The sequence below is a fragment of the Panthera leo genome, chromosome F2 (assembly GCF_018350215.1).
Source record: "Panthera leo isolate Ple1 chromosome F2, P.leo_Ple1_pat1.1, whole genome shotgun sequence".
Lineage (NCBI taxonomy): Eukaryota > Metazoa > Chordata > Mammalia > Carnivora > Felidae > Panthera > Panthera leo.
Genome location: NC_056695.1, coordinates 38,925,005 through 38,997,093, shown reverse-complemented (window position 1 = coordinate 38,997,093; position 72,089 = coordinate 38,925,005).

Genomic DNA, 72,089 nt, shown 5'->3' with positions numbered 1-72,089 from the left:
ACCTGGTTGGCTCAGTCGGTTGAGCGTCGCACTTCGGCTCAGGTCACGATCGCAATTGCGGTCCGTGAGTTCGAGCCCCACATCGGGCTCTCTGCTGACAGCTCAGAGCCTGGAGCCTGCTTCAGATTCTGTGTCTCTCTCTCTCTCTCTCTGCCCCTCCCCCACTTGTGCTCTGTCTCTCTCTCTCTCTCTCTCTCTCTGTCAAAAATAAATAAACATTAAAAAAATTAAAAAAATACTTCTTTGGTAACTATGGTCTGAAGAATGGATTAAAGGAGGTGGCATGGGTGCAGAGAAAATAGTCTGGAAACTATTTCAGCAGCATGAGCTAGAGATGAGGGTAGGTGAATGTGGGGTGATAGTGGTGAAGGTGGAAGGAAGAACATCTTGGAGATGCATTTTGGAGCAATAATGGAGTGGACCATTGATAAGTTGGATGTAGGAATGACAGTAGGGGACATATCAAGCCCATCTGAGGCACAGGCCATGGCATGACTGATGGTGACCATCACTGAAATGAAAATCACTTATCAGTTCTGGGAATGGAAAGAAACAGAAAAAAGAAACCGAATCTTTTCTCTTCTGTAGGAAAATCTTTTTAAAATTTTTTCTTTGTCTTTGATTTTCAGCTTCACTATAATGTCCTTAGATGTGTTTTTCTCAATGTTTGTCAGGCTTCTTGGATCTGTGCTCTGATGCCTGTTGCCAATTTTGGAAAAGTTATTGGTCATTATCCCTTCAGCTTTTGCTTCTGTCCTGTTCTGTATCTCTTTCTTCTTTCTGGAACTCCAATTACATGTATTTCAGACCTTTTAATTTATGCCCTTTTTTGTATAATCTCTCTTTTTTTTCTTTACATCTTCTGTCTAGATTTTTTTTTTCTGTCCCATCTTCCAAGTAACAAATGCTCTCCTCAGTTTAGTTTATCCTTCTGTTAAATCTACTGTGTCAGTAATTACATTATTGCCTCTCAGCTCCAACCCATCCTTCAGTAAGTACTCTGCTTTGTGATGCTGAACTGAGACTCTGCAAACCACATATCTGTTTTGTCAGCTGGTTCTACACTAAGATCTGACAAGAGGCAGCACTAGAGAGAGAGGGAAAGTTTGGAGGAGGAAGAGAGGATTTGCTTCTTCCTGTTAGTCCTGTAAGCTGCCTATGAGATTTTTTTTCTCCTAGCAGACTCTTTGAGCATTACTATCAGCCATACTTCTTGAAGAGACTTCCAACAGCATCCTTTGAATCCAGTTCATGGTTTGTCTCTCTCTTACAGAACTAGCTTCATTGTTCTTCCCTCAGAGACTCCAGACAGAATCTCAACAGTTTAAGTCCTAGGCTCAGAAACTCAGACCAGCTGGTCAGTGCCTCCTCTTTGGAGCTCTGGGTTTCAGCTCCACAGGACTCTTCCTCTAAATTTCTAAGTTTTAATAATTTCAGTGTCTTCCCTTTGTGTCTCTATCCCCACTGCAGGGTAATAGTAAATCCTTGAAGTTGCTATTTTCATACTTCAGAATTCTTACCCTACTCTCACTTATTTAAAAAATTACCTAGTTAATAAATTTATACATTGTTAACAATTTGTGTTCCTATTTTTGGTTGTATTTCTCAGTACTAAAATTAATGTTTGATTTTTTTAAAAATCATTTTCACTTCCTGCTGAAAGTTTTAATTTTGTCATCTAATATCCTGAGGACAAAACCATATATTTATTGTTTTTAGTTTTTAAAAAAATTTTTTAGCATGTGTTCATTTTTGAGAGACAGAGAGAGAGCACAAGTGGGGTTGGGGCAGAGAGAGAGGGAGACACAGAATCTGAAGCAGGCTCCAGACTGAGCTGTCAGCACAGAGCCGGACACAGGGCTCAAACTCATGAACTGTGAGATCATGATTTGAGCTGAAGTCTGATGCTCAACTGATTGAGCCACCCAGGAGCCCCCAAACCATATATTTTTAAGAGTCTGTGCCTGGTACTTCTAACATATCAATATCTAAATCACCTGTGGGTCTATTTCTACTACCTATTTTGTTTATATGCTTGTATAGCTTGTTTGTGTTTGATTATTAGCTCTTGTCTCCTAGTATGCCTTGTAATTTTTAATTTAATGACAAATATTATCTGTGAACATTTGTAATGGCAATTTGAGTCTCTGGACATATTTTCCAGATGATTTATGCTACCCTGTCAGGCAGTTAGAGTTCAGTGGATCATCTCAATCCAATCAAAACTGAGTTGACTTGAAGACGGGTTTCAGTCTTTTTAGGGACAAGCTTGTTTTGGTGTGCCTTTATTTCTAATGTGTAACTTTCAGGGATCTCAACTCAAAGCTAGGGTATTTACATTGATGACCTCCTTTTGTAACGGGTCCCAAACTCCAGTTTTCCTACCTCAGCCTTGTAAGACATCCAGGAATTTTGTTCATCTTCTCTGTTTCTCAGTTTCTATTTGAGACTCAGCAAATGCACTGAGAGATTCTGAATATTGGGCTCACTTCTGTGTGCTTTTCTTCCCTCGAATATGTCAAACTGTCACTGCCTTGTTAACTCTCTTGTGCCCTCAGTTAGATTTTTAAAAACTATAGGATCCAGCTTTGTTTTGTGCAAAAGTTCCCATTATACTAACTGGGACAAAGATATTCTTTCTTTGAACAAAAGAGTAAATAAAACACTGAAATATTGTTTTACTAAAAGAAAATGCCATTTCTCTTTCTTATGTTATTCTAATGGACTCATGACTTATGGAAAAGAGAGGGGTCTCTTGGTCTTCTTACAATGGTTCTCCTAATCTTATTGTTACCGTCCAGAGTGAATCCTCAAGGGACTTTTCCTTCCAAGTGAAGATAACTTTTTTAGAGACTGTGATGTCATTTGTTGAAAGGACTTTTTTTTCTTGCCAGTACAGTAATAGAGTAGAGTAGATCACATTTACTCTTGATTCTGGCTTTTAGTCAAAGGAAAGACTGTAAGAAGTGATTTGCACGTGTGCAAGATGATGATTCTCAGCCTCTATTTGCAATTCATCAATAACTTACTATTGTTTCCCAAATCTGCCTAAATGTAAAAGGATGCCTCTCGTTTTCTTGATAGAAACTCAGACCACCTCCCTGGAAATTTTGAGTCACTAGGTCTGGACTGTGGTTTAGTAATTCTTCTAAGCAGATAAATTTAGGAAATATTGATCTGGTTATTATTATATCATAAAAAGTCAATTAACAAGACAACTTTACAAATCACCACATATGGTACAAAAATGATACTGACCTTCCACATTATTTTAATATCAGGCACATTTTCAGCCTGAATGAAGCTGTGTTACACATTCATATCTAATTAAAGAATTAAGGTAATTATTTCTATAATTTAAGTTATCATCACTCCCTGCCTGCACACCCTCAACCCCCCAACACTACCAAAAATCCATTAACACATTAATAACATTCTTTTTTTTTTTTAACATTTTATTTATTTTTGAGACAGGGAGAGACAGAGCATGAACGGGGGAGGGTCAGAGAGAGAGGGAGACACAGAATCTGAAACAGGCTCCAGGCATCGAGCTGTCAGCACAGAGCCCGACGCGGGGCTCGAACTCACGGACCGCGAGATCATGACCTGAGCTGAAGTCGGCCGCTTAACCGACTGAGCCACCCAGGCGCCCCGGTTTAATAACATTCTTTAAGGATGTGTTGGTTTGGGAAGGTGAAAAGGTAGTGGAAAGGTGACCAGTGAATAAAATGGAAAGAAACCCTTTAAATAATCTTACTGAATATTTTTATGTCAGTCTATACACAGGGACTTTTGTGCCTCTCTGAGAGAAAATATATACATTTGAGATATTTGCATGCAATATTGTAGCATGTTAAATCATATAAGATGAACTTGACTGTATTTCCAAAGGTTGTATGAAAGAACTAACAACACTGTATTGTCAATTTTTAGCCACACAGTAATAATGAATAAATTACATTTGTCATTAAGATGCGAGTCGATTATAAAGTCTACTATAGTATTGACACACGTTTCCCAAAGAATGTAGAAATGTAACTTGCAGTATCCACAGCAGGTGGGATTTTATTGTCTTCCCCATAAGTCAGACGTTTTCACTGATATGCAAAGTAAGACACAAATTCAGCCGAAGTAGTTCTTTCCCTTACTTGTTGATCTGTTTGCAGTGCTACGTGACTGGCTTGTACAGGTTTATTTTAACTCTTGTCAGAAAGAAGTTGAAGAGTCCTTTTTACATATTAAAGTTCAGTTCCCTACAATCTTGCACATATGTCCGTATCCCTTGAACATGGCTAGAAATCTCCCTTAGAGAAACTGTATTGGTTTTGCAACTTAGGGCGCTTCAGGGGAGGCATTTTAAAAAGTGGAAAGGTTAATGTAGGTATTTTGAAATAATTATTAATGTGAGCGTTAGGCGAGTTTTCAAAAACAAGTTTGTGACAATAGAAAGACCTTGGCTGTTGCAATCAAATAGTCAAAGGAGTGGGAAACGTCAGGCTAGGAGATCATTTTACCCTCAATGGAGACATGCAGACTTAAGATACAGGAAGTTTTAAAAAGGATGCAGAAGTTGGTCAAGTTTAAGGTATTTAACTTAGATGGAAAGGACTTTTACAAATTTTAGTGGCCAAATAAGTGAAATATCAAGTCAAGTAACCTAGCCAATGTGGGTCAGGGTTCAAGCTTCTATGAATAGATAAAAGAAGTTTCTGGCATAAAAGGGTCATAGGCCACGTGGCCGCCTTCTTTAAGTCACAGAGTCACTGACATAGCAATTACAAATAGAGTTCAGTGTGTTCCTGCAAGGTCATGGCTGAGAATCCCATTAGCACGTGAGCTGCAATCTCTTGCTTGTTTCACTGCTTTAAGCATCTGAGGTGGTGTCCCCTTCAATTGCTTGAGATGACAAAATTGTTTCCCTAGTTCGTTAACATCTTCAAGCCTGAAAAATTTTAGAATTAAGTGTAGAAGTGTTTAGGAGACCTAAACACATTGTTCACTACTTTACTTCCTTCAGTTTTCTCGTTCAAATATTGTTTCATAACAGATCCTGGATTTTCTGGAACAGGAAATCCTGTGTATTCCTTTACTGTGCTTTATTTGTTTCCAGAGCGTGTATTACTACCTACGCTATTTACTTATGTTTTTTTGACTATCTCCTCTTATTGGAATGTGAATTCCTCTAGGGTGTGGACCTTTATTTTGTTCATTGCTATCTCCCCAGCACATAGAGCAGTGTGCCCAGCACCTAATAAATTGTTAAGTGACTAAAAATACCCATTGGAGTCACTGAAAATATGGGCCCTCCCTTGTCAGGTTTCTAAAGAAATCTGAGGAAGCTAAAAATGAAGAAATAATTCCTTAGCACTATGATGTCTTTGAACTTACAGAAGAACATTTTCATTTTGAACAGTATTTACTCTAACAATTACTCTTTCTTTTCTTACAGTACTTTGGTTCTAAAAGATATGGTAGGATGGTACTTTTGTATCCTGGTCATCCACCAAACAAGTTAAATAAACAAACTTATTGAAAGCCTTATAATGTTCCAGGCCCTTTGTTAGTATGCCTGCCTAGGTGGTCTAGATTTGAACGTAAAAGACATGTTCTTATCCTCAAGAGGTTTCCAGTTCCATAGGGAAGGCAACTAGAAAAATAACACACTTACAACATGGTGCAAGAAGACTGGTAAGACATTTGCACAGACTTCCAGAGGGGTTCAGAAGTAGTGCACATAATCTAGACCAGAAGGGACAATGATGATTTGCTAGAACAGGTGTCACTTATACTCAGCATTGACTGATAAATTTTATAAAAATAAAAGTGATATTGAAAGGCATCTTTCATTGAGTACTCATTATATACTGGGCTAATAAGCCTGATGTCATTGTATCTTTACAAGAAACCTCATGTGGTAAACATTATTATTCTTAGTTATAGATGGGGAGATGTATTTAGAAATATTTAATGAGTGACTTGCCCAAGATTACATCGGTAGCAAATGGCAGAATGGAAAGCTGGGAGGAGGTGATGAGACCAGCACAGAGGAAGCATTTGCAAAATCCAAAACATAACAGAGTATGATGAAGCAGCAACTAATGGAATGAGTCAGGAATGCTCTGGAAGGTGAAGGAAGTGGTTTGAAATAATGTTGGAGAAGAGCAGGGTCAGATGATGATTGATAAGGTCACTCCAAGGATTTTGAAGTTAATACTGAAGTCTGACCCCAATATTCCAAAGAATTGTTAATTATCTAGATTTCTTCACAGAAATCTCTGGAAAGGGTTGAGATATGAGGGTTTCATTGCTTTAGTAATTTCTCACTCCTTAGAGTAGAAGACCAATGTAAACAAGTGTTTTGTCTTTAGGTTTGCGGAAAAGACTGAGAAGGAAGAAAAGAGAGGTTTAAAGGGGTTTGAAAAGCAGTGTTTCTACAAAAAACTTGCTCCTTCTCAGGATTTTTAAGACATACTGGGTTGTCCAAGAACTAGTATTTACTTTCAGCCCACCGTGTGTCAAAGAATGGGCTTGGATTTTCACAACATCTTGTTGACCCTTACAGTCGTCTTGCAAAGTAGGAATATTATCTCCATTTCTCTGGATGAGAAACTGAGCACACAGAGTGAGGCAACTTACCAAAGGTCACATGGTAATCAATGGTGAAGCCAGATTTCAAACCTATGTCAAGAATTAAGCTTTTTCTAGATTAAGATGCTTTAATCTCTAGATAAACTATTTTAAAATCCTTTAAGGTTGTAACTTAATAAGGGATCATGGACTCAATTTCATGGCTGTTAACTAAGAATTGACAAAAGAAAATAAAATATAGGAAACAGATGAAATACAATAGAAAGTATCAGAGTGCATTAGCATTGGTTGAAATTGTTTTAGCTAGACATATATATGTATAAATATAAATATTTCTGTGTACCAGCTTGTGATGGGAAGTGTACTTCTCGCTATTGGTTGCAGTCTTCTCACTATTGGTTCAAACTTTTAAAAAAGCTTGAAAAACCCATCCAGTGAAGCCAAGATCAGATCACACCTACTACTCTACCTCCTTCCTAATGTCTTCCTATGAAGTTGAAGGTTCATGGGTAACCAATGGACCAGTTGCACCTCACAACAAGGGTAGAAAGGGGAAGATAAGCAGAAAGCTTCCTGAGGGCTGTGGAAGGACAGCTGACCAGTTCTTTCCCTCCTCTTTTCACTCAATGGCAAGCTGTCAGTACTCCTTTAATTTAACCCTGCACCTGCCATACTGCAGGAAAATATTCAGGAGCAATTACTGTTACAAGAGAAAATGTATATGTGGGTCATTTACTGAAGTGGATAAATTGAGGGACAACCTTTCCCTCTGGATTTTTGTCCTGTTATGGGAGGGAAAGAGGAATAGCATATGAAATAGGAGTGTATGTGTATGTTAATATTCATACTTATTGAACACGTGTTTATGCAGATTTATTATCTCTAGTGTATATAATTATATATAAAATCCAACTAAACTTCATGTGTATGGTGTTAAGTCACAATCTGTTTCTCTTTGGAACCCCATTCTGTGTACAAACATTTTTGCAACACATGTGGATTAGTGGTGGGAGTAGATAGTTTAAAAATGTTATGTTAAAGCAACAACTTAAGTCAGCATGTTAAAGGAATGTGAAAATCAAAATAGTACTGTAATTTCTCTCTGCTAGTGGAAATCCTAAAATGTGGGGACATATAGATTTCTTTATATGTATACAAATGTCCCATCTGTTGTTGATTTCCCCTGGGAGAATCTTAGATATACTAAACTTCTCAATAAATATTATTTTACTTTTTAGCAAAGAAAATTAACTACTTACCTAGTAAAAGAAATGTTTGAGTTTACCATTTTGCCCTTTTCATATTCAGATATTAGTGCTAGTGCTGCTCTGATGAGCCCAGATTTTATTCTGCAGCATATTCAGATAGATTTTATAAGTCTGAATAAATTCTTGTAACTAGCTGGTTGGATTAATTACAAATGGGTTTCTGACTAGTCAGATTTTAGAGTATTAAAAGACAGCAAATGTAATTGCATAGTATCGACCATTTCCAAATGCACAATGACACCAATCAGAGTGGACTTAGCTATGTTGAAATAAACAATTCCATATGTATGTCGCTCACATCACAAGATATTTAAATATATTCAAACCCAGTCTTCCCACAGTGGTGCTCGCTAGAAATTAATACAGAAAGCCCTCAGGATGCTTGGCCAGTGGCATGGAAAGTGACACGGTAAACATTTGTTTACTGTTCTTAGAATTGTGTATACTGCACTTTGGTGGTGTTTAATCATTACCGTTTGGCTAATTTTGCTTTTTCACAACAAAGATAAAGAATTATATATTGGAGCCGGCAGTCATGGTGCCTGTCAGACACATACCCGTTTTGGCTCATACTGCCTTACCTTAAAGCCCGTGCTCAAAAGGCCAAGGCCATAATTTGTGCAGAGAAAAGAAATTTATTTTCTCAAATAAATTTTACCGAGAAGTAAAAACTAGGGCTAAATTCAAGCATGGTTGGATTTAGAAGCTCACATATTGGATTTAATAGCTGGCGTCTATCTGTTGCCCAGCTTGGCCGGGCTTTCTTCCTCATTTTGGCTTCATTTTTAGGATCCATGTGGTCACAAGATGGCGGCAGCTGCTCCAGCCTGACACCTCCTTAAGTTAAAACCAAACAGAGAGGGGAAATGTCCTTTCTGTTTAAATCTCTCTTCTGGTTATTCAAATAGAAGTCCTGAGATTAGTTCTGATTTATTCTGACTTAGTTGGCTTGAGGTAAGTGCCTATTCCTAGACCAACCTCTGCAGCCGGGGGAATTCAAAATTCTCATTGGTTAGATCCAGGCCTTCTGTTCCCTCTCTGGAGCTTGGAGTTGAGACCCAATTCAAAGCACATAGTTTAAAAGGTGGGCAGGAGTATTGTTCTTAGAATAAAGAGGAGTGGCCTGCCAGAGAACCAAAACATCCGCAATGCTCACATCATTTTTTTTTTTTCCCCATCAGGTGAATTCAACTTTTTAAATGGGAATAGGAAATTTATGTACATTTACCAATTCCAATCTAGGGGGGGATATGGAGGAAGCTCTAATATTCCCCCGGTGTCACTTACTGGCTTTGTGATCTTCGGCAGCTTCTCCCCAGTGGCAAAACGGAGACAATGTTGTCTTCCTACCTACCTCACAGCTAGTTGCGGAAACCCATACAGGTAACGCTTATAGTAAAAATCACAGTGTCTAACATTCAATGAGCAGTTAATATAGAAACTATATTGTTTAATCCTTACACTAATTCTGTACAGCAACTACTATAATACTTATTTTAAATTAGAGACCTAAGGCTTAGAGTGGTTAAGTAATTTTCCCAACATCACACAGTCATTAAATGAGTGAGTTAATGCCCATGTCTATCTCACTACCAAGTTCATGCTATAGCCAGCATGACACATGTAGCCATATGACATAGGGGATCATCACTGGATTCCATCAATTCTAAGATTCATCTGTTTTCTCATTTTAACATCTTTAAAATCAGCATGCATCTTATAAGCGATGGTCGGGGGCCAATCATGGCATGGTAGCTGTTATTTGCTTATGTGTGAACTTGGTCATTGCTGTTCTTCTTGTTATTTCAATCGGTTTTGGTACATGTGTTGAGTATAAATGCTATGCAAGATGTTACCAAAAACATTACATTATGATTTGACATTGAAACAGAAATACACAGAAACGGAGCAATGAAGCATAAATGTGATATAGTGAAGCACACATTCATCCCTGAAGGAATATGCACAAGTTCACATTTTCTAATTATGCAATAACTACACGCTTTATGGGGTCTTAGAAAGGAAGATGCCCCAAAGAAGAAGCTGTGTCGCGTTTGCTCTGGATGATGTGTGTTAACGGACAAATGCCAAGATTTACTGAAGCCATAATGAATTCATTTTGCTTGTATTTTCCTTTCTCTGTAGGAATATGGTGATAAATATCTGTGTCCAAATAAGTCTCAATGATATGTTTATTAAATATAAAATACAAGTGTTAAGATTTAAACTGTGCCACAATTTAACTGGTATTTCTTTTCCTTTCTTTCTTTCCTTTCTTTCTTTCTTTTTTTTAAGACAGACAGAGAAAGAGAGAGAGAGAGCATGAACAGTAGAGAGAGAGAGAATCTTAAGCAGCCTCCATGAGCAGAGCCTGACATGAGACTGATCTCCACCCTGAGATCATGATCTGATCCGAAATCAAGAGTCAGGCACTCAACCGACTGAGCCAGGGGCCCATAATCGGCATGTCTTAATGCATATAAGACATTTGTGTTTCTTGCTGTTTGTGGAGTCTTAGATTCTATGGAATATGGATTTTATTGGAGAAATAAGGGAAAGTTTTATATTTTGAGGAGTTTTCTTACAGATTCATAGTGAACCAACCATTTTCAGGGTAAATTTAGTCTAAATATTAAGTCATTCATTTTAAAAGTTAAATTATTGAAGATTTAGGGGCACCTGGGTGGCTCAGTTGGTTAAGTGTCTGACTTTGGCTTAGGTCATGATCTCACCATTCCTGAGTTCAAGCCCCATGTCAGGTTCTGTGCTGACAGCTCAGAACCTGAGTCTGTTTCAGATTCTGTGTCTCCCTCCCTCTCTCTCTCTCTCTCTCTCTCTCTGCCCCCCCCCCATGTTCTGTCTCCATCTTTTGAAAATAAGTAAACATTAAAAATTTTTTTTAAATTATTGGAGATTTGGAAGGGAGAACCTCAGAAAAATTACAAGTACTTTATTATTCATCCAACAAAACTAAGAGAAAAAATATATAATTATATGATTGCCTAAAAAAATAGAAACAAGAACAAATTTCAGGCCAGGTAATTGCTCAACCTAGCCTTTTTTTTTTTTTTTTTTAAACCACAAAATGACAAATATGAACAGATATGGGTATATGGGCCTCAAAGTATGTTGAAATTAGTTTTTAGTTTGGGGCTTAACATAACTTTCAGCTGTATTTCTACCTTCATATAAAATAGAAAATTTTAAAATATATTCTTCATCATCCATAGCTATAAGTTCATAGGGAGGAAGGAGGAATCAGTTGAAATCCAGAAGCCCTTCTTACCATTAATGATTCTCCTTCTTCCAAATAATTCAACCTTAAGTTACTTAGGGGTGCTTGGGTGGCTCAGTTGGTGAAGTGTCCAACTTCAGCTCCAGTCATGACTTCACAGTTTGTGGGTTTGAGCCCCACATCGGGCTCTGTGCTGACAGCTCAGAGCCTGGAGTCTGCTTCAGATTTTTTGTCTCCTTCTCTCTCTCTGCCTCTCCCCCGGACACACTGTCTCTCTCTCTCTCTCTTTCTCCCTCTCTCTCAGAAATAAGTAAGCATTTAAAAAATTAAAAAAAGACTTTATGAACTTTTAAGTTACTAAACGATTTCTCATAAAACAAATATTAGAAAGAAAGGGCATTCATTCTCAACTTACTTAAAGCATTTACTTAAAAACCCCATTTTGATCAACCTTGTAGTTATTAAGCTGCAGAAGTTCGCAAGAATTTTTATTCAGAGACTGAACTCACTGAATGAAATAAAATCAGGTTTGGCTCAATATCGCATCAGGAATTCTCGTTAGCAGAGGCTGGGCATGTTTCCTTGGGGGCTGAACCTACTTACAACTGTTTGTAGGTGGTTTTCTAGGTCTTCATAGGTTCAGCAAGAACAGAGTCTTTTACCACTAAATCATGTTGGAGAACATTTTTTTTTTTTTAATTTTCTAGGAAAATGGCAATATGCTATAGTTCCAAATCTCAGGAAATTTGATTTCTAATTTCATATCCTTGGAACTCTACAGATTTACACGTTAATCTTAAGAATTCCTTAAACCGTGCAGTTTGTGAATGAGTAATAATGGATACGTTCTTGGAAATCACTGCTGTTATTGCTACCAGTACTAAGTTATCTTGGGATAATGCCTTTCCATTTACAGGATCCTTTGGCATGTATTGTCTTGCTAAATTCTTTCATATTTATTGTCGAATCCCTAATCACTGAGGAGAAAATATAATATTTTATCTCATATACTGGTATCTGTATATTGACTTCAATCTTTTATTTCTTTTTTTTTTAATTTTATTTTTTATTTTTTAAAACTTATATCCAAATTAGCATATAGTGCAACAATGATTTCAGGAGTAGATTCCTTAGTGCCCCTTACCCATTTAGCCCATCCCCCCTCCCACAACCCCTCCAGTAACCCTCAGTTTGTTCTCCATATTTATGAGTCTCTTCTGTTTTGTCCCCCTCCCTGTTTTTATATTATTTTTGCTTCACTTCCCTTATGTTCATCTGTTTCATATCTTAAAGTCCTCATATGAGTGAATTGATATGATTTTTGTCCTTCTCTGACTAATTTCACTTAGCATAATACCCTCCAGTTCCATCCACATAGTTGCAAATGGCAAGATTTCATTCTTTTTGATTGCCCAGTAATACTCCATTGTGTGTGTGTGTATACTATATATATAATATATATACTATATATGTATACTATATATATGTATATATGGATATATATGGATATATATGTGTGTATATATATATATATATATATATATATATATATATATATCTGTTGTTGCCTGAGTTGTTAATGTTAGCCATTCTGACAGGTGTAAGGTGGTATCTCATTGTGGTTTTGATTTGTATTTCCCTGATGATGAGTGTTGAACATTTTTTCATGTGTCGGTTGGCCATCTGGATGTCTTCTTTGGAGAAGTGTCTATTCATGTCTTTTGTCCATTTCTTCACTGGATTATTTGTTTTTTGGGTGTTGAGTCTGATAAGTTCTTTATAGATTTTGGATACTAACCCTTTATCTGATATGTCATTTGCAAATATCTTCTCCCATTCTGTAGGTTGCCTTTTTAGTTTTGCTGATTGTTTCCTTTGCTGTGCAGAAGTTTTTTATTTGGATGAGGTCCCACTAGTTAATTTTTGCTTTTGTTTCCCTTGCCTGTGTTGTGTAAGAAGTTGCTGTGGCTGAGGTCGAAGAGGTTTTTGCCTGCTTTCTCCTCGAGGATTTTGATGGCTTCCTGTCTTATCTTACATTTAGGTCTTTCATCCATTTTGAGTTTATTTTTGTGTATGGTGTAAGAAAGTGGTCCAGGTTCATTCTTCATGTCGCTGTCCAGTTTTCCCTGCACCACTTGCTAAAGAGACGGTCTTTATTCCATTGGATAGTCTTTCTTGCTTTGTCAAAGATTAGTTGCCCATATGTTTGTGGGTCCATTTCTGGGTTCTCTATTCTGTTCCATTGATCTGAGTGTCTGTTCTTGTGCCAGTGCCTTACTGTCTTGATGATTACAGCTTTGTAATACAGCTTGAAGTCTGGGATTGTGATGCCCCCTGCTTTGTTTTTTTGTTTTTTTGTTTTTTTTCAAGATTGCTTTGGCTATTCGGGGTATTTTCTGGTTCCATACAAATTTTAGGATTATTTGTTCTAGCTCTGTGAAGAATGCTGGTGTTATTTTGATAGGGATTGCATTGAATATGTAGATTGCTTTGGGTAGTATCAACATTTTAACAATATTTGTTCTTCCTATCCAGGAGCATGAAATCTTTTTCCATTTTTTTGTGTTTTCTTCAATTTCTTTCGTAAGCTTTCTATAGTTTTCAGTGTATAGATTTTTCACCTCTTTGGTTAGGTTTATTCCTAGGTATTTTATGGTTTTTGGTGCAACTGTAAATGGGATCGATTCCTTGATTTCTCTTTCTGTTGCTTCATTGTTGGTGTAAAGGAATGCAACTGATTTCTGTGTGTTGATTTTATATCCTGCAACTTTGCTGAATTCAAAATTAATTCTAGTAGTTTTTTGGTGGAATCTTTTGGGTTTTCCATATAGAGTGTCACGTCATCTGCGAAGAGTGAAAGTTTGACCTCCTCCTAGTCGATTTGGATGCCTTTTATTTCTTTGTGTTGTCTGATTGCAGACGCTAAGACTTCCAATACTATGTTGAATAACAGTGGTGAGAGTGGGCATCCCTGTCTTGTTCCTGACCTTAGGGGGAAAACTCTCAGTTTTTCCCCATTGAGGATGATATTAGCATTGGCTCATTCATATATGGCTTTAATAGTCTCGAGGTATGCTCCTTCTATCCCTACTTCCTTGAGGATTTTTATCAAAAAAGGATACTGTATTTTGTCAAATGCTTTCTCTGCATCTATTGAGAGGATCTTGTTCCTCAGGGAGATTGGTCTATAGTTCGCCTTTTTAGTGGGGTATTTGTCTGGTTTTGGAATCAAGGTAATGCTGGCTTCAGAGAAAGACTTTGGAAGTATTGCTTGCATTTCTATTTTTTGGAACAGCTTCAAGAGATTAGGTATTAACTCTTTCTTAAATGTTTGGTAGAATTCCCCTGGAAGGCCATCTGGCCCTGGACTCTTGTTTTTTGGCAGATTTTTGATTACTAATTCGATTTCCTTATTGATTATGGGTCTGTTCAAATATTCTATTTCTTCCTGTTTCAGTTTTGGTAGTGTATATGTCTCTAGGAATTTGTCCATTTCTTCCAGATTGCCCATTTTATTGGCATATAATTGCTCACAATATTCCCTTATAATTGTTTTTACTTCTGCTGTGTTGGTTGTGATTTCTCCTCTTTCATTCTTGATTTTATTTATTTGGGTCCTTTCCTTTTTCTTTTTGATCAAACTGGCTAGGAGTTTATCAATTTTGTTAATTCTTTCAAAGAACCAGCTCTGGTTTCACTGATCTGTTCCACTGTTTCTTTGGTTTCGATAGCATTAATTTCTGCTCTAATCTCTATTATTTCCTGTCTTCTGCTGATTATTTGTTTTATTTCCTGTTCTTTTTCCAGCTCCTTCAGGCATAAGGTTAAGTTGTGTATCTGAGATCTTTCTTCCTTCTTTAGGAAGGCCTGGATTGCTATATACTTTCTTCTTATGACCGCCTTTGCTGCATCCCAGAGGTTTTGGGTTGTGGTGTTATCATTTTCATTGACTTCCATATACTTTTTAATTTCCTCTTTAACTGCTTGGTTAGCCCATTCATTCTTTAATAGGATGTTCTTCAGTCTCCAAGTATTTGTTACCTTTCCAAATTTTTTCTTGTGGTTGATTTCGAGTTTCATAGCATTGTGGTCTGAAAATATGCACGGTATGATCTCAATCTTTTTGTACTTACTTAGGGCTGATTTGTGTCCCAGTATATGGTCTATTCTGGAGAACATTCCATGTGCACTGGAGAAGAATGTATATTCTACTGCTTTAGGATGAAATGTTCTGAATATATCTGTTAAGTGCATCTGGTCCAGTGTGTCATTCAAAGCCATTGTTTCCTTGTTGATTTTTTGATGAGATGATCTGTCCATTGCTGTGAGTGGGGTGTTGAAGTTCCCTACTATTATGGTATTACTATTGATGAGTTTCTTTATGTTTGTGATTAATTGATTTATATATTTGGGTGCGTCCACATTTGGTGTATACATGTTTACAATTGTTAGGTCTTCTTGGTGGATAGACCCCTTGATTATGATATAATGCCCTTCTGCATCTCTTGATACAGTCGTTATTTTAAAGTCTAGATTGTCTGATATAAGTATGGCTACTCCCGCTTTCTTTTGTTGACCATTAGCATGATAGATGGTTCTCCATTCCCTTATTTTCAATCTGAAGGTGTCTTTAGGTCTAAAGTGGGTCTCTTGTAAACAGCATATAGATGGATCTTGTTTTCTTATCCATTCTGTTACCCTATGTCTTTTGATTGGAGCATTGAGTCCATTGACGTTTAGAGTGAGTACTGAAAGATATACATTTATTGCCATTATGTTGCTTGTAGAGTTGGAGTTTCTGGTGGTGTTCTCTGGTCCTTTCTAGTCTTTGTTGCTTTTGGTACTTATGTATGTATGTATGTATGTATATATATATATATAGTCTTTTCTCCCCTCAGAGCGTCCCCCTTAAAATTTCTTACAGAGCTGGCTTAGTGGTTATGAACTCCTTTAATTTTTGTTTGTTTGGGAAACTTTTAATGTCTCCTTCTATTTTGAATGACAACCTTGCTGGATAAAGAATTCTTGGCTGCATATTTTTCTAATTCAGCACATTGAATATATCCTGCCACTCCTTTCTGGCCTGTCAAGTTTCTGTGGATAGGTCTGCTGAAACCTGATCTGTCTTCCCTTGTAAGTTAAGGACTTTTTTTCCCTTGCTGCTTTCATGATTCTCTCCTTGCCTGAGTATTTTGTGAATTTGACTATGATATGCCTTGTTGATGGTCGGTTTTTGTTGAATTTTTATGGGAGTCCTCTCTACTTCCTGGATTTTGATGTCTGTGTCTTTCCCCAGGTTAGGAAAGTTTTCCTCTATGATTTGCTCACATAACCCTTCAACCCCTATTTCTCTCTCTTCCTCTCCTGGCACCCCTATGATCTGATGTTGTTCCTTTTTAAAGAGTCACTGATTTCTCTAATTCTTAAATTGTGCTCTTTTGCCTTAATCTCCCTCTTTTTTTTCTGCTTCATTATTCTCTATAAGTTTGTCCTCTATATCGCTGATTCTCTGTTCTGCCTCATCCATCCTTGCCGCCGCTGCATCCATCTGTGTTTGCAGCTTGGTTACAGCACTTTTAATTTCATTCTATTTTTTACTTCTTTTATCTCTGCAGAAAGGGATTCTAATCTATTTTCAACTCCAGCTAGTATTCTTAATATTGTGATTCTAAATTCTGGTTCAGACATCTTGCTTGTATCTGTGTTGGTTAAATCCCTGGCTGTCGTTTCTTTGTGCTCTTTCTTTTGGGGTGAATTCTTTTGTTTTATCATTTTGAAGGGAGAAAAGGAATTAATGAGGTAGAAAAATTAAAATTAAAAAAATTAAAATTAAAAAAATATTAAAATAAAAAATTAAAATCATATCAACACAAAAAAATCGAATAAATGATGCTAGATCCTAGGTGTGTTTTGGTCTGGGTGTTGAAAAGTTTGACAGATTAGAGAAAAAAAAGGGGGGGGGAGAAAAAAAAGGAAATCATTTGAGAATATGAAAAAATGAATACACTGAAATAGACTAAAATGAGATGATGGAAGTAAAATAGAATTTGAAAAAAATTACACAAAAGTAAAGAATATAGCAGAAAAAAAATAAAGAAAAGTATTTTTAGTAAAAATTGAAAATAAAAATTAATTTTTTCTTTCTGTATTCAAGAAAAAGAAAAAAAAGAAAAAAAGAAAAAAGAAAAAAAAGAAAATTGAATAGATGGGCCTGCTAACAGATTGAAATAGGACTGAAATTACTTTGTTTTCTTGTAGGAGTCAGACCATGAAGCGATTTATAGTCCCTAAACTATGTAGGTGGTGAGACTTGTGTTCTTGTAGAGCGAGGTTGGCCCAGTTGGGCGGGGCTCAGTGTAACAGCTCCGTTCTCCACTAGATGGCGCTGCTAGTCTCCTGGGGTGGGGCGTTCATATGTGCGTATGCGCATGCGCGGAGCGGTGAAAATGGATGTCACCCGCCCAGTCTCTAGTACTCTGTTCTCCCCGATCAGCAATCGCGCACCCGTCCTCTGTCTTCAGCGCTTGTCTACTCCCCGCTTTTTCACTGTTCGTGACCAGGCCCCAGGCAGTACCTATCTCCCGAGTTTTGTCTCAGATGTGGCTGTTTTCCCCGGCCCCTTACTTCTGAAGGACTGCGGCTTTGACCCGTTCCGCCCCTCTGCGGGAGGGTCTCACCGAGCAATGGCCGAATGAGCAATGGCTGAATGTCGGCTGCACGCAGGAACGCTTGCTGGACCCTGCTGCTGCCAGTGCCCTAAGACTGCGGCCAGGTGCCATCCCGCCCCAGAAAAAGTTCGCAAGACAGTGTAACAGCAGCGTTTCAGGGATTATGGAAAATCACAACACACATCTGGCACCAGGCTTCACCCTTAACGACCTTGTTCCAGCACCAGCGAATGTGGCCGTTTTCTGGGGTCTGCTGAGACCAGGTGGCCTCAACAGTCTCTACCAAATGTCCTTCCAGCAGTGGAACCGCTTTCCCCGTGTGGCCCAAGAACCTCCCGGACCCGACTCTGCTCCTGGGGATTCGCCCTTCCCACCAGGACACCAGAGCCAGGTATTGAGCTGCGGAGTTGCAGCCTTTGCGCTCCCCTCGTTTACAGTCTTAATGGAATTTAAACCCTCTCCTTTCTCCCTTTTTAGTTTAGTCCCTGCGGCTGTTTCCAATTTTCCACTTTCTCTCCAGCTGCTTTTGGGGAGGGGTGCTTTTCCCATATTCTCCGCGCCCCACCCCGTCCTCTCTCCGCCTGCAAAAGCACCTCTCTTCTTGCGGCTTCTTGCTCCCCAAGTTCACCTCTCCACGCTGCGTACCTGCTGAATTCTGTGGTTCAGGTTTTGCACATTGTTGTGTTAATCCTCCAATCAGTTTTCTAGGTGTGCAGGATGGTTTAGTGTTGGTCTGGCTGTATTTCATGGACTCGAGACAGACAGAAAGCGTCCAGGCTGTTCCGCCATCTTGGCTCCTCCCCCCCAGAAACCAGTGTTTTTATTTCAAAGGAATATCTGTGCTCCACTTGGTAGAGACCCCCAAGGTTATGTACTGTGCCTGTGAGAACAATTTCCCCATCGCTCATGATAGTATTAGAATGGTCTTGATACAATGTGTGAAAGTAAGGGTTGGAAATTTCTGGCATACTCAAGACTGGTGTGAAATATAAATTATTGGAAAGGAAGCTGGTTAATGCCTTGAAAACTTAAAAACAAAAAGGAGAAAACAAGCTTTTACCCCACTTCAGAAATGGTCAGTATTAGTCGAAATTATTCGGTGTCTGGCTCTTTTTTTTTTTTTTTAATTTAAATATTCCGTCATGCCGATACAAGCACATCTCAATTCAGAACTTTGGTGTTGGGATATTGATTTGGGACTCTGGATTCTGCTTGCATTCATGAAAAAAAAAGGATTATCTTAAAATGCAGCCTTTCATGAACTGAGCATTTTTATTTTGAATGGAACTTTCCTTATTTGTTCTGTTACATGTATATGTTTATACTTTTTCTTTATCAGGATGACGAGAACATTTAAATTCTCAAGATGGACTCCAAACATTACTGCCAGTTAAGGGCGTGTTCATTCAAACCGGGGTCCCTGGCAAGCTCCAGTAAACAGAGGCCCCACAGCATGAATCAGCAGGAGGAAAAGATAGGTTGAGAGGCAGTCAGCAGAAGCTCATATTTGCACATGTTTATTTTCAATAATTAGGCATAGTGTTAATAGAAACATCCATTTGAAGCAAAGGCTGCTTATTTGCACAAACAGTGGAAATATGTGGTACTGGAGTTTTACTATGAAGACTACAAAATTAACTAAGCAAGAAACAGTCAATTCAATGTAAATTTAAGAACATGTTTTCAAACAGAATCAGGAAATAAAACTTGGTGTCTGAACCTCAAAATGCCTAGGCATTTCAAGGCCGTGTTCTTAACATTGGTAGTTTGCTTTTAAAAGCTTTAGTGGGATATAATTCACATGCCATACAATTTTTTCTTTTAGAGTCTACAATTCAGTATCCTTCAAGATATTCAGGGTTGTGTATCCATCACCGCAATCAATCTTAGAACATGTTTATTGCCCTAAAAAGAAACCTGCACCCCTTAGCCATCACTCTCAAACCCCTCACGCTCCCCCTTACCCTAGGCAACCACCAATCAACTTTGTGACTCTATACTTTTGCCGATTCTCTAGACATTTCATATAAATAGAATATGTGTCTTTGAGGCTGATTCTTTAACTTAGTGTCGTGTTTACAAGGTCCAACCATGTTGTAGCATGTATCAATACTTAATTTATTTTTATTGCCGAATAATATCCCACTGTAGGGGTACACCAGATTTTATTTGTTTCTTCATTAGTTGATGGACATTTGGGTTGTTCCTACCTTTTGGTTATTGTGACTAATGCTGCTATGACCATTCTTGGACAAGTTTTTGGGTGGACATATATTTTCATTCTCTTCGGTAAATACCTAGGAGTGGAATTGCCAGGTCATATGGTAACTCCACGTTTAACCTTTCTAAAAACTCTCAGAGTGGGGAGCTTGGGTGGCTCAGTCAGTTAAGTGTCTGACTCTTGATTTTGGCTCAGGTCATGATCTTGTGGTTTGTGAGATCGAGCCCTGCTTGGGGCTCTGCACTGACAGCTGGGAGCCTGTTCGGGATTCTCTTTCTCCCTCTTTCCCTCTGCCCCTCCCCTGCTCCTACTCTTGCTTTCTCTCAAAATAAATAAGTAAACATTAAAAAAAACTTCTAAAGTGTTTCCTAAAGTGGCTGCAGCATTTTACATGCCCACCAGTGATGTACAATCATTCCAATTTCTCCATATCCTGTTCAGTACTTGTCATTCTCTTTATGTGGGGTGTGTGTGTGTGTGTGTGTGTGTGTGTGTGTGTGAGAGAGAGAGAGAGAGAGAGAGAGAGAGAGAGAGAGAGAGAATTATTGTCATTCTAGCAGCTGTGAAGCGATATCTCACTATGGTTTTACTTTCCATTTTCCTGTTGGCCAATGATGCTAAATATCTTTACATGGGATTATTGGATATTTGGAGACCTATCTATTCAGATCCTTTGCCCATTTTTAATTGGGTTATTTGTCTTTTTATTATTGAGTTTTACTAACTGTATATTCTAGATATGTGTTCTTTATCAGATAGATGATTTGCAAAGATTTTCTCTTATGAGTTGTCTTTTCACCCCCCTTTTTTTTTAAGAGAGAGACAGAGAGAGCATGAATGGGAGAGGGGCAGAGAGAGAGGGGGACAGAGGATGTGAAGTGGGCTCTGTGCTGACAGCAGTGAGCCTGATGTGGGGCCCTAACTCATGGGCCTGGAGATTACAACCTGAACCCAAGTCGAACACTCAACTGACTGAGCCACCCAGGCGCCCCTCACTTTCTTACAATGTCCTCTGAGGCACAAAAGTTTTTAATTTTGATGACATCTAGTTTATCTATGTTTTTCTTTTGTTGTTGTCTATAGCTAAGAAACCCTTGCTGGATCCAAGGTTACAAACATTTACTCCTAAGTTTTCTTCTGATATTTTTATAATTTTTACCTCTTTGGTTCAATCCTTTGATTCATTTTGAGTTAATGTTTGTATACGGTATGGGGTAGAGGTCCAGTTTTATTATTTGCCATAAGAACACTCAGCAGAACCAGCACCAATTGTTGAAAAGACGATTTAATTGTCTTCTCATCTTTATCAAAATCAGTCGGCTAAATGTGAGGGTTTATCTCTGGACTCTCAATTCTATTCCATTTTTCTGTATGTCTATTTTTATGCTAGTACCACATTTTTTCAATCACTATAGATTTCTAGGAGGTTTTGAAATTGGGAAATGTGAACCCTCTAAAATTGTTCTTTTTTTTTTTTTAAATCCTTTTGGCTATTTTGGTTCCTTTGCATTTCCACATGAACTTTGGGGTTAATTTGCTAACTTCTGCAAAGAAGTGATCTGGGTCTTTAGATCAATTTATTTTAACAATATTAAGCCTTCCAATCTGTAAACATGGATGTCTTTCTATTTATTTGGATCTTTAATTTCTTTCAGCAACGCTTGTAATTTTCATTGTGTAAGTTTTTCATTTCTTCAATTAAATTTATTGCTAAGTATTTCATTACTTTGCTGAAATAGCTTATCAGTAAGTAGTTCTATTTTTACAACAACCTTTCAATAGCAATTTAACACTTATGGATTTGATCACGTTCTCAATGCTTTTTGATAAGATTAGAACATTCTGGGTTATGACAATACATTGTCTGAAAAACACATAAAACATTTTTCATTCTTCTTTTAGGTAAATTGATACTATGGTTGAATAACAAGCAGCATAATCCATTTTGTGGTAATGAAGTTCCATTATTTTGTATGTTATTGGTTTAGTTAATAATCTAGATCTGAACTTCGGAAAGCCACAAATTAGGTACATAAAATTCTCTAAAGCATTTTTCTTTTCTCAAAATGAGGTCCCCAAACCAGCTGTAACGACATCACTTGGAAAAATTGTTAGACATTCTTGAGTCCCGTCTCAGAGTTACTGAATCAGAAACTCTGGAGCTGGGGCCCAGTGCTATGTTTCACCAAGCCCTTCAGCTGGTTCTAAAGCATGTTAGAGTTTGCAAACCACCACTACAAGTCACTGGTTCTCCAGCTTGGACTTCAGAATCATCTCAAAGAATTTTAACAGTACAAAAACATATTCCTCCTTTCATTTCAGACATAAATGAATCAGAATTTCTGGGACTGGAGGCTAAGAAGCCATATTTGTTAAAAGAGCATCATAGCTAAATCTGATGTATCTATTTGTGATCTGTTGCTCCAAATCACCATATACTCCCCTCGTTAGAGGGGATTGCTAGAAGTTTTGAAGCTGGTGAAAAAGTTAGTGAATTGTTAGCATTTTAGGTGTTATATTTTAATCTTGGTAGCTAAAAGAAGCTAATATACACTTACACTTTATTAATTGTGTAACATTTTAATGATAGGGCAATTTCAAGTGACTTAAAATATTGACAGTATAATTTTTTTACAATATAATTAGTTTTTAAATAAAGTTTTCTTCTTTACTTAAACCAGGACTTAAACCAGGGGTTGGTAAACTATGTATAAAGTTTCATAGAGTAAATATTTTAGTCTTTGAGTTCATCCATAGAGATAAAACACAAGATACCCCATTAAATTTAAATTTTAGATAAACCACAAAATTTTTTGTTGTATAAATATGTCTTAATTATTGCATGGGTCATACTTATATTAAAAATTATTTTTCAATTTATCTGAAATTCAAATTGAACTGAACTTCTTATATTTTTTATTTGCTAAATCTGGCAACCCTATCCATATGGCATTTGACTCCATTGCAACTATTCAACTTGGACATTGTGATAAAAAACAGCGATGGACTGGGGCACCTGGGTGGCTCAGTCGGTTAAGCATCAACATTGGCTCAGGTCATGATCTCAAGGTCCGTGAGTTCGAGCCCCATGTCGGGGTCTGTGCTGATAGCTCAGAACCTGGAGCCTACTTCAGATCTGTGTCTCCCTCTCTCTCTGCCCTTCTCCTGCTCACACTCTCTCTCTCCATCAAAAATAATAAATAAACATTAAAAAAAATTAAAAAATCAGCCATGGACAGTATATAAGCAAATGGGCATACATAGCTGTTTTCTAATAAAACTTTATTTACAGAAATAGGTGCATGGGTGGGGTCCTTGCCCAAAAATGGACACATGTAGTGTGACTCAGGTGCCTTCTTCAGTCCATCTCTTCCTTCCCCCACCTAACCCTGAACATCAAATTTGTCTTGTCACACTGTCCTGATTACTGAAGCTTTATAGTAAGTCTTGAAATTAGGTAGTGTGAATGATTCAACTTTTGTTTCCCCCTTAAATTGTTCTGGTTATTCTATGTCCTTTGCATTTCCATATAAATGTTAGGATTGACTTTTCAGTTTCTACTGAAGCTTTTTGGGTTATTGATCGAAACTGTATTGAATTGATATAGTTCAGTTTAGGAAGAACTGACATTTTGACAACCTCAATCCTTCTGATATATGAACGTTACTTACTTTGATTACCCTCAGCAGTGTTCTTGTAGTTTTAATATATACATCTTGTTAGATTTAACATACATTTGTTGGATTTGTCTCTTACTAGCTACTTGCTTGATGCTATTTTATACGGTACTTAAGAAATTTAATTTGTGATTTTTCAGAGCTTAAATATAAAAATATAACTGATATTTGTATGTTGACCTTAGATCCACTCTTAGATCCAATAGTTTTTTTTTTTTTCCTGTTTGGCGAATTCTTGGCATTTTTTATATAGACAATTATATTAGTTTCAAATAAAAAGTTTTATTATTATTTTTTCCCAATCTGTATGCTTTATAGTTCCTCACCCTCTCTAGTTGCCCTGGTTAGGATCTCCCATACAATTTTGAGTAGGAGTAATGAGAACAGGGCTATTTCTTTTTAATCTAAAAAAAAAGTTTTACATGCTATTACATGATATTTGGAAAGGTGGGGGAGGGGCTTTAAAATATAAAATTAGATATTCTTAAATTTTTTAATCCTCAGGAAAAATCAATTAACAAAATTTGAGAAAGAAAAAAATAGACTGTACAAAGTTTGACACTAAAATTTGACAACAGAGATAGGAGGGCCTTGGAGATCAATTCATCCAATTCTCTTGCACAAATAGGGAGACTGAGGTTCTCAGTTGAAGTGACTGGCAAAGTTGGGGCTCCTAATCAGAGCTCTATACTCAGCCCCATTCTCTTTTTCTTAAAATACAATCTCTTGGAAGAAGATGAAATCTCTACAGCATTAGCTTAATTTAAAAAAAAAATTTTAAATTTATTTTTGAGAGAGAGAGAGAAAGAGAAAGCAGGGGAGGGGCAGAGAGAATTCCAAGCAGGCTCCACACTGTCAGTGCAGAGCCCCTTGAGGGGCTTGAACTCACGTACTGTGAGATCATGCCCTGAGCTGAAACCAAGAGTTGGCCTCTTATCCGACTTAGCCACCCAGGCGCCCCATTAGCTTACGTTTTGGAACTCTCCCAACTCATTACATCAAGAAAATGCTCTAGCCTTGTGCTTGGAGGAGTGGTCCTTTCTGTCTGAGCCCTGCCCTCTGCAGGAGCTATTTAGAGATAGGTACTGATTCTTGGATCCACCCCCAGAGATTCTGACTTAATTGGTCTAGGATATAGCCTGGGCATTGGGGTTTTTAGCAACTCCCTATGTGATTTTAATGTGCTACCATTCTTGTTCCTTGGGCTGTTTGGTGCTCAGAACCTTAGGCGGAAGCTTGTTATAATCTTAGAGTCAGATATGATTCAGGTGTTGGGATTTTAATAGACACCAGGCCCCGGATCCCCTTCTTCAGATAGTGTAACTGTGTGGTGTACATTGCCCTTGGCCTACTGCCTGTGTGGGCCTGCATAGGTCTTACAGGGTAATTTCTGCTGCCGGGGAAACAGCCTTTCTGTGCATCGACTTTCAATGACCTTCCAGCCGTGATTCCCTCCCGGCCTTCACCTGCAGATGTCTGCCTGACTGTTCTCACCAGCTGGCTCGGCAGAACCACTCACGCCATCTGTGCTGAGCTGTCTGGACCGAGAGGGTTTGGACAGAGGGCGGACTTTCCTGTGGAGTCAAAGGTCAGCTGTGCTGCCCTGGCTGAGAGCAAAGATTTTCTAGCTAGCTCTACCTTGTTATAGTAAGTTCTACCACTGTGTCTTAAATTGCTAGGAATTGCTAGGTGAGTCCTTCCTCTATCCTTGGCTAGTCTGCCATTCTCCTAATAAATATATATATTTTATTTATTTATTATATTTATTATTATTTATTATACTATATATATAGTAAAAAAAAAAAAAACAACCCAGCACAAAGTGGCATATTTGCATAGCAATGGAAGCATACAAATCTTATTTAATGAACATAATTATGGTATTTTACCCTCATTTCACTAACCATTTTATTGACTGTAATAAGAACTACTCCAGGACCAAAGATTTAAAAAGCTAACAAATTAAAACCATCTCTGATGTGGAGAGAGCCCTTCTAAGCTGAAGCATTCCTCCTCTGTTTTCAAGATCTATAAACACCATATGTTGAGTGGACAGTATTAGAGTGTTCTGGCTTCAACTATGGTCTGTTTTTCTTTCTTTCTTTTTCATTTTTTTTTATTCCCCTGAGACTGACCTAATTGATTCAAAAGAAAAGACCAAGGACATTACAAGAGAAACAGGAATCAAATACTAGCAGTTCATGTACATATGGAATTACTTATTTTATCATCAAAAAATGTTCACTTCACACAGAGAATGGCCAAAGTGATTCTTTTACCATCTGATTGTTCAGTTAATGCAGAGTCCTGTGCTGCATTCCTAGCCTGGAAAGACACTCAGTAAATTAACTATGTAGAAAGTTCTCTTACCTTGGCAAAATGGCAGTTACAATTGGATGAAGAACAAGTTTTGCTGCTGAGAAACTTAGGAAAAATGTACAGACATGAATTTCACAAGATGGTAGATTAGTTTCTGGAAAAAAAATCAAGTTTTATGGATGATGAACCCCAATAATAGTAAAAGTTCCTTAGGAAATTGCTTTCTACTGAAATCTAGCTCCACAGCACTTTCTGCCCACCCTCCCCCCCCTTATTCAAGCCATCTCAGTCCCTCTGTACACATATACAGACCTGCTTTTTCAGGATGTCCTTGAGTGATGAGTGAGAAAGGCAAACATTTATGTAAGACGCTCATCATATTGATACAGCTGAAGCTGTGAGTTCAAGGGCTTAATATGCCACAATTCAAAGAACTGTATTGCCAACCATGTGTATTTTTTAAAGAGATAAAGATTCCTGACAGCAAGCACATGCTTTATTACATCAGTAACACACGCCGCGGTATTGTCTCCTCTCAGGACTGGTACACCTGGCTATTTCTCAAACCCTATCCACTTACAGACAATAGAGTTGTTAGCTGTAACGTTTGGTAAGATTCATCATCCAGCAAAATCACCTTTGTCAAGTGCCGAGCCACAGACAACTGCTCACCAGCAGTAGGGACCACACCTGTTGACTCCACGAATAAAGATGAAAGTCTCAGTAAGACCCTCTTAGACGTAGTCCAGGCAAAAGAGAGTCCTTCATAATATTGTTCAGGAAAACGCATGTACCTGCAACCATTTGATTTCACAGTTTGCAGGACAGTGCACACCATGTTCTGGAAGTTATTGCAGGGCAAATGGGTCAGAATGGGTCAGGATGCAAGCCTAATGTGCGCCCCTCCCCATACCTCCACAACCTAAGCACATACACCTTCTTCCTCCTCAGACCAGGGCGAACAGGTTTAGACAAGAAAGAACACTGAAAGAAAGAGAGGGAGGATATTTCTCTTTCCTTTTGCTGTGGGAACTAGATAAGCAAATGATTGAACATGAACACTTTCTTTGGCTCTGGATGCTTCCCAACTAACATTTTTAAGAACTCTAAGAATAACAACTAATATTTTTGAGCACTTATCTTGCATTAGGCACTTTTCTCAGTGCTTTATGTGAATTAACTAATGTAATCCGCACAACAACACTACCAGTGTTACTTACTATTTCCATGTTCCAAAGAGGAAACTGAGGCTGGAAGAAGTAAAGAGGTTTGCACAGGTAGTAAGTAACAGCCTTATGTTTAAAACTTAGACGTCCTCTGAGAGAAGAGCCTGCTGTATTAACTACTATGTTATAAGGGTACCTTTGAATAAGAACTTTATGTACATTTCTTATTAAATCTCAACAATTCTATGAGGTGGCCTCTATTGTTTTCCTGTCTTACAGATGAGGCTCCTGAAACTTAGAGAAATTCTCTTGCTTAAGGGAACATTGTACACTTAAGGAGCTGGGTTCAAGCTCACACAAGCTGACCAGAGACAGCTTCCTTACCCTTCTTGCAATATGCTCAAGGCTTCTTACCAACCAGGACCCGCAAAGACTGCATCCCTGTGGTATCCTGCCACTTCCCACCTTTGGCATCCCATCTCTACCTCTGTCCTAGAAGGAGCTCATGTGGGCACCACTGATGACATTTCACTGGTTTCCTGCATTCCTAGACTCCAGATCATGGCAGGCTACATTTCTAAATCACATAGTCTGCACAAGACGCGGCAGGATGAATAGTAAAACTGTGGACCATATCTCCATCTATGTTTACTCTTGTGGCAGAGGAGACCTAGCCAAAAAGAGTGCCTTTTTAGACATCAGAGTATACTTCAAAATATTACTTAAATACTTAGGCTTTCAGTCTGATCAGGTGCATTTAGAAGGCAAGCTGTCTTTTGTTCAATATATATCTGATATGAAGAAGGAAAAGTTTTTCCCTGGAGTATATAAAAATCACAAGCTTGCAATAGAACATCATAAATTTGCTTAGGCCTTTTCATATAGGGGACTGAATATATCAAATATAAAATATGTATACATCTCTTTAACCCACACATGTTGATGGTAGCTGGTCCCTGTGGAATTTCCCTTCTCATTATATAATAGCTGTAAAGGCTTTGAGAGGCAGTGAGAGAAAAAAAAACACTGCTTTCAGTATCTCCAAATGATAAAAGATAGACATCTTTTGTTTGATGAGAACTATAGTCAAAATAACCATTTAAAGGGTACATAAAAAGAAAGCACAGAGCAAAGTACCATTGAACAAAACCAGACCCTGAGTTTCTTTGGCAGAGAGAGTCAAGATACAGCACAGATGGATCCAGAAAGAGGCCAGAACTATTAGACTTTTAAAATTGGGGACACAATCTCTGATGGGGGGGAGCCTTGGCTGCTGTTCACTTTGGAAGTCTTTATCAGAGAAAGAGAGGAGTTTCCTTTTGATAATAGCCTCTTGGATGGATTTAATCCTTTAATTTTGGATTCCCTCTGTTCTCTCTTGCCAGCTACAGATACTTAAAACAACTCTCAGATTCCTAATGTCTATGTAAATGCAACTGTGAACCGTGTGAATGGGTTACGAGCATTTCACTATGTTATGACATATTTTTACCATTATTCATTTTTGAAAACCCAAATTTAGACCTTTTTTTGTTTGTTTATCTGAACAACATCAAACAGGAATCTTTGTTTAAAAGATGTTCAGGTTTGTGAAAGGGTCAGGGTGAGAGAAAGGGAAGCCTTACCGTCGTGGTTTCTAGTGATGTTCTGGCAGAGGACAGGATTCCAGCTGTTCAATCTGGTCTAAGGATGAGAGTAGGAACCATTGCCCTGAAAAACCAGAGGCACCTGACCCAAGAGGCATCCTGGAATAGTGGAGAGAATATTAAGCAGAGAATCAGAAATTATCGATTCACCCTAGCCTGACACAAATTTAACTTGCCTAACAATCCTGGATCTCTCCTGTTAAACTAGAAGACTGGGTAATCTCCATGGGCCTCTTCTAAAAAGTTTAAGATATAAATGGATTGTTGTTAATAGTAACTATTATTATTCTTATCATTATTTATAACCCACCTTGTTAAAAAAATGTTTAAGGTCATGGCTTAAAAAGCACTTCATCCATAACTGAATGAAATAAGTAGATAAGTGGGTCAAAGGAAGAATAGTTAATTATAATAGCAATTAGTGCCACTACACTGATATCAAGGCAGTCTGAAGTACAGGTTGGACAAGATTTTTGTCTTGTTATGTTTTGTTTTTTAAGTTTATTTATTTATTTTGATAGAGAAAGAGAGTGGAGGAGGGACAGAGAGAGAGGGAGAGAGAGAATCCCAGGCAGGCTCCATGCTCAGCACAGAGCCCTACGTGAGGCTAGATCCCATGACTGTGAGATCATGACCTTAGCATATATCAAGAGTCGGACACTTGGGGCACCTGGGTGGCTCAGTCGGTTGAGCATTCTACTGTTAGTTCTGGCTCAGGTCAGGATCTTGTGGTTCGTGGCTTTGAGCCCTGCATTGGGCTCTGCACTGACAGCATGGAGCCTGCTTGGGATTCTTTCTCTCTCTGCCCCTCCCCTGCTCATGCTCTCTCTCATAAAGAAAAAAAGAAAAGAAAAAAAAGTCAGATGCTTAACCAATTGAGCCACCCAGGTGTACCTGGGTTGGACAAGGTGTTATTGCAGAAAAATTTCTAGATGCACTTGATCTTTTATGACCATGGCCAATTGAGGTTCCAAAGTCCAGTTTATACCAATTCTATACCTTTTTATTTCAGAGTATTTTCAAATGAAGCATTACCAACTGCCTGTAGTAACTATAAAATAGTTTCAGTGAAATGCACACAGGTTAACTAATTTAGAGTCATTTATTTTAGCTCCTTACAAAAATCAGATAAAGATTAATGGGAAAAATGCAACCCTAGAAAATGGAATGATTTGATTCCATATGGAGAATTGACAGATACTTGCCAATTAAATATTGGAGGCCACCTGTCAAAAATGATTATTTTGGTTTTAGAATAGTTCATTTAATTTATTTTTTTAAAGTTCATTTATTTATTTTGAGAGAGAGAGAGAGAGAGAGAGAGAGCAAGCACATGCGCCCATGAGGGAGGGAGGGGCAGAGAGAGAAGCAAAGAGAGAATCCTAAGCAGGCCCCTTGCTATCAGTGCAGAGACCAATTCAGGGCTTGATCTTAGGAAATGTGAAATCATGACCTGAGCTGAAATCAAAGCCTGACACTTAACCAACTGACACACCCAGATGCCTCTAGAATAATTAATTTTGACTCACTTTTTTAAATGCAAATCACATGAAAACTCAGCTACTGTTGGTTTCCAAATTGGCCCCTGTCCACTGAGGGTAATCAAAAACCAAAGAAAGAGGCAGGCCACTCCAGATTAGTAGATGGCAGGTTTGATAAGCAAGGAAACTTATTTAGGAGGCTTGTCTTGGGTGTCTGAAGACAAGTAAACCTCCACACTCACCTGCCAGAATCTTAAAGTGTATATAGAGGACTTACCTGGGTTCAGTCTCATACACCATCCAGATGATCTTAACAACATCCTACTATCTCAAGGTTGTGTCCGTGGGGCAGCTCCTAGCTCAGGGAAAGCAAAGTAGAACCATATTCCAAGAAAAGGGGAAGGAGTGAGGCACCTCCAATTGCCCAGGTCCAGCTCTCATGTCAACCAGTGGTCACATCCTCTTGATGACCTCCTCCAACAACTACTCTTTTTAGCCTTATTCTTTGCTATCTAGATGGTCATTGCCTTGGAGACAGCATGTAACTATCGTAACTAGTTGATCATATCAACTTGGATGAGCATTAAGATGACAAATAGTGGCACTAGATCATTCAATTACCCATCTGAAAACAATGAAACAGGGAACATTTAGCTCTCTGTATTTGGGACCAGATGGCTATGTTACTTTTTAAGCATTGCCTTCAAATCATTAAGATGGTAGAGAAGGAATCTGAAACCCATCTCCATTTTAAATACCTCGAATTTCATATCCTCTATGTATATTAATAAAAACAAATCTAGGTGAACTCACACATAATCTGTTTCTCTCCATAGTCAAAGGTTGAGTGTCTATCAATAAGAGTTGCCAATCTTCTGCTGTATCTCTGAGTTTCTAAAAAGATGTCAGTGTGTAACACTGTGTAACAAGAACCCACCTGCTCCTTATATAGCATATTGGCGTGAAATTTGACAACAGTCTTTAACAAATCAATATATTCATAATTTGTTGAGATTATAGGATTTTCTTTTTTTTTTAGTTTTATTGAGATAATTGACATGCAGCGTTGTATAAATTTAAGGTGTACAATATAACAAACTGACTTATATCTATTGTGAATGATTAGCACAATGAGTTTAGTTAACACAATGAGTTTAGTTAACATCCATCTCCTTTTATATATATATACATATATATACACATATATATACACATATATATATGTACATACATATATATGTATGTACATATATATGTATATATGTATATATGTGTATATATATATATATATATGTATATATATATATAGCTACACATTTTTTTTTCCTTTTGTGATGAGAACTTTTAGAATTTACTCTCTTAGCAACTTTCAGGTACCATATAGCAACGTTAACTATATTCATCATGCCATAGACTACATTATCAGTACTTACTTATCTAATACTGGAGGTTCATACCTTTTTACTACCTTCATCCAATTCTTCCACTCCTCACCTCCAGCATTTGGAAACCATTTTTTTTCTGTGAGTTTATTTTAGATTTCATGTATGAGCAAGACTGTACAGTATTTGTCTTTCTCTGAGTTTTTTCACCTAGCGTAATGTCCTCAAGGTTCATCCATGTTACTGCAAATGGCAGGATTTCCTTCTTTTTATAACTGAATAGTTTTCCATTGTATATATACATATATATATATACGTGTATATATATATATATATATATATATGTATATATACATATATATATATACGTATATATACACATATATGTATATATATGTGTATATATACGTATATATATATATATACACATGTATATACATATATATGTGTATATATACGTATATATATATATATATGTGTATATATATATATATATGTGTATATATATATATATATATATTGTTTCCATGTCTTGGCTATTGTAAATAATGCTGTAATGAACATGTGGGTGCAGTTATCTCTTCAACATAGTGGTTTTATTTCCCAGAAGTAGAATGTCTCCTTTAAGAAAAGTGATAGTCTACTTTGGTCCCCTAAAGGTACAATTGGGGGTCACACTCATAGAGTTAACAAAAAAAAAAAAAAAGACGAAGAAGAAAGAAAAGAAAAGTCAATGATCAGGACCTACCCAAAAAAATGAGTTTAATGAAATTCCAGCAGCAGAAACACAGGGATTCTACAAAACTCTGCCATTTCTTTCATGGGAAAAACAGTCTTTCTAGATGCCAACAGAGACTGGCACTTTTATAATTGTATTCAGTTGTTACCACATTCATAACAAGGAAGAACATCCCTTAGAATCTGGCCTCTTTCTTTTCTAATTGCCCAAATCACATTTTACTATAAGGGCTGTAAAAAGCTTATAGTACAACTTAAGTGAAATAATCACCTACCTGAGTATTTCCAAATTCTGTTTCCTATGTTACTGTTCTCACCTGGTCAAGAGTTAGTTTAGCCTTTTGGTGGCCTGCTTCAAACAAAGGACTAGGAGGGTGATCAACAACATGATCAACACCACTCATATGCCAATTTTAGTTTACCAACAATATACTGCTACAACATCAGATGGGGACATTTGATCCACTGAGTGCTGTAGACTGAATGTTTGTGTCTCTCACCACCTCCCCCACCCCAGATTCATATGTTGGAACATAATCTACAATGTGGTGGTAGTAGGAGGTGGGCTGTTGAAAGGTGATTAAGTCATGAGGATAGAGCCCTCATAAATGGGATTAGTGCCTTAAAAAAGTGACCTCAGAGAACTCCATTGTCCCATCTGCCATGTGAAAACATAGCAAAAAGACAGCCATCTATGAACCAGGAAATGGGCTCTCAGCAGTCACCAAATCGGCCAGCACCTTGATCTTGGAATTTCCAGCCTCCAGAACTGTGGGAAAGAAATTTCTGTTGTTTATAAGTCATCCAATCTATAGTATTCTGTTACAGCAACCTGAACAGATTAAAACACTGGAACATTAATGGTAAAAGTTTTTAAAAGTTCCCAGTCTGAAAAGGTCACTAATGGAGTTTAAAAAATTCTCATCACATTCCATTTTTCTAAACATCATAAGTCTTACTAGTCCAGTCTAATGAACAAAACAGTATTGTTTATTCCTTTTAAGGATGAGTGAAAGGACTACTATTGTGTTCCCTGGTTTCAAATAGCTATCCTAAATATGTTGGTAAGCAAAGAGAATAACCATAATATAGTCTATAATGTTGGCCCACGGGAAGTGACTCAAAGAAAATTACCTCCAGATTTTTCTTATGTGTTACTATTTAGGACTTTTGCATAGGATATTTCACATATATTGCCACATTTATTCTAATTTGCATAAGCTCATTTGACAGGTGAGGAAACTGAGCATAGAAAATAATAATGTTTTCCAAATTTACTACATATCAGCCATGTCTGATGTAGTCTTTTTTAGGATAGGAAAGCATTTCTTAATAATTATTTAATTAAAACTTAATGTTAAAGCTTTTATTGTCTTGGTAGTTTATGGTTTATAGAAATCTTTAAGTAATAAATTTAAACAAGGTAGACAAGAGACACCCAAACAAAGTAGACTAGAGACATTTAAAGAAAAATTATTTAAGTTAAATCACATATGTTCGTTCTTTTGAATAGTGAATTGGTTTTCTGTTGGTTGAAATGGTTACCTATTTCTGTTTAAGATATGACTGAAATAATTTTACAAAAAAATCCAAGTACAACTTACCAAGAACAGGTTTTGTGTTTCCTACAATACGGCTTGCTCTCTAACTTTATAATTTGTCTTCATTTTCATAAGTAATGTTTTCCTTGAACTCGCTCCCAGAGGGAATTGCAATTATTATGGGAGTTTTCAAGGAGTTGATTTTCATCTAAATCTGGCATCTCAGAGAAAATTGCTTTGTATTACAAATGTTGGAGGAGATCGACTCTTTGCTTTCAGTAACCATTTGACAAAGTTTTCACATTCTGAGTTCTCACAGAGCAGTCTCAAGAGATGAACATGTCTTGCACACGATTTGTCTTTAGGGTTGTGAGAGCTTGACTTTCAGCAGGTCAAAACCTAACTGAGGGATGATGTCTTTAAAGTCTGTATCAGAAAACTCTTCAAGAAAAGAAAAATGAAACAGATAAAAATCTCTAATACATCTGGGAAACGGCATACTCTACTGTACTTTCCATATGGTGAGTGAAAGAACAAATTACATTATTGATTAACATATTTCATAGATGGATTTTATCTGTTCAGTACTTCTGGAGGAGGTTACTACTAAAGGATTCTGTATCAAATAGCTGGAAGTCACAGAAATTACGCATGTCAATTGATCACAGATGCCACTTTTCAGGATAGCCTTGTAGAAAACAAAGAACACCACATGGATTTCATGTACTTCTATAAAAACCACTCAGCCTTTTGTTAAGTACCAGAGACTGAACCAGTAGAGGTGTATTGGGTGATGTCATAAACTTTCTCCATTCGAAATGTTGCCATGATATCTACAACTCTAGAAATCTTAAACCACAAGGTACCAAACTTCAGACTAAGCCTCTGACTTTCAAGCCCACTCTGCCTCACTCCTAGGTTGGTACACATGTTTTATTCTGCAGAGACCGCCAATCCCTCAAACCCTCCTCTTTCTCCCAGCTTGTTGCTCACTTAATTCTTCAGTGGTCTTGAACATACAGTCATTCTACCACTTTTCTCTTTTCATGGCCAGCACATGATGCCCTTAAACTTTTCCCCTCACCTAGCCTGCAAACCCTCAATTATGGATCAGTCTACCCATATGCTAATATTGTTTCTGATTCTAGACTGCTGGCTATGCTAGAGAAAATCACTCAACCATGGGACTCTTCTTTTGGAACCCTGAACCCACCAGTTATAAAAAGTAACGATCTCATCTTTCTCCCAGGCCCCCGTGCAATGTTAATGAATGATATATTGCCCAGTCAGTTTACCATCCCTTGTTCACCACATCTACCCATTCACCAAATCTTATTGATTCTCTCATTACCTTGGATTGAACTACTACAGTTCTCTGAATACATAGGCTTTTTTTTTTCTTTTTTATATTTTTCTCCTGTGCTTAGGATGCCTTTATCAACGTTTTTCATTCACAAAACAATGATATATTCTCTTAGACTCAGTTCAGATACTACCTCATCCTGAATCCTGACTTGTTCTTCTTCCCTTACACTGGGGTTCTCTTATGAGGTCAGCCACCTGCACCCAGTCAGTTGTGGCCACAGAGCCTTGTAAACCTGAGTCAGGGAGGGAAGGATATTTTACAAGTGTCTTAGCAAAAGGTCAGGTGCTCCCAAATTCGATCAAGATGGCCAGTGTCTTCCTGGAAAACATGACTGTATTCCAACTGATAGAATGAAAACTATAATTTTTGTAGTTGTAGTGGAAAAATCTGAGGCAAACTGCAAAATAATGAAAGTGTGATGATTTGCATGGAAGAAAGAAAATGGAAAACAAAAGATTTTGTGTGCCATTTGAAGACTGCCCAAGATAGGTGTCCTAATGCTCATAAATACTGTGTCTCATGGTAATATGGTTACAAGTCTAGACATTCTTACAGGGGAGACAGTGTGTGTAGCTAGCTAACATGAATATTCTTTGCTGCTCTGTTCATATTTTTCCACTGTAAGGTAATAAATGTACTTCACGATCTTTGTATACTAATGCTTTGTAGTCTGAGAGCTATTTTCATATCCTGACTTTCTGGCTGACTTTGGGCCAGGTTATTGAATATCCCAGATGCTCAGATTCTTCATCTGGAAAGCAGAGATAAAGTACCTTCCTCAGTGTTGTTATGGAAATTAAATTAGCAATACATCAAAAGCACTTTCCATAGTGACTGGCACATGGGCAGTACTCAGTGAATAGTAGCTATTTATTATGAATATTATTATAGCTTTGCGTAATTTCCAGAATATTCTTTAGCAGGGGTGACCCTTTTCTTGGTGTGATGTCAGGCAAATAAACAAATGTACATGTGTGCGTGTGACATCATTACCAATAATTGTCTATGTGACATCATGCCGATAGACAGACTTTGTTTAGACATGGTGCCATTGACAATTATATCTGATTGATTTGTATAAACAATATTGCTTGGTGAAATAAATCATTTAACTATGGGTCTGTGCTGTTCCTTAAGTCCCAGGACCCCCCAGTGTTGTAGACATAATGGGAACTCAATAAAATATAAACTCTCCTTGATTTATTGCTCAGTCAGCCTTCTGGATCACTGGTCAAAGAAAATAAAAATATGGGTTTATACTCTCATGCTCAGAATTTCCACCATGAATGTTTTACTGAAAATCAGACTTTTATGAATGTTGACAAAAAAAAGTTTAAAATGAGGCAAAGTGTGGTTTATTCTTCATAGGACATCTGTGAATCGTCACTGAGCCTGGGCCTTTTACATCCTAGCCAGGTGGATAATGAATTAACTATAGAAAACAGTCACTAAGAGACTTCACAGAACACTAAGAGAACAATCTCTGGAGTAAGCTTGTAGGGAGTCAGCTTTTCCTTTTCCTGGCTCTGTGATCTTGAGCAAGATACTTCAGCTTACCGTGCAGTGGGGCTGTTAACAGCCATAACCTCACAAGAGGAGAAAAATGGTGCCAAGAAGAGAGAAGAGTGTCAGGTGGTGGTAGGGGTAAGTGGAAGAATTTAAAATAGGGTATCCAACGAAGGCCTTACTGAGGAGGTGACTAAAGAGGGTGAAAGAGGATGGGAAGTGGAGAATAAGTACCTCAGGACGAAGTGTACCAGGCAATAGGAACAGAGCATGTTCAAGGGCCTGAGGAGAGAGCATTCCCCATAAAAGAAAGAAACACAGTGAAAACTAAGAGATAAATTCAGAGAGAACATGGGGCGGGGGGAGTGTATGAGGTGATTAGAGTAAATTTGAGTAATGAGAACGTGAGAAGGTTTTGTGGTTTTAATTGTATCCTCCAAAATACATGTTGAAGTCCTTACCCACTATGGGACTGTGAATGTGACCTTATTTGGAAACAGGGTCCTTGCAGATGTAATGAAGATAAGATGAAGTCATATTCATCTAGGGCATTCCCTAATCCAATGACTAGTACCGTTATAGGAAGAGGGAAATTTGGACACAGACACACAGAGAGGGAATACCATATGAAGACGGGGGCAGAGATTACAGCAACCATCTTCAAGCCAAGGAATGCCATGGATTGCCATCAACTACCAGAAACTAGGAAGAAGCAAGGGGGTATACTCCCCTAGAGTTTTCAGAGAAAGCATGACCGTGCTGACACCCTGATTTTGGACTTAAAACCTCCAGTATTATAAGGCAATACATTTCTGTTGTCTCATAATTTCGGTTTCTGTTCTGACAGTCAGTGCTTATTTGATGTCTCACATGTGTTTGCAGTCAGATGGTAGTTGGGCTGGACATCCAAGATGGCTTCCGCACACACATGTCTAGTACATGGTCTGGGATGGCTGGAACAGCTCAGTCTGGGCCTTTCTCTTTATCTCTACATGTGGCCTCTCACATGGCCGTCTTGGCTTCCTCATAACACATAAATCTTAGGGTAGAGTCTTCCATGTCTTTTTATGTGACAAGTGGCTTCCTTCAAAGCAAGTGTTCCAAAAAGACTCCTTGCAGTAGAATCTGCAAGGCTTTCTACATACTAGCCTTTGATTTTGGGTAGCACTACTTCCCATGCATTCTTCTGGTCAGTCCAGGTGAGTCATAGGGTCAGTCTGGACTCAAGGGGAGGGGAGTCTGCATCAGTTGCGTACCAGGAGGCATGGTTCATCAGGGTGACCATCTTCAGAGACTAGCTACCACAGAGGTGTACTTACTAAGAGTCACTGAAATAGCCAAACTTTACCTTTCTTCTTTCCTCCCCACTCTTATTTAAGTAAAACATGCACATATTTCAGGTCAGATGTGCTTTAGTTACATTTTCGTAAGAACTGGGAATATCTCTAGGTAATGGAAATGTGGAATCCTGGAGCTGAGATCTTAAAGATCCTAGAGGTAGAATCCCAGAATTCACAAAGATCAATTCTATATCCCTTCTAGACGATATAGAGAAAACCCTTGATGGAATAAAGATATTTTGCAGCAAATTGAGTGCTATTTTCCCACTGCCTTTATTATAAACACTAGAGGGATATTTAATTGGAAAATACTTGCCATTCAAGTGAATAACATTATAATAGAGAATAGGGAAGAACAAAATATATATATGGAAAAGATAACTTTTTAGCTAAAAATAGTTAAAGTCTCAGCCTTCCCTATGGTTAAGACTGGCCATGTGACACAGTTCTGGCAAATGTTTGTGGGAGTTTTTGTTTTTTGTTTTTTGTTTTTGTTTGTAAAAATACTTTCCTGGCCTTTCAACATTAAAGGTCAAATTCTTGTTTGTTTGTTTTTTAATGTTTATTTCTTTCTGAGAGAGAGGGAGAGAGAGAGAAAGCATGAGCCGGGGAGAGGTAGAGAGAGAGGGAGCCACAGAATCGGAAGCAGGCTCCAGGCTCTGAGCTACCAGCACAGAGCCCAATGCGGGGCTCGAACTCATCAACTGTGAGATCATGACCTGAGCTGAAGTCAGACGCTTAACTGACTGAGCCACCCAGGCGCCCCTAAAGGTCAAATTCTTGTTAAGAGAAAGTCCTTCTCCTCTCTTCTGTCTCTCCTCATTCCTGGCTGCAATGGGATCAAGAGAACCGGAAGTAAAGCTTACATCAAGCAACCATGAGGTATGCCCCAACTTCTTGCAGTATGAGGCAAATAAAACTTTCCTTTCTTTAAGCCATACAATGGTTGTGTTTCTAATGTTTGCAACCACATATATATATATATATATATATATATATATATATATATATATATATATATATTCCCTGTAGGTATGTAGATGGCAAAGCAGTAGAAATAAGTGCCTTTCTAAGTTGATTCACTAATTCCAAACAAATGAAACCCCTTTAAGCAAAGTGTTAAGCAAAGTGACACACAGACCCCAATGTGGTCTGCCGTTATGCTCAGTCTAGCTACACCCAGCTTCCAATCTGTGCTCTTTAAAATCCCTTCTTCACACAGCAAACAGAACAACCTTTTTAAGAAGATTGATCAGGTCATGTCACTCCTCTACTTAAAATTCTAGTGGTTTTCTACAGCAATTAGGAAAAAGGAAATCTCTGAACCCCTACAGAGCCTACAAGGTCTGGCCCCTAGATGCTTTTCCTCTCCCTGTTCCCATTCCTCCCTGCCTCTCTGACCTCATCTCATATTCCAAGATGGCTGTGGGAGGCCAAGCAGGCTGTGCATGGCCCGTTGCTAGGGGCTGCTACCCACGGTAGTTCAGGGAAATAGGAACAGCTATTTCTAGCTGACTTGTACTTCTAATCTTTCTGAGGCTAAGATTTATCATATGTATTTTTCTTTTGGGCACAAAAGAAAAAGGTGGTAAATGACCACTGCCTATCTCTATATAATGGGTTATATTAATGTCATTTTAAAGACATTTTCAAACATCTATTCATATTTCATATGGGACCAAATTCTGAGGTGACATGATAAGATAAGGTAAAACAAGTACGTAAACTGATCCAGCTGAAGCCTTACGGAGCAGTAGACAGTTTCTATCCCTTGCAGTACCTCCTTATGTTGCTCCCAATGTGCAGGGCACACGTACTCGTTTCTTTGTAAGGAGTTTGCCTTTGTCATTTAAGAATCTAATTTAATTATTTAATGAAGCCATTTTAATTCCTGAGAAAAGTAGTTTGAAATTGTTACAGCTTTTATGTTTCTGCAGTTAATACAGCAAGCATCAATTGAAACAATCTTCTCTTCGGCAGCCCAGTGAGAGTTGAAACAAACATCTGTTTCCTGCCCAATTGACTCTTTCCAGAAACCAGGTAGTTTCTGTAATTTGCCAAAGTCAGGCATCCTAATCCAAATTTGTTGAAACCATTTGCATTTCATAACTGTTCTTTCTTACCCATATTTTCCATGGCAAAATAAATTCATGTCAAGCATTAGAACGGTTATTTTTCAGTTTTCCCTCTGATTGCAAGGCAAATTCTCTAAATATCTGAACTCCCAGGATCAGAAACTATTTCTTACAGTCAAATATACCAAGTTGGGAGAGATGAGGAGAGAAAGAAAGCTCTGTGATATGACCTGTTTCAAACTGTCTAGAGGAAAAGCCACTAAAATTGATCAAAATCTTTCTCTTCCCCCTTTTCTTCTCTAGCCTGTTTGAAGAGACTTTTTAATGGCCTCAGTTAAGAGAAAATGCCTGGTCTTCCTCTCTTCTAAGTTTTGATTTCCAGATGTACTCAATGATGGTTTAACAAGAAGAGCATATGTTTTCATCATGAATTCAGTTCGAAAGGTCTTGCTACTCTGAAATGCAAAGTTGCTGGGTGATTATCTTTGACCAGCAGACTTTTAAAAGATGCTCCAGAGATTATCCTGCCCCATTTAAATCTTCCTTATCATCCTCCTTTAATCAAGCACCCTTCATTGAAAAAAACCTATATGCATTATGCACGTGTATGGCTTTGCGTTATGATTTGCACTTGTCCGTATGAGTCTTCCAATCAAGGGAAGAAATAGAGATTGGATATAAGTGATTTTGAAAGAAGGCCAATTTATTTTATCCACTCAGGGCTGAGGACTGCCTGTTTGATTACATCATTATAGGGCTAAATTTTTAGTAATTAACATTCATGTAAATTGAAGTGGTGTTGGAAGGAGAGGACATTTAGTAATAAGGAATCATGGTTCGTCTCCAAGGACTGGACCACTTAGCTGGCTCTTCAGGGCCACTGAAAATGTCCTCCTTCCCCCTTCATGGTAGCATCACCTGGGGAGTCTTCTTCCCTCTGCCTACACAGAACCAGTTTTGTTGCTTGACCCTGTTTACTCGGTACTTTCTGTGCGCCAAGAGATAGAATACTGAACAGGATGCGTACAGTGTCACCTGCTTGGTGGCTTCTCGGACTCACTTTTCCTCTGTTCACTGCTTCAGCAACAATTTTGTGGCTTCCACCTTCCTTACCAGGAGTAACCTGACATCACCTTCTTTCGGGACTGCAGGAAATACCACTTGTTTCTGACCTGGAGCTTCTCTGATGTGGGATGTTCTCACAACTACAGCGTGAAAGAGAAGTTGATCCCATGGAGCCACTCTTGAGCACAGATGGAGAGAAGATAAGGCACTCTCCTTGAAACTCTGGGGAAGACATCTTTGAGAACATTTTATACACCTCAGAACTTGTCCATCATGATAGCCAACTCAATAACTTGTTCTTGTATTGGCTTTCTCTGTTTCCCTGAGATCACTTCTCAAATATTCCACCTTGTTCATAAGCCTTCATCTCAGGCTCTAGTTTCAGGAGAAACAATGCTAAGACACACAAATGATATAACTCAAGATTCACAATAGCACTAGGAGGAAGGGTCCCTTGTCTCCAGCCTTCTTTATTATTCCATGAGCTCCCCACTATCATTCCGATGAATCGATTGTTTAAATTAATCAGAAGTGCTTTTTGTTGTTTAGAACCAATAGAAATCTCATGGAAAGGGAGGGATATAAGTACTAACCAAAGCAAATCTGTATTTTCCCAAGGTGGTAATTTGTCATTCTCTGTGTATTGGTTAAAATACCCCACTTTGGTCTAAGTTCTGTCTGTGTAAAAATGATGCTGTCTGTTGTGTTGTCGGCTTCCACGAGGCTGCCAAGCTCTTAGAACCCAGCTGTGTGAGACACAGCTCATGGGCTGTGTCTCCTGACATGGGCTCCTGAATTTGAATCCTGACTGCTACTTACCAACTTGGACAAGTTACTAAATCTCCCTGTGCTTTTGTTTTTCCATCTGTAGAGGAAGTAATGGTACTCATTTTACAGAGTTATTGCCAAGATTAGATAGATTAACATATAAACTACATTTTTTTTTAATTTAGTAAAATTTCACTTGTACTTTAAAAAGAGCCTGTCTCACATGACTCGTGCACCAACCATCTCTTTTAACTGAGGTTTCTTACTTGGCTGCCAATGCCAACTTCATTCTTTCTGGTCCTCTATTTTTCTCCCTTATGCTTTGCATCCTTAGCCTTTAGATAGTCACAGGCTGCCATGTGTTCACCAAAACCCCATGTCCTCTTTCTGCTGGCTACACATCTACTTTTTCCAGCATTTCTGGCATTTCCCAGCCGTACAGATAGGGTGGCCATGTGTCTGAGCTGCAACCGCAGCATTTGGGCAGAATGAATGTACCCTACTTTGGGGCAGAGCCTGTGGACACCTCCCATGAGATCCTCTGAAACCGTTTTCTCCATTAACCAGCCATATGCAGAGGATTCAGAGGGGGCAGTGGTACCCAGGGGGGGCAGAGCCATAGGAGGGGCCTAGGTCTTTGAATGACCCAGTAGAACTCCACCTGCCAAGCAGGAATATCCCCATTGATTTTTATGGAGAAATAAACTTCTACGGGGTTTAATTCTGTGGGGTTTCAGAATTTATGTGTCACGTCATTGCCTTAGCCAGTATACTCCACAGGGTAGAGAATATGTCGGTCTTGTTCTTCAGTACCAAATCAGTGTCCGACATGTGGTAGACCCTTAATATACATTGATTGCATCAATTGATAGACATATACGTACAATTAATAGATATATATGTACAACTTCCATTACTTCTTTCTCTCTCATCTTAAAAAAAGGGATTCCCTTCTCCTGTTTAAAATAAACCTTTCCCAGGGCACCTGGGTGGCTCAGTCAGTTAAACGTCCGGCTTCGGCTCAGGTCATGAACTTGAGGTTTGTGAGTTTGAGCCCCGCATCAGGCTCTGTGCTGGCAGCTCAGAGCCTGGAGTCTGCTTTGGAGTCTGTGACTCCCTCTCTCTGCCCCTCCCTGACTCATGCTCTGTCTCTCTCTGTCTCTCAAAAAATAAATAAATGTTAAAAAAAGTTTTTTTTATATAAATGCTTCCCTAATTCGTCAAGTATCTATCACCTAGAACCAAGGCTTCTCAAACTTTAATATGCCATGGTAAAATAAATAAATAAATAAAGAGGGAAGCAAAGCATAAGAGACTTTTTTTTTTAAGTTTATTTATTTACTTTTGAGAGAGAGAGAAAGAGGGCACAAATGAGAGGGGGGCTGAGAGAAAGAGGGAGAGAGAGAATCCCAAGCAGTTTCCATGTGTCAGTGCAGAGCCTGAGGCATGACCTGAACCGAAATCAAGAGTCAAACACTTAACCAACTGAGCCACCCATGCACCCTAAGAGACTCTTAAGGATAGAGAACAAACTGAGGGTTGATGGAGGGAGGTGGGTGGGAGATGGGCTAAATGGGTGATGGGTATTAAGGAGGGCAATTGTTATGATGAGCACTGGGTGTTATATGTAAGTGATAAATCACTGAATTCTATACCTGAAACCAATATTACACTATATGTTAGCTAACTAGTATTTAAATAAAAATTTGGAGAAAAAAAGTAAAAAAAAAAAAAAAAAAAAAACACCTTCAAACTTTTGTATGCGTATGATCCACCCGGGGCTAGTGAAAATGTAGATTCATATCCAGTGGGTCTGGGGTGGGGCCTGAGATTCTGCATTTCTAACAAGCTTCCAGGTGATGCTGGTGCTACTCCTTGGGACCACTTTGAGCAACAGGGTTCTAGACAAGTAGTTCTTAAACTGTATCAGAAACACCTGGGAATGTTTAAAATGCAGCCTCCTGGGTTCCTAGGTCCCTCTTACAAAGTCTCATTGGTAGTTCCAGTATAGGGCCCGGAAATCTGCATTTACTAAGCCCTGTAGAAGATTTTGATGTAGATCATTTGGGAATCACACCACAAAAAGCACTGTTATACAGACTTTTTCCAAAGAAGACATCCAGGTGGCCAACAGATACATGAAAAGATGCTCAACATCACTTATCATCAGGGAAATGTAAATCAAAACTACAATGAGATACCACCTCACACCTGTCAGAATGGCTACAATCAAAAACACAAGCAACAACAAGTGCTGGTGAGGATGTGGAGAAAAAGGAACCCTTGTGTACTGTTGCTGGGAATGCAAACTGGTACAGCCACTGTGGGAAATAGTATGGAGGTTCCTCAAAAAGTTAAAAATAGAACTACCCTACAATCTAGTAATCGCACTACTGGGTTTTCACCCCTGAAATACAAAAACACTAATTCAAAGTGATACATGCACCCCTATATTTATAGCAGCATCATCTGCTATAGCCAAATTATGGAAGCAACCCGATTCTCTATCAATAAATGAATGTATAAACAAGATGTGGTATGTGTATATGTGTGTATATATATATATACATACATATATATACATACATATATATATGTATGTATATATATATGTATATATATATATATATATATATATGAATATTACTCAGCCATAAGAAAGAATGAAATCTTGTCATTTGTAATGACATGGATGAACCCAGAGGGCATAATGCTAAGTGAAATAAGTTGGTCAGAGAAGGACAAATACCACATGATTTATCCTATATGTGAATTTGAGAAACAGCATAAAGAAACAAAGGAAAAAGAGAGGAGAAAGACAAACTAAGAAACAGACTCAACTATAGAGAACAAACTGATGGTTACCAGAGGGGAGGTGGGCAGGGGCACAGGGACAAGTGATGGGAGTGACTCGTGATGAGCACTGGGTGTTGTATGGGAGTGTTGAACCCCTGAAACTAAACTAACACTATATGTTAACTGTACTGGAATTAAAACTAAAACTTAATAAGAAAAGCACTGTTACAGATCTTTGCTTTGTTCATTATCATCTCTTTGGTCTGTGTTTTGACTTTTCCTTTTCCTAAGGAGTGTCTGTGAGACACATGTCCCTTATTTTTTTATATAAACACTTATATAGCACTTACAGCGTGCCTGGTGCTGTCCTCCGTGCTTCACATGTATCAAGTCACTTATTACCCACACAAAGTCCGTCCTTAACTTGAAGATGATGTAAAGAGAGGTCCAGTTGCTTGCTCAAAGTCCCCAAGGCAGGAACCGGTAGAGTCAGAACTCAAACTTGGGTAGTGTGGCTCCAGAATCCCTGCACCCAACTCTTAGTCCGTGTTGCCTTCCATCCCTGATGTCCTCACACCTTGTGGAAAACAGCGCAGCTCAACAAATTCAGTTTGTTGAACTTCTTCCAAGACCCTCTTTGCTCTTCTTTTGACACCTGGTCATATTATCTCAGCTGTTTTGCAAGTATGCAAACCTATTGAGTTCTGTTAGCTTTGAGTGCAACTGCTCCAGAGCTCATGTTGATATCTTTTATCATAATCAGTTGAAAAATGGAAAAACATATTTCATTTATTGCTGTGTCTATTTAACGTCAAATAAGTAATTTCGATTCAGCAAGCTCCTAGGATGCATTCATTATGAGTGAAGCTGTCTGCTAACTGCTGGGAAGAATGCAAAGAGGGGGCGCTTGGGTGGCTCAGTCGATTAAGTGTCCGACTTCGGCTCAGGTCATGATCTCACAGTTCGTGAGTTCAAGCCCCCTGTCTGGCTCTGTGCTGACAGCTCAGAGCCTGGAGCCTGCTTCGGATTCTGTGTCTCCCTCTCTCTCTGCCCCTCCCCCGCTCGCACTCGGTCTCTCTCCAGCTCTCAAAAACAAACATTAAAAAAATTTTAAAAAATTGAAAGAATGCAAAGAGAAGTAAGACACCATCTTTGTCTTCAAGAAAACTACAATACTGTTAGATAGATATCTGTACAAAAAAAAATGGCATTAGGAAGACTATTTTTGGTTTATACAAGAAATAAAAATAATGCCGTGGGGGGCACCTGGGTGGCTCAGTTGGTTGAGCATCTGATTCTTGATTTGGGCTCAGGTCATGATCTCACAATCATGGGATCAAGCCCTGCAGCAGGCTTTGTGCTGAGCATGGAGCCTAAGATTCTCATTCTCTCTCTCTCTCCCTCTGTCCTCCCCTGACCTCACACTCCCTCTCTCTCCCTCTCTCTCTTTTTCTCAAAAAGAAAAAAGAAAAAAAAAATATATATATATATATTTACAAATAATGCTGTGGAAGTGAGGGGGAAAGAGTGAGCACAGGCACAGATTGCAGAAAAGTAGGACTGTGTTTGAGGAATGAGGTAGGTACCCAGGAGGCTTGCAGCAGAGGCCAGTGTCTGAGCGGGGGAAGCATGTGGTGGTTGTGCTTGGAAGGCTCATGGTTTGGGACCAGATGTGGGAAGGTCTACCTGCTAACCAGTGTGGAGTTCATTATGCAGGGAATGCATAATGCATAATGTCATTTGTTTCTCTAAATGAGTGCTTGACTAGTGAGAATTGTGCTTAAGGAGCTTTTTGTTGGTTTGTTTTTCTTTTCTTTGTTTTTCAAGAGAAAAGATTTTTATTCATATACTTGAGTGGATGTTCACAAAAAAAATGTCACTCAAGGAGGCAGTTAGAATTTGGGTCTTATATGCCATCTTAAGAGAAGGGGAGGGGGAGAAGGGCACTTAAGGGAAAACAAATGACCGTTAGGGAAGATAAATGGACCCTTGTGAGAAGAGATGAGAGATAGGATAGTTTTGTGACAATGTCTGTTAAAGTAATTCCTTTTCCTGGTGCCACCTTCTTGTCTGAAGTGATAGAAGTCAGTCTTCCCTGATTTTGAAACTCCCAGGGAGGGGATTTGTGACAGATGAGTTCTTTCGATGGCTCTGATTTTAGGCAGATAAGGAGAGTTCAGAAAAACCAAAAACAAAAAGGAAAATATCCAGTGGTATATTCTGGATCCCTTCATTTCCAAAGAATGCTGCTCTCTGGAATGGAAGTTAATTGTGGACAAGCCATTTGACATTGTAAAGTTTGTTTGTGGGTTAGACTGCAGGAGCTTGGGGGTGCCTGGGTGGCTCAGTCAGTTAAGCCAGAGGTCATGATCTAGCAGTTTGTGAATTCGAGCCCCGCATCGGTCTCTGTGCTGACAGCTCGGAGCCTGGAGCCTGCTTTGGATTCTGTGTCTCCCACTCCTCTTTCTTTGTCCCCAACCCACTCGCACTCTGTCTCTGTCTCTCTCAAAAATAAATAAACATTAAAAAAAATTTTTAGAATGCAAGGAGCTTGTTCTTGAAGGGACTATCATATTTATGGGACATCTGTATTGCTTCAAATGTTCTCACCTAATATATAATTAAATTGATCATACAATTAAATTATAATAAATTTCATCACACATAATTAACTAATTAATGAAATTCTCACCACCCCAAGAGGTAAATCCTAATATTTCTGTTTAACAGATGAATAGACCATGGATGATATTGCTTACTTACATAACTTGCCCAAGATAACACCATCAGTAGGTATGAGAAGCTAGATTCAAATCTGGATCTCTTTGTGATTTTTCTAAAACACCTTGTGGAGAATATATTAAGTAAACGAAGGAAAAAAGTATATGCCTCATTTGTATATGCCTTGACCCTGTTGATGGAAAAGAAAGAGCATGTGCAGAGAAAGATTTAAAAATATTAATAGGATTTATGTGAGAAAGTTAAGACATGAGTGACATTTTTCCCCCCTCTTTATGTGACATGAGTAATTTAGACAATTATCTGGGTAAGTCATATTAAATACCTATTAATTTCAGATGAAAACTGCTTTGGGCCTGAAGATTTAAACATTTTAAAATCTTCACTTTGAATACATAGAGTGTCTATAAACTCAAAGAAACTCTTCACTTTGAATACATAGAGTGTCTATAAACTCAAAGAAACCCTTCCCATTGTAAGGGTTTTATTGTCCTATTCTTCACAGAATGTTATTAAAAATGGAATGTTTTTTTTTTCCAGATGAAATGAATGTGATAGATGCTCTCAAAACCTGTTATTTATTCACACGTTTGCTTTAACAGTTATTTGCATCTTGCTAAGCTTCTGATTGTGTCACTTCTAGCACCTTCTACTATTATTTAAGGGAAAAAAAGAGACGGGCAGTAGGGGCATGAGTAGAGGAGCTCTGGAAATAAGATGTTATTGTCTTATTACAATTGTTGTTTAACAACTATTGAGCCAATTCTTAGCCCAGGGAAAGAAGAGAGACAGGAAATAATTTTCTGTCTATGATAGAGAATTCTGTCTATGATAGAAAATTCTGTTTACCAGAGACAGAGACAGCTGAACAAAGGGGCTGTGTCTTATTCATCTTCACAGCCCCAACGTTTGCCATTGACCAGGGCACATGCTAAGTGATCAGAATCATGGCTAATGGGTACAGAAGGAGAAATCAAGCTCTCAGAGAGCCAGAGAACTTCCCATGTCTACACAGCTAGCAGCAGACAGAGTCCCAGTTCAAACCCCAGTCTTCGGTTTTTATACCCATCATCCTTTCCACCCCACTATGCCACTTGGTTAGGCCCATCCTTCTGCTTATCCACCTGACAAATCCCAATTGGTTGTCTTCAGTGGACCAAACGCTATACTGGACACTAGGAGTAGAGAGATGAAAGTCATGATCCTGTCTTCCTGGAATTTATAAAGCCAATGAAGAAAACAGATACTACTATAAATAACCATGACACAAGATGATTTGTGATGTAATTGATTTATATAATCCTAATCCTAATAATAATTGCTAACACTTTTAAAATGCTTACTGTTCAAAGTGTTTTTTAAGCCAGATTTTATTTAAATTTCCAAATACTTTCGACACTACGATACTGTTATTAACTCCATTTTACAGACGAGGAGCCTTGCCAAGGTTTATGAATGCAAGTGCAGACTGACTATAGAGTGTATGCATTTTGTCTGGCTGATTCAAACGGTAGATGGAGTAGTGTCCGTTTGCACTCACAGCTCTCCGTCGTTGGAGTAGACACAATATAAGCCATTGATGCTCAAATTGCTACATGTTAGAATTACCTGGAAAGGCTTTAAAAATCCAGGTGCTCAGGTGACAAATCACAGTTCTGGGGTTGGGAGGCAGCCGTATTTTTAAGATTTCCAGGTGATTCTAATCGACGGTAAAGTTGAGAGCCACAGTTATAAAGGGCTATGCGATTGTAAGATTTTTTCCCCCCTTATCCCAATCTTTTCCAAGAGCTCAGTTTCTAGAAGATCGAAATCAGAAGACTTGTGGATACCCAGTTTCACTTAGCCCAGCTGTCCCTTTTCGTCCTACATGGGCTTGGTACAGTGTTTGCTGTGTAGGTCTCTGGCCAAGCAGACTGTTACTAGTCACAGGGTGGGCACTTCAAGCTTAGCTTAAGGGTTGGTTATAGAAAAAATGGTCCGGTTTTGTCAGAATGCCAAAGGCACAAGGGAAATGGAAACTCACTCCAACATGTGGACCCTGGGATCAGTTCAGGGGAGCCTGCTGGAGGGAATGAATTGAGTGTTTATGGCGACCTCTGCCACCAACAGTTGGTGTCAACAAGGTTGGAAGAAATGCATTTGATTGTTTTTAAGAGGAGGCAAGGCAAAAGAAATCAATTATGTGTAGGGCAAAAAAGCAAGGAATTTGGAATTAGATCATGATTAGTAGTTAAGGATTGCCGTGTCCTAGCTTTGTGACTTTAAGCATTTCCTTTTTGACCTATCTCATGTTAGAATAAGATTAGTATGGAAATAATGCTTTCCTAATAAGATAGTTGTGAGCACTAAATGATACAGAAAGTGGTTTGTGCATATTAACACTTAAAAACAGTTAGAAGTAGTTGTTGTTGCTAATGTTGTTACCGTTCTTGCATTAACAACTCTATGATTTTCTCTGTTCTTTACTCAACACATTCAGATCTTGAACTCTATGCCCAGCACAAAGAGGCATGAGACTAAATAATCTTCTGTGCCAAAGTCCAATTTTTTTAAAGTTTATTTATTTATTTTTGAGACAGAGAGAGAGAGAGAGAGAGAGAGAGAGAGAGAGAGAGAGAATGGCTCCCAACACTGATAGGCAGATTGTGAAGAGAATGAGGGAGAGAGAGTGTGTCTTATTAGCTCATCTCATTTCTTTGAGTCAGGTTCACAGGTCATTGGTTGCCCTTGGATTAGGTGAACACTTCTGGTCCAATCAGCCACATTCAGGAAGAAGGATTTTATTTAACTTTTTTTTTTAGTGTTTATTTTTGAGAGAGAGAGAGGGGAGAAAGAGAGAGAGCGCATGAGCAGGAAAGGAGCAGAGAGAGAGAGAGGGAGACACAGAATCTGAAGCAGGATCCAGGCTCCGAGCCTTCAACACAGAGCCCGATGCGTGGCTTGAACCCACGAACTGTGAAATCCTGACCTCAGCCGAAGTCAGATGCTTAACCGACCGAGCCAGCCAGCCTCCTCAGGAAGAGGGATTTTATGAAGTCCAATACTGCTGTTTAGCCACCAGAGTCTTTCTTAGGGGCAGCTTCCCTTGCAGAAAAATGTGAGTGGGGCAGGAGTTATGACAGATATATTAGGCACTTTGCCAAGGCCTCATAATTAGATACAAATGCAATTTGAATTCTGACCCCTGAGGTTTAAGCACAGGACTTTTCATTACATCCCAGTTTCCTCTGAAGGTAAAAAAATAATGAGCTATGGGGACAGGGGTGGCTCAATTGGTTATGCATCCAAGTCTTGATTTCTGCTTAGATCATGATCTCACAGTTCATGGGATCAAGCCCTGCGTGGGGCTCAGGGCTGAAGGTGTGGAGCCTGCTGGGATTCTCTCTCTCTCCCTCTCTCACTCTGCTCCTTTCTCTCTCCCTTTCTCAAAATAAATAAACTTAAAAAAAAATGAGTTACCCTTTGGTCATGTAAGTCATGTCCCTCCCCTTCCACCCACACCCACATGTACCTGCTCATATATATTTTCTGTCTCTCTCTTTTTTCTTTCTTCTCTCTCTCTTTCACACACACACACACTCAAGGCCGGATGTTAAAACTGTTCATGCTAAAGTCCCACAGTCTCTGGCATGATAGAACCATGTAGATTTGTAACTTAAAGATTCTATAGCTTTCCTCTTAGGGCCAAAGGGTCAAGCAGTAGGTATAATAAACTCTTCTGCCCGAGGGTGCCTGGGTGGCTCAGCTGGTTAAGCGTCTGACTTCCAATCAGGTCCAGATCTCATGGTTTGTGGGTTCGCATCCCACATTGGGCTCTGTGCTGACCGCTCAGAGCCTGGAGCCTGCTTTGGATTCTGTGTCTCCCTCTCTCTCTGCCCCTCCCCTGCTCGTGCTTTGTCTCTCTCTCTCAGAAATAAATAAATCTTAAACTCATCTGCCCTGATAACTAATGGAGGAGTTGAGCGCCCATTAATATTTGTCATAGGAGCAATTTCTCTATAGAAAATCCCTTTGAATTGTATTGTTACTCAGTGCATTACTGGTTCTCCTTATACACATTTCAAATCACATAGAAAGAGATGGAAAATTTCACTGTGACCCTTATGGAGACCTGTGACAGCAGGCAGCATTTGGGTGTGTCACCAACTCTGGATCATCTAAATTAGAAGAATGGTCATCCACTTTTTCTACATGTAGTTCCAATATGCACCCCCAATTTCTTAAGGTCATTAACTTTTTCTTCCTTAAAAATGAAAAGATAGAAAAGTGAAATGCTTTTCCTTCTTTCCCGAAAGCCTTAATTATGAATATTTTCTTTTTGACCCAAAATAAACTTGCAGGTGTGAAAAAAGATAGCAATGGTCCAAAGCAATGGAAGATAGGATTTTGAGTTAGTAAATGAGCAGTTACTGCCTGCCATTCCTCAAAAGAAAGACATCTTTTAGGGGTTATGTGAAATCCAATGGCTTTTGGAAAATCCTTGGCAAATGTCTAAAAATATGTTTCAAATGTTTTCAACTCAAACAAATTAAAAACATATTTTTTTCCTGGCACTTTCCTCCTTCATTTTAAAGGATATGTGTATTTTTTCAGGGAAATTTTAGGCATGTGGCTCTAATTTTCACTTAACTCATCATGATATTGTTTCATAAGAACTATTAAACGACTAAAAATCCTTACGAGTCCTTTTTTTTTTTTTTTTTAATAATAAGCCTTTAAAAACCCTTATTCCTTAGAAATAGGAAGTCAGAGAAATCAGAGCTGGAAAAGGACAAGTTTTGCAGGTTTTTCCCTGACAGGACAGGATCGACCCTGCTTCATTTTCTTTAAGTGAGACATACCTCCCTGAAGTCAAGTACTTTTCTGGAAAGACTGTCCCAGCTGGAAGGGGACTTTTTTCATTATGTGTTGTGGATTGGCCCTCTTTTCACACCTGCAGCTATTAGTACACTCACTGGCCTCTTGGATGATCTCCCATCAAGTCCTTGCCACAGGCACCCCATTACTAGAGGCCTACTCTCCCCCTCTTCTCACAGTTTCCATGTTGCTTGCTCTTGACTCCTATCCAAAGAGTCTGTTATGTATATGAGAGGTGGGAGGTGCCGTCAGTACCCATCTCCCACGACACTGTTTTCTGTAAGAGATTCAAACCCCTTGGCACTCACATTCTATGACGTTTACTTCGTTCCACTATTCTCTGTTTTCCTTATCGTTGCCTCTGAGATTTAGATATTTGATACGAATTCTGTTTCTAATAATATCTGGAATAAAACAACACTAGTCTGTACTAGTATTGACGTAGTTGTATTATGGCTACATCTCCTCAAACCATGATCATGCTTTTTTTTAAATGTTATTTTCAGCAGTCCAGGGTACTTCCTACACTCTTCACTGCATTGTCTCCAAACACCTCCACCCAGAGTGCTCCCTTGTATACACAAAATGCAAAACACTTGCAAAACACTTAATGTCTCCATCGCTTTTTTGGAATTGAACTTAATCCTGCCCTACAAAATGCATCTCACATCATTTTGGTGTTGCTTAATGTGTTTAACGTTGTTACTATTTACCTCTGTGGGTATATCTCCCAAGGGAGTATTTTTATACCTTTTTTATCACCCAAAGTACCCAGTTTGGTAATAGGCACAAAGCTAAGAACTCAATAACTGTTAATCAAATGAACGGATAAACATTATTTTCCGCAGTGATTTTGAAAGCTGCAATAATATGGATATTTGAACCAGAAAGACTTGGATTCAGATTCCCTCTGAACTGTTTAGCTCATCTATGCTATTTAATTTCCAAAAGCCTCAGTTTCTCCATCTATAAATGAAGATATTATATATGGCAACAGTAATATTAGTAACAAATATGACATGCTTAAAGTGTCCTAGTCTAAAAACTCAACATATATTAATTCATTTAATCCTCATGAAAATCTTATAAGTTAGATACTACTCCTATCCTCATTTTTCAGATAAATAAATTCAGTCAAAGGCGCAAGTGACTTGAGCAAAGCTCCTTCACAGACTTAATAGAAGATTTAATAAGGCAACATATGTAAAGTCCACACACACTTTACTCCTCAATATATGTTGGTTCCTGTCCTCATTTTGTGCATCCAATTCATTCGTAAAGCTCAGAGGGCTGTTGTAGAGATCAAATAAAAACAATTGAGGCAGAATTTTGAAAATAAAATAATTTTGTATTTAAATTAATTAAAATTATTAATACTATAACTCATCAATCAGACATCAGACCCATCACCGAGGAACTCTAGTTTTACAATAGCAGAATGGAAACTGCAAAATACATTTTTATTTATTAATTAATTTATTTTAATGTTTATTCATTTTTTGAGAGCGAGCAGGGAGGAGGGGGAGAGAGAGGGACACACAGAATCCGAAGCAGGCTCCAGGCTCGGAGCTGTCAGCATGGAGCCCAACGCAGGGCTCGAAACCACAAACTGTAAGATCGTGACCTGAGCTGAAGTCTGACGCTCAACCAACCAAACTGCCCAGGCACTGCCTGCAAAATGCATTTTTAAAATAAGATTCAAATTTATGACATCATAGTTTCTACTCATAATGTTTAGAGCCATTTTTTTAAATAAAAAATCACTTACCTAGTGCCCTCTGAATGGACTTGGTATTGTGGGATTTAGAATGGATTAATCTTTCTTGGCCTGGTGGCAATGAAAATTTAAAGAGAAAAGTCAAAGAAAAGTTCATAGGTTAACCATGAAATCAACATACGCAATCATTCTTTTCAAAGTGTTTGTACTTGAGGTTTGAAAGGGACAGATCCAAGATATGAGGAGATAAATGCCTTTACCCTGCACAATGCGAATCTTAGCACTGTTGTCGCATATTTTTGTCTTATGAGCAAATTCATAATTACTTTGTGTTTCAAATCTTTTTAAGTCAAGTCATCTGTATGTCATAAAGTAACTTTGAACTAAATTCACATTTTATCTCTGTCTTTCCATGTGTATTTCATTTCCTTTAACCACTGGTTTTGAAATCCCTTTGCCTAAAGCTTTCACGTTTGTTTGGGGAGAACTTCCCACACACACCCTCTAACTTGTCTTCTAGGCAGGGCTATGTCTCCAGTGTCTTGAACAGTGACTGGTGATTAAGACAAGTTAAAAGATTCATTACAGAAATATTCAATTCATTGCAACAATGCCTCCATTGTCCTTTTTGTGGGACAGGCTTCATAAGCCTGTGCGTCTTACTCTGTATGTCTTTATTACTCCTTTTCTTCCCTCTTTTCCCAGAAGATAAGAGGTAAGTTTAATGGTTCCCGGAGAGGACAGAAAGAAAGGCATTAAGGCAGAAAGGGGACAGAAAGAAAGGAGTGCAGAAGTAAGCACAGAGGACCTGGCTTCCAGTTTCCAGAATGCTATAAACTTTTGGTCAGTTACCAACATATCTGGGGAGATATCAATAAACAAACAACAATAGCCAGAAAAATTGCCCCTCCAAAACCAAACCAAAACAAAACAATACCAAAGCTTGACCAACACAGATATCAGGCAAATTGGGAGGTTTTCAGAAACTTTTAAACCTTCAAAAATTTCACACTGTTCAACGGCCCCTGCGGATCAACAGGTTACTTCTCATTTTTTACTTTCATTTAAAACAATCTTTTTTTTTAAGGGCAGAAATCATGGCTTATATTTATTTCTTTGTAATGTTGGGGTCTGGTACATAGTAGGCTTTCAATAAATGCTCATTTGGTAAATGAACAAGTAAACCTTTCTTCCACAAGAAACGGTATTGACAATTATCATAGGAAGACCTGAAACCATTATCTAGAAAGTAAACTTCCCCTCCCTAAGGCTCTACTTCTATAAGTAGAATCCTTATACTTTTTCCAAGATACTGAAGAACATGTGTAAATAATCAAATATTGGCATTCGTTTATATCAAGAGCAAAAATACATGTTTGATACCTTAAATAAAATTGAGAATAAAGGAACTTCTCAAAAATCGAGAAAGAGAAATGAAGTAAGTGGAAAGCCCAAGAGAAAAAGCTCTTGTTTATGGAGAAATATTAACCTTACCCTATACATCTTTCATGCGAATTATTTGGCAAATATACCACCTCATGATACTTTTTATTTCAGCATCTTCTATCCTCATCTAACTTGTCATATATTTATTATTTGCTCTCCAATTTTATTGTAAGCTCCTGAAAGCAGAGACTATTGTATGTTTTATCACATATACAGCATTTTTATACAGTGTGTGTGTGTCTGTGTATGTTTCTGGGCATATGTGTACAGAAATGCTCATATTTTTTAATGTTTTTTTTTTTAATTTTTTGAGAGAGAGAGAGAGACAGAGTGTGAGCAGGGGAAGGGCAGAGAGAGACAGAAATACAGAATCTGAAGCAGGCTCCATGCTCCAAGCTGTCAGCACAGAGCCTGACACGGGACCAAACCCATGAACTGCGAGATCATAACCTGAGCCAAAGTCAACCACTTAACTGACTGAGCCACCCAGACACCCCTGAAATGCTCATATTTTTTACATCACATTTTAGGAAAGGTGAACACCAAGAGGAAAAGTCAAGAACTAATGATGCAGGTGGCATAATCTTCAGGTGGCATAATCACATATACAAATCAATGGCATTTACTTGCATGTTCATACATATTTATGGTGCTTTATATCTTAACTGCTCATATATAATCGGCCTTACATGGAAACTTGTCCATTTGTGGATGGGCACATCTATCTACGCATGATTGGTTGTGTCCAACTTTAGAGAGACATTTAGTGGTATTCAAAATCAACTATAGTGTTAGCATACTTTGAAAGACAGTTTCAATGCCTTTTGAAGGCACTTATGACCTGAGTCTTTTCTACTGGCAACAGTATGTAGACGATTTTTTTGGATCTGGACGGTACCATTTGACTCTAAGAGCTGAAGCTACTGACCTCAAAGTTTGCTTAGCGCCTGATGTTTACTCTTAACTTTATCATTATTGCGTTCATATCAGCCAAGATAAAACCATTTAGCTTTGAATGTTTTTTAGTTATGTAAATTGTCCCCTTTTTTCTTGTGCATTTAATGTTGGAAGGATGAGGAGGCATGGTCCATTGTAGAAAAAAAAAATCTTACTAATAGAAGACTAAGCACATACCAAGAATCCAGAATTAAAAACATGTTGCTTTTCTCCCGAGCTACCTGTGAGTTCCCCGTGGGATTGGCATGGGGAGTATCTGCTGTGTGGGGTACCCCCACAATTTGCCCTTTCCTTTTACCCAGATCTGAAGGGTTCCATTTCTTTTTTTGCTGAGCCTCAAGTCAGAGCATCACTTCTTTGGTTTCCCTCAAGCAGAGAAGTATGTCCTTCTGCCTCTGAGAGTACAGGGGAAAGGACAGCAGACTTTCAAGATCCAGTCTCCAACTGAAGCCTCTAAAAGACCTTTTTCTTGCTGAAATGACCTCTGAAAACAGCTGTAGGAAGGCATTTTGCTTTAAAGCATTTCTACTTCTTTTTATGTTCTACAAAAGACTCCCTTCTATTAGCCTCGCTTGTTTCACCCCAGAAAGGTGGTGGTAAAGGGAACCGAAATTTTCCTATAGAACATTAAATTTTTTTTTCAACGTTTTTTATTTATTTTTGGGACAGAGAGAGACAGAGCATGAACGGGGGAGGGGCAGAGAGAGAGGGAGACACAGAATCGGAAACAGGCTCCAGGCTCCGAGCCATCAGCCCAGAGCCTGACGCGGGGCTCGAACTCACGGACCGCGAGATCGTGACCTGGCTGAAGTCGGACGCTTAACCGACTGCGCCACCCAGGCGCCCCTTCCTATAGAACATTAGATATGCCATCACTTTCTCTGCCTCTTCTGCCTATACCTACCACCTTTACTTTCCTTCATTTCTATTCAGTTGTTGTATCTCAACGTAACTTTTCCTGTGATCATTCAATACAGGAAATCATTGGTTGGACTTTGCAATTTACTCCCCATGTTACATCAACTCATGTTCTTGAATGGAAACGCAAAAATTAGTGATTGCTTCAACAAATGTTTATAGAAAGGCAAAGAGCCTTAATAGACAAAAGAGACACAATGAGGATAATTGTAATAATGATGACCATGAGGGCAGATACTTCAGGCACTGTGGTAAGTGCTTTACATATGGCAACCCAGTTAATCCTTATGGCAACGTTGAGATGTGGGCACTGTTATCTTCATTTTATAGATGAGCAAATTGAGGCAGAAAGAGATCGAATAACTTTGCTGATGTCACATGGCTATAAGTGGTGGAGTGGAAATTCAAACAGTCTGGCTTTAGAGTCTACATTTATAACCATCACACTATTAATAAGAATATTGTGGGCAATGCATCTATCATGCTTATTAATACATGATCAATCGGTTTACAAAAGGCATGCTTTAATAGGGCAAGGAATTATGGCATGCTGGAAGGAGGACTGGTTTGCTGATTTCATAGGTAAAAGCTCTAATCTCATCCCTGTTGCTTATCAGTGTAAGGTCTATGCTTGGGAATGCCCTTGGACCTCCCTTGGTTTCTAGAATAACTCAGTGAGTCAAAAGACCAGTCTGTCTTGCAAAATCTTAAGGTTTATTGACTTGATAGGGGCCACTGGCCTCAAGAAATTAGGCAACATGGACATTGAAAAGTGTACTTTCCGTTTCTGCTGTATTCTATCATAACCCATTTCAAATACTTCTTAGCTCAATGCGCTGATAGCCATTTGCCATCCAAAATTTTAATTATTAATGTAAAAGTGTTTAAGATATGTCCATTAAGGCTGATAAAGTTGTGTCTGATTAACGGGCTTTTCATAAATGCACTGACACAAACTTTTTTAAAAAAATTAATTCAGCCTGCAAATGAACATCATCCATTTTGCTATCATATTTTATCAGTCTGTAAAGTGCATTCTCACTTCGGTTTTCAGCTCTGAATGCAGAACACTGTGAAAAATGACAGAATTTTAATGAGAAAGTGAACAACATGCCATCAACACCCTTTTGCCAGTAAAAATGGCACAACATCAAAGCTTTAAATCATGTTCCCTCCACACCTTTGGACATCTGTGATTCTGTCTGAGTCCTCAAAATCTGCTACATCCATCACCAGGTGCAGCCTTTAAACACGGAGGCGCTGTCTACTTCACTGGTTGGCATGGCAACAGTTGTCAAATCATCCCTTGATAATGCTCTTTAATTGATTGTATAAATTATTCTGAGATATGTGATTGCAAAATGATGTACTGAAGCTCTTAAGTGCGTAGATCAGCCTACATGCATTTAAAGATGCATTGCATCCCCTGCCTTTACCCAGGAAACTGACCCCCTCAGACTGCTGGAACGCTCAAGATGAAGCATAAATATTGAACATTAAGGAAAAGTTTAAAGCAATGGCACAGTTAATTGCTACTCCAAGTGCATGTTAACTTACTAAAAACCAACAGGCTGCATGCTGCCTGCAGATGCAGAGATATTTCTTCAAATCACACAGAGGAATCAGTCTATCCAAAGATAGCATTATTACCAGTTTATGATTGCACTGATAGAGAACTTATAGGCTATTTGGAGACGCTCTTCATTAGTATGCCGTGGGCCTTTTCTTCTCGTGATTCTTTATATACAATTAGTGCAGCGTGTGTTGCCAACGTATTGGCTCTCCTGGTGCCTCCATCCCTCAGCCGAATGGCATCCTGTGATTTCTGGCATCTCTATGCAATTGTGAGCAACATGGAAGTGATTAACTCGGAAACTATGCCTAAAACATCCTGTTATTTTCATTTCGAGCCTTTTTTTCTTTCCTTTCCTAGGAGTTAAGCCCAATGCTATCTGCATGAAAGTATAAACTAGTGGTTCTCAAAGTGGGTTCCCAGCCCAGCAGCATACGCATCACCTGGGAACTCATTAGAAATGCAGACTCAGAAACCCTGCGAGAGGGACCCAAAAATCTATGTTTTATTTATTTACTTTATTTTTTTTTTTTTTTATGCTGTAACAAGCTCTCCAGGATTCCAATACAGTTCCCATGTGAGAACCACTGGAATAGGCTAGAGCTAGTTGCCCAGTAGAATCACCTAGAGAACTTCTAAAACTACCAAAACATGGTATGCGTTTCCTAGTGATTCAGATTTAAGTGCTTTGAGATGAAGCTTATGCACCTGGTACTTAAAAAAAATTCCCATGTGATTGTAATGAGATGAGAAGATTGAGGAAATTTGGTATGGGACAATGACATTGAATGTGAGATCTTTAAATACTTAGGAGACAGCTACTACCAGACATCGTTATATCATTTTTTGTTTCCCCTTCTTGTTTTTATTTCACATTTGTACATTTAGTTGTACTTTACACATTTATTTACCAAGTGTGTATTACATGCCATGTGCTATACTTGGAGGTAGAATGACAAACAGGTATAGTCTTTTAAGCTGGGGGAGGGCGTGGACAATAAATAAAGGAAAACAAATGCTTATCTAATTATAAATTATGATAAATGCTGTAAGGGACACAGGTTGAACACTGACCATGAATTCAGTGGACCTGCTGTTATAAGATGGCTACAGAAAGTCTAAACGGGTGATACGTAAGCTAAAAATTAAAGAACAGTTGTAGAAACTCTACGATCAGCTGAGGTCTGGTGGTGGGGGGCAGGTGTATGTTTGGGAACGGGTAAGGAAGTGTGGAGGTAAGAGCAGGGATACAAGTTGTACTGAAGGAAAGCATTTGATGTGTTCAGGGGACTGAAAGAAGGCCCTCATGGCTGACGTTAAAGCGTCGGAAGACAAAGACCCAGGTGAGTCTGGACGAAAGTACTAGGTCAAGGGTTGATATGAGACGCAATAAAGAGCCACGTAGGAGCCACTGTGTGGTCTGAAAAAGAGCAGAAATGGGAATAGATGTCCTCACGTGATTCTAAGTCAGTCATGTCAAAGAATCTTTTTAACTACTCACTTTTCAGCAAGGTTTCTAGTCGCTCAGGTAGATTGTGGCCACCTCACCTCAGTGTTTTGACTCCTATGTCTCAGGAATTGTTGGCCTTGTTCTCTGGAGCAGTGTTGGAAATGCTACCTAAGATGATGAAATTTAGTGCAGACTTTAAGGTCTAGAGTGATAACGAAAATCATAGGATCCAGGTAGATTTTCTTGGAGTGGCTTGGGGTCTTAGCTTCATCTTTAATTATTAGCAGCGGTGGAAATGAGCTATTTTTGTTGTTGTTGCTGTTACTGTCTATGTAGTGGAAAGAACTACTTATGTAAGTTATGTAAGTAAGGGAGGAACTAAGATTTTTCTTTAAAAACATGTGGGAGTTTGTTTTGCCAGATTTCATTGTGCCTCTTGTGTTCTTCAAATTCATGTGCTAAATGTTTAATATCTTTTACAAAGTCCTTCTGCAAACTGGTATATATATTTCAGTTTATTATTGCCACAAGTTATGTCTGTCTTTGAATTTGAGTGTCTTATAAACATCAAAACTTCCTTTGGAACTAGTCCCAGTAGAGATGAGAGTCTTCTAGCCAAGTTACCTATCAAAAGGCACATCAAACAACCCAGTAATTCGGTGTCCATCTGCCATACAAGAGGTCCCAAGTTCCAAATAATTAAATTAGATCATATCAAGCCTAAGGTTTATATTAACTTTGTAAAGAAGGAAAGCATGACAGAAACAATGCAATTTTAAAGGAGAACCTTGCAAACACTAGCTGTAAAAATTGTTTAAAAAAGTAATACTTAGATGATTAGTAGGAATAGGGCTTCTTAAAAAACATTTTTACCATAAAGCTTAGGATACATGTAGACATGGTAAGGACAGTGAGCACATTGAAATGGAGACTGGAAGCTTTACTGGTTTCTGCAGGTGAAGTCATTGATGAGAATGATCTATGCTCTATCAAACACCTTCCTTGTCTCCCAGTGCTTGTGTGAGATCCAGAATGAGAACAAGTCAATTGACACACTAGCAGAGTTTAGGAGGATTGCTCATCCCATTCTTTAGAGGTCATCAAAGGACAAGGACAGGTGAGTCACTGAACTATGGGAAAAAACATTGAGCCAACTGAGAGAAACAGGAAATGGCAAGTGACTGGAAAAAAAGGAGTCTCTCTTAGATCTTGTCCCACTTTAGATATTTGGTTTAAAAGTAATATTACGGTGGTGACTTGAACTGTTCTCAACTTGTTATAAAAAAACTCTAGACCTACCTAGTATCTCACATAACTTTCCCTGGGGCAATATCACTCCTCTCTGAAAAACAACTTCAAAAACATTTAAATATATATGCAGAAAAAAAAACACCAGCATTTTCCCCTAAAATTACACATATTGACAAGTAGATCATGAAAAAAAAATAAAGAACTTCACTTTGTGTAGACATCTGGAATGGAATGCAGGAATTATCTTTTATATTCCACAAAATAATATACCAAATTATCTCCATTCATTCTCCATGTTCAGACTGTACTCAACAGGCACATTGTACAGGAAACATGAGCGATTAGTGAGAAATTGTGGAGAAAGCCTAGGGTGCATGTATGTGCAGACACAGAGGGTGCTATGTGGTCAGCAGTGGCACCGTGCATACTGGGGACATCTTTACATCGATGTTTCCACTGGGATAATTAAGAGTGGCATTGGGAGCTCAGAGGGAGAGATGAACTTCCAAGAGAAGGAATATCTCAGAAAGAGGAATGAGGACATGGTTCACTTAATGAATATTTTCTGAATGTTTACTCTGTGTCAAACACTGGGGCTGCGAGAAACTTACGGTATATTGGGGGACACAGATAGTAAAGAGGAAATCACAAAGGAGTATGACAGCAATGATAAAATACTCTACCACTTAAATGCTTTTCTGTCTTATTTAACTTCATAAAAATCTAGAGTGTTTGGGCAGTATATTATTTCTATCACTGTTATCTTTTACAATGATTCCTGTTGCCTCATTTTACGGATGAGAAAACCAAGGCCCAAATAGCCTAAATATGTCCCTAAGCTTACCCAGCTGATAAGTGGGAGAGTGGAGATGTAAACCCGACTTTGTGTGGCTTCGGAGGCCATGATGTGTGTTCTCCTTGACACTGTCTGGCCAAGAAGAGGGCAGGTAAGGAATACAGAGAGGGGGCCCAGATCTGGCCTTGTGGAGGAAAGGGGGGCTAGGGAATACTTCCTTGTGAAAACAACTTGCTAGCGACTCCCAATTCTTTTCTCTCCCCCTACGATTCATCTATCATTTTCCCCACCAACAGAAGTCTTTGGGAAAGTCGCTGCTGGGCTCCCCTAAACAGGCCACATACCCTGATGGTGAGGAGCACTAAGGAGCACTGACCGGGAGCTGGGCTGCCTGGGACGAAGCCTCCCCTCACAGCCTAGGAGCTATTGACCTTAGGCAAGATTCTGTAAAATGGAGATAAAGGTTTCTACCTCATGGGCGTATTATGGGGATTGAATTAAATGAGCTTATCTCTGTAACACATTTACACCCAGCACGTACCACACAAGTATTTAAATAAATGAATTGGCAAAAGCTGAAATACCAAAAATGTCCATAGAGATTCCTCCCTGGGAGAGCTGATCACACAGACTCCTTGCTTAAGAATGCCTCCTAGTTCATCAACTGTTCTCATCTCCAGTGGAATATCAAGGTTCTTGGTGGCTGTGAGGGAAGAGAGTCTCCAGTGAGATTGGGCAGAAGCCTTATTCTGGGCTTCATGAAGAGCCTGAGGTTTGGATTCAGACATCCCTGGGATCAGATCCTGGCCCTGCCTCTTGGATCTTGGACGAATCATTTAATAACTTTATTCTCCACTCTCTTATCGGTGAAATGAGAAAAATAACAACTATAATTACATGAAATGTATGCATTTTTTAATGACAAAGCTTGACATAGAGGAGGGACTAAAATGTTGTCTATTATAAATATTACCACTTATCAGGGGACAGTTTAGAAAAAAGCAATCTGTATCTCAGTTTTGCTCTCCTGGTATATATATCCAAGCCTTACAGAAGTTGCAGTTTTTATATACATAGTATTAAAGTAGCTAAGAGAGCGACTTTGATTCAGGGAAAGACAAAGAAATGAATGGGTCAGGAATGAAAGCCCATCACATTGCTGTTTCTTTGATTGTTTACCATACGCAGCAGTCGACTTAAATTTAGAGGTTACGTGTACTGCCGACAGATAAACTTCAATGAGTCTGGAGGTTAACTTTCTCCTTCCTTTGCTGGCTTAGCAGAGAGCTGACTCAGCTGGATTGAGCCAGCCTGGGAAGACATAGCAAGGCTGTGTCAGCATTACAGACGGGTGGGCAAGGATCTTCCTGGGGCCCGCCTGTGTGGACTTCGGCCTTAAATAGATGTAACTACCAGCACTCTTTCCGAGCCTGGAGATCCCTTGAAATAACTGTTTGTTCTCAGAGAAACTAGGTGTTCTCTAGCCTCTCTTAGGCTAAGCTATACAATGATGTGGGGGCAGGGCACATTCTCTCTTGGAATCTTGTGTGAGGACTACCTATGCCTGGCTGTATCATAATGACAGCCCAGTGCATATGCTCTCTTGCTTCGCTTCTGTTTTTCCCGCTAATATTTGCACCACGTCTCAGTGCTGCTGTGCATCCACGATCCTCTTGCATACAGTTCCCAAAATACATGTCTTTAAATTATACTCTCAGCTGCAAAATGTTCATACAATAAATGGCATGAAGGCCTGAAACCCACCTTTGGTGAACAGTCACATTCAAAGAAATCGAGGACAGAATACCCCACACTTCATTATTTCAGTTCTCTCTCCCCCCCTTCCCCTTCTCTCTCTCTTTTCACGATGCTGAATAATGGCAGTTGATTCATGATTCACATAAGTTAAATACACAGATGGTCCAGTTTATTTTATGAGGGGCTTTATGATTTCAGGAAAAGGACCTATCCCACACCTGGGAAGAAGTAGAGAAGAGATGAACGATATCTTGGGTCTGGAGGCTGGGAGGATGGCAGCAGTGGTGGTGGGCACTGATGGAGGACAATGGAGACAGCTCTGGACATCGTGGTGACAGGTGTCCGAGACAAACACACGTTTCAGAGAGGCCCTGCCTTGGGCAGGCATGGGGCATGGGCTCGTGCTCGTATTCCGATTGTGCTCAGGCATTGACTGAGCGCAACCTAGAGGTAGCATGGCTTTGGCACAAATGTGGGGGTGCCTCCGGGGGGCGGGCAGCAGCTGGGTTTGCCAGGCAACCACACTCCGTACATTAGATCGCAGTTGCGTTTTTCTATGACTGCTGCAGCTATAAGACCGTATAGGATCTAGTCTCTGATTACTTCTGGGCTCTAGCGCCAGCTACTCTCCTGCTGGCTTATCTGCTCCTGTCATGCTGGCCTTCTTGCTGCTCCCTGAACATTGAATATTCTCCTGCCTCTGCATTGACTAGTTCATCTTTCTGGAAAATTCTCATCATATATCTGTGTAGGGTTTGCTCCCTCAATTCAATTTCCCACTCAAGAGTTCCCTTATCAGAGTTGCCGTCCCTGACCATCTGTCCAAAATAGCTCATGTCCTCTTACTCCATCTTATTGTCATTTCTTTTTCTGCATCATGTTTGTTTGTTTTCTGGTTAAGTCCATTAGAATGTAAGCTGTATGAGAACAGACCTTACTTCTGCTCACTAATAAATGACATGCACCTAGATGAGTATCTATCACATAAGTTCTTAGTAAATACTTTCTGAATGAATGGGTATTCACTTATGTTTCAATCAACCCACATGATCTTTCTTATTGTAAACTGTACCCTTAGTATATACCAAGAGGGAGATCTATTACTTTAAGACATATGGCAGTAAGAAGTACTTTAATAATCTGCTAGAGAATCCCTACGAGGGAGATGATAAAGGTCATCACTGATATTTATAAACTTTTTTTCAAATGTTTGTTTATTTTTGAGAGTGTGAGAGGTAGAGAGCAAGCAGGGGAGGGGCAGAGAGAGAGGGAAACAGAATCCCAAGCAGGCTCCGTGTCGTTGGCACAGAGCCCAATACAGGGCTCAGACTCACAACCCGTGAAATCATGACCTGAGCTGAAACCAAAAGTTGGATGCTTAAGCGACGGAGCCACCCAGGTGCCCTGTCACTGATATTTAATTTCATGACACAAATCAGTGAGGAAAACTACTTCCTTATTTTTTAGTTGACTTCATTTATTTACAGTCTCAGACCCCGGTGAGCTTTTTTAACAATACATCACACTCCAGTCTCTAAATCAATATGAAGTCTTTTGTTTAGGCTTTAACACTATTGTGTTATGTTTTACTCATCATTGTGTAGTGATTCTGTGGATGCTCTAACCCCTCCTGCCGGCATCCCGTCCCCCTAGGCCTTCATCTTTCTTCCTTCCTTTCTTTCTTTCTTTCTTTCTTTCTTTCTTTCTTTCTTTCTTTCTTTCTTTCTATGTATGGAAAAATTCATATTACATCTGGCCTACATTTTTGTGCTGTGTTGACCCCATTGGATTACTAGTCTCCATGGGATTCGAGGACTCCACTAATCAGTATCCTGTACTATTTTAATGACCACATGGAATGCAATCCATTCTTCCAGATTATTATAGTTGATGTTAAATGGAACTCAGTCTAAGCCTGATTCTTTTGACTCACCACTGGATGCCTCTTTCATACACTCAGTCTGTTGCTGTTTATCATTATTCCTTGTTTATATTCTTCTCACCCGTTTCCATTTGTGCGAATGTGTTTGTGTGCAGGCCAATTTTACTTCAATTTTAAAGCAGGATTTCATGAGTTCCAATTAAGTATTTTTCTAATGCTCAAATATACAGTGTCTACTACAGGATTCCCTTTGTGCTCTAATTTTGTAATGAAACTGAAAGGAAATCAATCAAGTTCCTCTGGCATGGGTTGGTTGTTATAAACTCATGCTGTTTATTGCTTATTCTGAGCTCCTCTGGATTTTACAGAAACGTTTTTCAGTATGTTTCCACTATTTTGGTAGATTATTACTAAACCTAAATCACACTGTTTGTTTGTTTGTTTATTTTCAGGAAATCAATACTAGGTTTACATTTTTAGATTTCTTTGTTCTATCTCAGTTCTTCCTGATTTTAAAATGGCATTGAACACGACACGATTAAGCAGTTCTTCTGACAAATGTATGTGTATCCACACTATTACTTACTTATAATATATGAAGTTTTCCAAATAATTTTACTCACAAAGATACAGTATTACATAAATACTCCTTTCGAGTAATGTTCTGTTTTATGAAGTATAGGAAAGGAGATAGTTATAAACCATCATTTTAGATGTGATAGCTTATTAGTTTCATCATGAAGAGACATAGAGATGGTCAATGTATTAGTTTCCTAGGCGGCTATAATAAAGTATCACAAATTTGGTGGCTTGAAACAACAGAAATTAATTTATTCTTTCATAGTTCTGGAAGCTTGAAGTCCAAAATCATGGTGTTACAGAGCCATGCTCCCTCTCAAGACGCTAAGACGCTTTCTTGCCTTTTCCTAATTTCTGGTAGTTGCCATTACTTCTGGGCTTATAGCTACCTCCATGCACTCCACTCTCACCTCTACCATCACAGGCCTTCCTCTCTATGTCTCCTTTGTAACTTTCTATTTACATATCCCTTTCCTGGGGTGCCTGGGTGGCTCTGTCAGTTAAAAGGTTAAGCATCTGACTTCAGCTCAGGTCATGATCTCAGGGTTCTTGAGTTCCAGCCCCACGTGGCTCCCTGCTGTCAGCACAGAAGCCCTCTGTGGATCTTCTGTTGGCCCCTCTCTCTGCCCCTCCCCCACTCATGTGCACATGTGTGCTCTCTTTTTCTCAAAAGAAAACATTAAAAAAAAATTTCTCTCCTTTCTCTTATAAAGAAACCAGTCATTGGATTTAGGGTCCTCCCTGATTCAGTATGACCTCATCTAAACTTGATTACCTCTGCAGAGACCCTACTAACCCCAAAAAAGTTATATTCACAGGTACTAGAGGTTGGGCCTTCTCTTTCTGGAGGACAATTCTACTCAGTACAGCCAAGTTCCCCAAGCTCTGAATCATTGGCCAGTCACTGCCCTGAAAATATACCAGAGAATTTTCTGAGTCCATTTGGGCTACTACAATGATAAAATCCCATAGACTGGGTAGCTGAAACAACAACCTTTTATTTCTCACAGTTCTGGAGGCCAGGAAGTCCAAGATCAAGGGACTGCAAGATTTAGTGTCTGGTGAGGCCCCACCACCTTCACACTGTGTGCTCACTTGGCAGAAGGGGCCAGGAGGTTCTACAGAGCCCCTTCCATAAAGACACTAATCCTATTTATGAAGGCTCCACCCTCATGACCTAATCACCCCAAAGACCCACCTCCTAGTACCATTAGGAGATGTAGATTAGGATTTCTACATATGAATGTGGAGGAGTCCAAACATTCCATCTGTAAAAAGGAAAATCTGGCCAGTGGTTCTCAGTCTTTGTTTGCTCTCCTTCTCTGGTGAACTTGAGGGACACTTGAGTGATGCTTTGACCTAGATTAAAGGCAGGCTTAGTGTCTTTGCCCATTTTTAACTTTTTCTTTCTCCTTCCTTCCTTCCTTCCTTCCTTCCTTCCTTCCTTCTGCTTTGAGTCCTATCCTCGTTCTAAAAGATACTGAGACACAAAATCCAAGAAGGCAACATATCTCCCAAATGGCAATGGCAAAGAAGGGGAGAGAGAGGGAGAGGGAGAGAGAGAAAGAGAGAATTTCTCAAAAGGGAACCACATAGTAAAACAGGATCTTTTAACCTCTTTACCTCTTTGCTTCCCCTGCGGAAAATCCTACTTCTACCATGGCTGATTAAGGACCGGATCCCTTTCAGAGGCATTAGAGGGAAGAATTGAGCTCTTCGTAGAGTTCGAATGCCTCAAATAATTCCCAGAGGCAATAACTTTGTCTTAATTATTTTGTAACTTAAGAGCTTGCTTAAACCAGTGGTGTGCTGGTAGGCTGGCTCTACTAAAAAAAAAAAAAAAAAAAAAGCACCCTGATTTGTAGCATTTGTCAATTTGCATGGTGTGAATACTTTCATTTACATGGTGTGAATACTTCCACTGTGGTCAATTTCATGCCACTAATGACTTAACAACTGGCTTACAAAACTCCTGAACATTTCACAATCAGATCCTGTGAGTCGGCATGAGTTGGCCCCAGCATATCCCTGACTCAGCTCATCCGGTTTCTGTATGACAGTATCGGAGCTTGCAGCGCCACCAAAGGAATAGACGTGGATACGGCACATTATGGTGTGGGATCTGGGAAATATGTACAAGAAAGCATTGACTATCACAAAAGTTTAACTATTTTTAATTTCAAAATGCAAAGTAAGACAATGAAGGCAGCACCTGTGAAATGATCAGTTATTACAAAAGTTGCAATTTCTCCTGTTGGCAAGGATGCACGTCATGGGCATACCACACTGCTGGTGGGCGTTCACATTGCTATGGATTTCATAGAAAACAATTTGGTGGCTTTTCCCAAGAACCTTGACAAATTTCTTGTCCTTTTGTGCTGTAGTCTTTTTTATTATACTTTATTCTAAATGATGTTTTTGGGTTAAAAAAAAAGAGATGTCAAACTCTATGAAATAAATTAAATCTTCAACTTCATCCTCTTCCTTTCTCTTCTCTTACCAGCTCCTAGCATGCTGCCCTTTCTGCTATTTCACAATCATGGACAGGCACCATCCCTACTTCTGGCCTTTGTACCTGCTGTTCTCCCTCCTGTGCTATCTTCCTGCTGAAATTTGCATGGCTTACCTCCATGCAAGATAAGTTCCTTATCTTTTCAGAGCGGACTTCCCAGACAATGTGATTCAAAGCAATACTGCCTCACCACTCTCTATTCCCTTGCTTGGTGTTATTTTTCCTTGTAGCACTTATTATGTATAATATTATACATATTATTATGTATAATAATTACGTATATGTATTATACATATATATGTATTATATGTATAATATTATGTATAATTATTATGTATATTATGTATAATATTATATTATTCATTAATTTATTTATTTTCTGTTTCTCCCTACTGTGAGCTCCATGGGGCAGGGATCACATTTATTGCATTCACTGTGGAAGTGCCATACCTAGAACAGGGCCTATCATCCAAGAAGGCACTTAGTACATATTTGTTGAAATAGCAAATGGGTGAATAAATGAATGTGTGAATGAATCTTAAAAATCTTTTTTGATTTACACATTGCCAGAACGTGTTCTCCCTGAGGCCTGCTTAAAAGTCACTCATTGGTATGTACCACAGTTTATTTAGTATCCTATTGAAGAACACTTAGGTTATTTTAAGTGTTTCTTTTATTGAACATCCTTATATGTACATCTTTATACACCTGCATATCTGTAAGTTAAATACCTAGAACTAGAATTGTTGAATTAAAGGGTTTTTATTTAAAATATGGTGGGATATTGCCAAATTGCCCCCAACAGGAGTTAATACTCTTTTAAAGATTAAAAAAAATCTTTTAAAAATTTCCTATTTTGGATCAAAAAAAAAAAAAAATAGACCTGTTAACAAATAGGTCTAGATGGATATTTCAAATTTATTTATTTATTTATTATTTATTTATTTATTTATTTATTTATTTATTATTTTTAACATTTATTATTGAGAGAGAGAGAGAGAGAGAGAGAGCACAAGCAGGGAAGGGGCAGAGAAGGGGGAGACACAGAATCTGAAGCAGGCTACAGACTCTGAGCTGTCAGCACAGAGCCCGATGCAGGGCTCAAACTCACAACCTGTGAGACCGTGACCTGAGCTGAAGTCGGGCATTAACCGACTGAGCCACCCAGGTGCCCCTCAAATTTATGATGAAAAATATAGGTAGTTCAAACCAAAAGCCAGGATTCATGAATAAACACTAAGAAAATTTCCATTCCTATTAAGAACAAGACAAAGATACTCACCAAAGACAAAAGGGTTGGATGCAGCAGGATGTTGGAGAAGCTGAGAGCATGGGTGATGTGGTCAACAGGGCATTCTGTACAGGAATGTACAGGCATACACTGAACAAGGGGACACATCTAAGAGAGTGCCACTCACATGATAGACAGCACAGATTTGTGTATTCGATATGACAACTTTCTGGAGATAGCAGAAGACCATCTTGTTCCAACAAAATCAGGATATTATGACAATTTTCTGACAGATGAAAGGAAACTGTCTTGAGGAAGAGTGTCTTATTCTAATTTCGCAGAGGTAAAAAATGGTGTAGTGTTGGCTCTGAAAGACAGCATCAGAGGATGTCCCAGCTTAGCCCATTTAACCACGTCAGGAGCTGAGTGGAGCCAAGCTGCCAGTAGAACATTGATACCATGATAGTGAACTCTGTATGTGGTCTGGGCTGATGAGCCACAAGCTCAGTTTCTCACTGAGTCTGGTGAGGACCATCCATTGACAGCTGCCTGTCAATAGACAGCTAAAGATCATCTGGAAGAAGTGAGACCTGCCCAGGCTATGGGGATTTGTTGAAATCTATTGCTTTATCTGCCCAGAGCATACACAAGGCTCTTTAAACAGAGAGTGGTGTCCTTGACACCAGAGAGATGGCATGGGAAGCAAGCCTCATAGCACCTGTTATCCAGTGAGATAGGATGGACATATGTGTGTATATGAATGACACTGCATTGTTCGATAAATTCAAGCAGTTGTAAATGCATGCTATCTTTATACACATAGTACTCTGGATGAGTGTGTGGAAGTGTAATCCAAGTATAGAATTCTCTAGAACAAATTCAAGCTTCTCAAAAGAAAAAAGACTTTGCTTAGAAATAGAAGAAACAGAATAAGTATGTAATAACTAGGGGAAAAAAGGAAAATTGAGTCAGATTGGAATGAAGATGGACATAATTAACAGAGAACACAAATGCCCATTTTTTAGATCAAAATGGGCTTTATTGCCCACATCCCCAAGTTCCCCCCAACTTATCTATTTTCTGTACAAACAAATGCTTGATTGATGCCATACCAGGGTGATGAGACTTTTCTCATCACTGTAGGAAAGGAAAGGTGTTTTTGGAACTCTGAACCTCCAAAAACTTAGAGCCAATCCGATAGGAACAAACTTTCTCAATTTTGGTTATTTCCAGAACAGACTGATTCCCTTATTAATATGTACTTTGGAACATGTTTCTCTGCCTTAAAAAATGTTGTTAATGATACTAGTATTGTCTATAAAAACTTTTTAAGACCATATCATAGTTGGATGCTTTATTTGTTATTCTCATTTAATGCTCTCATCCAACATTATGAAACATAACTGTGTTGTTAAATAATATTTAGGAAAATGTGCCAAAGGACTGTAAAATGATTTAAATTTTTTTTAAATGTTTATTTATTATTTTTGAGAGAGAGACAGAGTGTGAGCAGGGGCGGGGCAGAGAGAGAGGGAGACACAGAATCCAAAGCAGGCTCCAGGCTCTGAGCTGTCAGC